Source organism: Haliotis cracherodii, unplaced genomic scaffold (assembly GCF_022045235.1).
Source record: "Haliotis cracherodii isolate W230 unplaced genomic scaffold, xgHalCrac1.p SCAF_17, whole genome shotgun sequence".
NCBI lineage: Eukaryota > Metazoa > Mollusca > Gastropoda > Lepetellida > Haliotidae > Haliotis > Haliotis cracherodii.
In genome coordinates this window covers 13,063,952-13,136,040 of record NW_027266272.1, presented here as the reverse complement: position 1 = coordinate 13,136,040, position 72,089 = coordinate 13,063,952, and the positions used below count along the sequence as shown (strand labels likewise).

General features: G+C 39.8%; 4 protein-coding genes and 1 pseudogene across 4 annotated transcripts; all 5 read left to right on the top strand.

The window, feature by feature from the left end:
• The first annotated feature begins 6,440 nt into the window (after nucleotides 1-6,440).
• LOC139464405 (uncharacterized) lies at nucleotides 6,441-7,640 on the top strand. Its single transcript, XM_071245935.1, has one exon. The coding sequence runs from the start codon at nucleotides 6,441-6,443 to the stop codon at nucleotides 7,638-7,640; it is 1,200 nt and encodes a 399-aa protein (XP_071102036.1).
• A 4,032-nt stretch (nucleotides 7,641-11,672) lies between these two features.
• On the top strand, nucleotides 11,673-12,878 carry LOC139464620 (uncharacterized). Its single transcript, XM_071246146.1, has one exon. It carries the CDS (start codon nucleotides 11,673-11,675, stop codon nucleotides 12,876-12,878), a length of 1,206 nt encoding a protein of 401 aa, XP_071102247.1.
• Nucleotides 12,879-24,041: 11,163 nt separating this feature from the next.
• On the top strand, nucleotides 24,042-25,181 carry LOC139464404 (uncharacterized; annotated as a pseudogene).
• Nucleotides 25,182-29,234: 4,053 nt separating this feature from the next.
• LOC139464403 (uncharacterized) lies at nucleotides 29,235-30,434 on the top strand. The gene has a single exon (XM_071245934.1). It carries the CDS (start codon nucleotides 29,235-29,237, stop codon nucleotides 30,432-30,434), a length of 1,200 nt encoding a protein of 399 aa, XP_071102035.1.
• An 8,752-nt stretch (nucleotides 30,435-39,186) lies between these two features.
• On the top strand, nucleotides 39,187-70,980 carry LOC139464402 (sodium- and chloride-dependent glycine transporter 1-like). The gene is made up of 14 exons (XM_071245933.1): nucleotides 39,187-39,289; nucleotides 43,777-43,982; nucleotides 44,973-45,104; nucleotides 46,661-46,937; nucleotides 47,709-47,841; nucleotides 60,322-60,456; nucleotides 61,297-61,400; nucleotides 61,847-61,971; nucleotides 62,638-62,750; nucleotides 65,708-65,839; nucleotides 65,984-66,083; nucleotides 66,950-67,050; nucleotides 68,567-68,740; nucleotides 69,993-70,980. The coding sequence occupies exons 2-14, from the start codon at nucleotides 43,781-43,783 to the stop codon at nucleotides 70,122-70,124; spliced, it is 1,860 nt and encodes a 619-aa protein (XP_071102034.1). The 5' UTR covers nucleotides 39,187-39,289; nucleotides 43,777-43,780; the 3' UTR covers nucleotides 70,125-70,980.
• Nucleotides 70,981-72,089: the final 1,109 nt, after the last annotated feature.

The following is a 72,089-nucleotide window of genomic DNA, read 5'->3' as shown; positions in this document are numbered from 1 at the left end:
CAGAAGGCAAATTCTAACAAAAACAGGAAGTTTATATCTATGATGGCAGTCTGAAACGGACTATAGAAATATGCGCACTTGACACCTTTATAATGATAACAATGTAACTAATGTTATATTTGGGATAACACTTTCTTAGTGAAGTACAGATTCTCGTATTTTAGGGGGGTTGAGTCCCGTCCGGGATTCGAACCCACACTTGCCAGAGTGAGGCACCTAATCGCCAGCACACAATGTCAGCGATCTAACCCACTCAGGCACCGAGGCTTCCACAAAAATGAAAGTCCGAAAACTGGTAGTCTGTACTTTTCAAAGAAAGTGTTTTCCCAAATATAACATTTGTTACATTTGACCACTTTCTAAATGGCATTGTTCAATCATAACAATGTAGTCTTCATAAAACATCAAATCCACAAACAAAAATCATTTTGAGAAAATTCTGGATGTACATCTTCAAAAATGACAAAATGATGCTGCGTTTGTTTTGTTGACATTGCTCCCATGATGCATATTACATTACACTTGCATAGCCATAACCATGGCACATGATATGGAGTCTGTATTTGGAAATGTATACAAGTTCTTTACGCTTTAGAGAGATAGAGGGAAACCATTTATTAATTTAGTTTGGTTGAATTAACGAACTGCCCAAGCTATATGGTTTTCAATCCATACCATCAAATCTACGGTATGATACGAGGGGCGTTCAATAAGTTTTGCAACTTCAATATGAGACCAAGTCGCAGAATATCTTTTGCACTTTTATTTTTCAAAATAATCTTCATTCACCTCAATACATCATGACTTATCTCGCCTAAAACGTTACCTAGGGGGCGCAGCATGCGTCAATGTCAAGGACATCTATTTCATGTCGTAATGTTTACATTTTGTCGTGCCTTGTTCAAGAGGAATAGGAATAATGGATTCATGATAAAAGACATATCTACCATGTGTGTATGTATCTCACCTCATGTTGGCATCACATACTGCCTGTATGTTCAGTGCATGGTAACCCTTCCGACAAACGTAGGCTACTTCGTCACGTTTCGGTGCCATTTTGGGTACGAGTGTGCAGTCAATTGCGCCGAGTACTTTAGGGAATCCAGCTCTGTCGAAGAATGATTCTTTGGTACTCTTCTGAGTGGAAGGCATTGTAGGAAATACAAAATCACCCATGGTTGCACATAATTCGTCTGTTGTTGCGTGGATTGCTCTGCAGACGGAGGATTTACTCACACCGTGGATATCGGCAATCTCACTGTAAAACCCACCCTTGGAGAAGTATCTCAGAGCAATTAAAACATTAAGGTAAGGTGGTATTGCATGGGAACGCTGGGTTTGATGTTCAAGTCTGTCACTCACTTAACCAATGATAGAAAATATCATGTGTCGTGATAGGCGGTACCTCTCGATGATGTCATGATCATCCAAATCGTCGAGGGGGTTCGACCTGTCGCGGAAAACACGTTCTCGCTTACATACTTTTTTGGCAATCTTTATCGCTTGCGTAAATATTTACCCCACCCAAAGACCACACGTAGAGTTCACGCCAATTTTACACGGACGTAATATTACACTAGCTTTGTGAAACGCCCCTAGTTCAGTATTTCCGAGTTACGCCAGTTTTACACGCACGTAAGACGTGCTTTGTGAAACGGTATCCTTGAGTAAAAGCATTTTCGGATTGCGTGGATAATACGATTACTACTCCCTTGTTGTCATCCATGTTTTCTGGTATAACCGTACACTTGTGTATTTGTCGTCATTCGCTTGATGCTTAGTTAAAATTTATATTACAGGTATAATTAGTGGAAGCACCACTCAGGTTGCCTGATTTTGTTCCCAATGGGCATTTATTTTATCTGGGGTAATAATTCAATCTAAGTCCAGGTTTGAAGTGAGGTGAATTGTGTTTTATGTAATATGAACGTGGCAGCCCAGCAAGAGATGAATGATCAGTTGATTGACTTTTTTGTAATCATCGGATCTTTCCTAGCCATCAAAGGATCAACAGAAAATACTTTGATTGATTAATAACTGTTATCTTGCACAGTGGATATGTCAAAAGTAAGTGTTTACATGAGTAGGTTTACTAAAGCTAATACACTCATATCATGGCGTGAAGTGCCGATGTAAAAACATTTGTTCAAAGGGTTAACCGATAATATGTTGATTGATTGCTCATTGTTATCTTACTCAATAGATTTTTTTAAAGAACCTTGGACATTTTGGAAATAATGGGCTTTCTCAGCTGACCTTTGAGACTTGACACCTATGTGAAACAACTGAAATAAACTAAGTGATCAGTTTAGAAACGAACACGGGTTATAATATCCCGAAACGCTAAATATATTTTATGTTACAGTGACATATGACATCGAATAAGTTTCTTTGTAGAGCTGCAGACGTGTGGGATATTTTTCCTTTATGTGGATATTCACGGATACATTCCTCGATATTCACGGATACATTCCTCGAACAAGGTAGCTGCCTAAAATTATACATATTACTCTGGTAGATTGTACTTATGATATTTGCATTTTGTTTTCATTCATTTGCTGTAACATTTAACAGAATCACTCTTGTTCCTCTACGTCTTGGTTAGGAAGTTCTTCGATGCGCGATAGACGTTGTTTTCACAAATCGTATGTCTAATACTGGTAAACATGGTTCAACTAATTTGGTGTAGCACCTGTTGTTTTAAGGGATTACCATGCTCCAGTGACCTGGAACCTGGAACAATAGGAACTGGCAAAGTGAGAACACCCCCACAAATCTTTTCCTTTGTAAGCGTGTGTATGTTACGGTCAATTTGTAAAATGTAATTTTCTCAGGCAATGTATAACATGTCTAAATATTTTATACATATTTCAAATTGACTGAAAAATTCCTTATTCAATAGATTGACTAAAAATGATTAAGGCGTTCAAAAGGGCTTAAAACATCACAATAGATTAATCATGCTAGGATTAGAAGCCAAACAATATAGAAATGTGCTTTTAATTATAACATTTTCAGTCACTTGGTGATGATATTAACTATAAAAATGTTAGGAATTCGTTGTCATATTAATACAGATGGACATTTTTTTCAGTCAATTTGTAAAATAACTGAATATTTAGGCGTTTAATAAATTTAGTTAATTTTGTTGCGTAGATGTTGTATGTTAAGTTAAATAACATGCGCCTGAGTAAACATTTGCTAAGTCAAATACAAAAGAAATGTTTGGATAGAGAACATAATTGAAATAACGCGAAAATGATCAAAGTAACGAGAAATAACTCAAAATTTCGATTTTCTGAAATAAACTTGACATAACCAGCAAATAATCGATGTAACAGAAAAAAGGTCGAAGCAACGACAAAAAACTCTAAAGCAACAATTGTTGCAAAACATATTTCTAAAACGTGTATCTTTACTTTTAAGCCACAGAATTTCTGAACATGTATACATCAGATGTATTTCGAAATTTACATCGATTTTAGTTTCAACAAAGTCAATAAATGTGCTATCATGTCAGTTGATTTCCTGGTTCATCACTTGATTGTTTACAGGCTGCCGTCGCATATCTGGAGTACTGCTTTGCGGCGTCAGACAACAAACACACACTTACTTCTGTATACAAACTGTGTGAGGAGCGGGTGCTATAAACAGAGCAAAACAAGCTTTCTCCTTTAGCGAATAGCTGGTGTCATCACTAAATTTTAGTGATCCATTCATATAATTTTCACCGCTATTTTGCCTTGTACGTCCTGTGGAATATGTTTGTGCAGAGACTGGTTATTCATCACTGAACTTTCATTCATGTAACTCTGTAAGAAATTAATTTACGACACCAATTTTCGAACTCATTTGAGAGCATGACAGGTACAATCAGTTTTAATAAAATAAATAGTTTTGGAGGAAATGTGTCCCCTTTGAGAAGCGGACGGACGGAAAGACGGACGCCCATTTCTTGGCGGGTATAAAAATCACCTCGCCACGACAGTGGTCAAGCTTCCGAGATAACACTAGGCCTGTCATTGGATATAAATATTGGTTTTGAATAGATCCTCAGCAAACTATGCTTCCCGTAACAAGCGACTATGCTTGTCGTATAAGGCGACAAACACGATCGGTTGGTCAGGCTCGCTGACTTGGTTGATGCATGTCATCGTACCCCCATTTTCGTAAATCGATGCTCATGATGTCAATCACTGGATTTTCTGGTCCAGATTCGATTATTTAAAGACCGCCGTCATATAGCTGGAATATTGCTGAGGGGCGTTTGCTTGTGCTTGCGTGCTTGCGTGCTTGCGTGCGTGCGCGCGCGTGTGTGTGTAAGAAAGCCTTTCGGTGATATTAACCATACGTGTAGGTTTGAGAACATGTCGTTTTGGTAAGCTGATTAGTCACAAATCATCAGCACTATTGCATGGCTGTGGCAATTTTCAAAATTCAAAACGACAGTCCTCTGCAGCATTCTCACAGTCCCTTTGTGACATACGTCTTATCAAAACGATCGACATGGACTAAGTAATGGAGAAACCATGACACCAAAGTGCCTACCCGGTTATACAATCATACCATTTCTGAGGTGGAAAGGTTTGTCCAACTTATAAACCGCCATCCATTAATCTATGTCATTTTTGGAGCTTATATTTACGCGGTATACGGGTCGCAAATAAGCGCTGTATAACGAGACACGGACTGCACGTGCAGAAGAGGGCTGTACGTGCAGAAAGAGCCGCGTGCGTCGTACCACATGGCATTGTGTCGTTGACTGTTCACAAGAGAGGATGTCTGACGATGACGATATTTTCCTTTACCCACAGATCCCGTTAACGTAGTCCAGTCAGTTTCTAGCGCTGCTGGGAAATCAATTTCCCTCACATTCAACTTCAATTAAATGTAAACATGCCAAAATAAAGTTTTCGTTGTTCTTGACATTTTTATTTGAAAGGTTTATCAAGTGCATTTTAGAGAAACTACAAATGCCATCCAGCAATCGGGATTTCACGACAGGTTTTACAATTGCTCCCCAGGTTTTACAATTGCAATTGTAAAACCTGAGGAGCAATTGTAAAACCTGCTGAGTGGTCTAACTACAAAACAAAGGTCGTCTGGGAGATGGTTTGATAGGTTTATAAGGCATTTTAGTCGTTAAGTGTTTGGTATTCATCATCCAGGCCAATGGCATTTCTGAAATTTTTAAGGAGGAACGTTGTAAGCCAGACGGGGTTGGGAAAGGTTTGGGACGTGACTGTGCATCCTATTTCATGATCACCCATACGTCCGTGACACCTGCGTGATAAAATTGCTACGATATCATATCTGCGTGTACCTGGAAAGGCAAAAGGTCAGTTTTTTTCTGGTGTGAATGCTTGTCTGAATCTTAACTGTACGGAAAGCGGTCAAATAACAAACAGTAGACAATCATCTGTATAATGAGTTTTATTTTAAAATTACCATCACGCTCAAATCGTGTCACAGCGATTGACAAGTTGTTAGGACATATTGTACCCATGTAGGGATTGCACCATCGACTCATTAGGTTACCATACCTTCCCTTTCTGATTGTGACAAGTTTGCAATCTAATAGATATTGTACTACCTGAGATTCTTCTACGATTCTAGATATGTTTCTCTGGAAGACATGTTTATTCACAAAAGCAGGGGGCACGGGTGGCTAGACGTCTAAGGCGCCGCGATTCGCTGTGCAGAATTGCGTCCCTTGAGCATGAAATCTATGATTGTGGGATCAAATCCCGGTTCGCCCCGATTATGTTTCTAGGTTTGTCAGCACCATACCCGTGCATTGTACTACCTGAGATTCTTCTACGATTCCTGATATGTTTCTCTTGAAGAGATGTTTATTACAAAAAGCAGGGGACACGGGAGGCTAGTCAATTAGCATGCATTTTGCACATATCAGACGGAAACTATTGAGTTGACAAATTATAATATAAAGTCTTCTGCTACCACTATTGCTTCTACTACTACTACTGCTGCTTCTACAACTACTATTACTACTACTACTGGGGGCACGGGTGGCCCAGTCATCTAAGGCGCCGCGATTCGCTGTGCAGAGTTGCGTCCCTTGGGCACGCCAAAAACCTATGATTGTGGGTTCGAATCCCGGTTCGCCCCAATTATGTTTCTAGGTATGTCAGCACCATACCCGTGCTCGTGGGTTTCACCGAAGTGGTAAACGTCTGAGACCTGCATCACTTCGGTCTTTCCTCCCACATTAAGCTAACATGCCGCGATATAACTGGAATACTGTTAAAAGCGGCGTGAAACCCAAATCACTCACAATATGATATAACCATTGACTACTATTGGCTATAAGAGATGGTGATCACCTCCCTGCAAAACATGTCTTTACTTTCAGCTAACGCAAAATTAACAAAGGTGAAGCAAACATCAAGAGTGTGCGACGTTCAGATCATTTATCTATCATGTCTTCAAAGTTACTCACTTCAACGGCGAATGCATCAACATCTGCAAGATATACTCCAACTAACCTCAAAGTGTCCATGTATATTCCTTTTGGACAAAGTGGATCTGGATGCTATGGATCAACTCTTGGAAAAGTGCATGCTGGATATACAGAGCCAATACAATCCAAAGTCTTCAAATTAGCGGTGTCCATTCCTTGTCAAAGTGGTTCAGTGTTCAACATAGGAGATTATGGCACAGCAGATGGTGGCACTTCTATGGTCTTTCTGGGGCAACTGATAACACTTCTGAAACAACAACATGGCCCTAACGCCCAATTCCAGATCATTTATGAAGATCAGGGCGAAAATGACTTCAACTCGCTGTTCAGGCGATTGTCTGGAATTATCCCCGATCCGCCTTCCTACCTTATTGAAATTGATAACGTTTATGCTCTTGCTTGCGGGATAGACTTCTACAAACAATGTGTACCTTCACATTCCATGCATTTCATCATGTGCATGATGTCTGTACACTGGCTATCCAAACTGCCAACAGTTTATAGGGATTCTGTCTACATATCTCACGAAAGCCTTGAGAAAGAAAAGGAAGCTTTGAGGAAACAGGCCCAGTTGGATTGGGAGAGATTCTTGCTGATGAGGAGTATGGAAATGAAAGAAGGGGGTCTACTTTTTGTTTGTGCTCCTGCGGAATATGTGCATCAAAAGACTGGTCGTATAAGATTCTCTGGAGAAACTTTAGTGACTCTTATGACGAACATATGGAAATCTTTCACACTCTCTGGCAAAATCACAAGACAGGAGTTCATTAATACAAATATCTCATTTTGTTTGAGAAACATGGACCAGATAAGAGAACCATTTGAAAAAGAGAAGTCCCAAGTCGTTGAATCAGGACTGCGTCTCTTGTCATCGGAATTGATTTTCAACAAAAACATCTTCTACTATTCCTGGAAGCAGAAAAAAGACGAGGAGGGGATTGATGACAGGGAGGGATTTGCCAGGATGGTTGTATCAGCCCCCAGGAACTGGAGCAACAACAGCTTCATTGCAGGTCTCTCAGAGTCCCGCTCACTGGAAGACAAGGAGAAGATTGTTGATGACTTGTACGCTAATGTCACCACAGAAATTGCAAAAATGGATCCTGAAATGTTTAAGGATGATCTTTGTACCATATATGTTTTGATCAAAAAGGTATAAGAAAATGCTCATGAATATGTTTCTATTTGTCTATCAGTAAATATAATACTGTCGTAAATTGTGGAAGGAGTTTTAGCTCCAGAGATTTTGAAAGAATCCCCAATTTTGTCCGTGGAAGAACCAAAAATTAATTGAATCATGTATTAGGAACAATTGATGCACGCAAAGATGGGCGAAATAACATTCGAAGTACTCACTTAATGTGTGTTACATATTAATATTGACTGAAATGTGCCATGCCATGTTAGAATAAATAAAGAATATAAAAAAAACTGTATATGTGAAAGACTCATTATAAGGGGGGCACGGGTAGCTCAGTCGTCTAAGCCGCTGCAATTCACTCTGCAGACGTGCGTCCCTTGGGCTCGCGAGACAAATTTAAACGTGTTCGAATCCTGATTCGCGCCGATTATGTGTCTAGGTTTGTCAACACCATACCCGTGACCGTGGGCATCACTAAAGCGATAAAAATCTGAGACCTGCATCAATTCAGGCTTCCTTATTTAATAGATTGACTAAAAATGATTAAGACGTTCAAAAGGGCTTCAAACATCTCAATAGATTAATTATGCTAGGATTAGAAGCCAAACAATATAGAAATGTGCTATTAATTATAACATTTTCGGTCACTTGGTGATGATATTAAGTATAAAAATGTTAGGAATTCGTTGTCATATTAATACAGATGGACATATTTTTCAGTCAATTTGTAAAATAACTGAATATTTTAGGCGTTTAATAAATTTAGTTAATTCTGTTACGTAGATGTTGTATGTTAAGTTAAATAACATGCGCCTAAGTAAACATTTGCTAAGTCAAATACAAAAGAAATGTTTGGACAGAGAACATATTTGAAATAACGAGAAAATGATCAAAGTAACGAGAAATAACTCAAAATTTCGATTTTCTGAAATAAACTTGACAAAACGAGCAAATAATCGATGTAACAGAAAAAAAAAGTCGAAGCAACGAGAAAAGACTCTAAAGCAACAATTGTTGCAAAACATTTTTCTAAAACGTGTGTCTTTACTTTTAAGCCACAGAATTTCTGCACATGTATACATCAGATGTATTTCGAAATTTACGTCGATTTTAGTTTTAACAAAGTCAATAAATGTGCTATCATGTCAGTTGATTTCCTGGTTCATCACTTGATTGTTTACAGGCTGCCGTCGCATATCTGGAGTACTGCTTTGCGGCGTCAGACAACAAACACACACTTACTTCTGTATACAAACTGTGTGATGAGCGGGTGCTATAAACAGAGCAAAACATGCTTTCTCTTTTAGCGATTAGCTGCTGTCATCACTAAATTTTAGTGATCCATTCATATAATTTTCACCGCTATTTTGCCTTGTACGTCCTGTGGAATATGTTTGTGCAGAGACTGGTTATTCATCACTGAACTTTCATTCATGTAACTCTGTAAGAAATTAATTTACGACAACAATTTTCGAACTCATTTGAGAGCATGACAGGTACAATAAGTTTTAATAAAATAAATAGTTTTGGAGGAAATGTGTCCCCTTTGAGAAGCGGACTTAAGGACGGACGGAAAGACGGACCCCCATTTCTTGGCGGGTATAAAAATCACCTCGCCGCAAAAGTGGTCAAGCTTCCGAGATAACACTAGGCCTGTCATTGGATATAAATATTGGTTTTGAATAGATCTTCAGCAAACTATGCTTCCCGTAACAAGCGACTATGCTTGTCGTATAAGGCGACAAACACGATCGGTTGGTCAGGCTCGCTGACATGGTTGATGCATGTCATCGTACCCCCATTTTCGTAAATCGATTCTCACGATGTGAATCACTGGATTTTCTGGTCCAGATTCGATTATTTACAGACCGCCGTCATATAGCTGGAATATTGCTGAGGGGCGTTTGCTTGTGCGTGCTTGCGTGCACGCGCGTGTGTGTAAGAAAGCCTTTCGGTGATATTAACCATACGTGTAGGTTTGAGAACATGTCGTTTTGGTAAGCTGATTAGTCACAAATCATCAGCACTATTGCATGGCTGTGGCCATTTTCAAAATTCAAAACGACAGTCCTCTGCAGCATTCTCACTTTCAACAACTCCTCCTTCAACAGTCCCTTTGTGACATACGTCTTATCAAAACGATCGACATGGACTAAGTAATGGAGAAACCATGACACCGAAGTGCCAACCCGGTTATACAATCATTCCATTTCTGAGGTGGAATGGTTTGTCCAACTTTTAAACCGCTATCCATTAATCTATGTCATTTTTGGAGCTTATATTTACGCGGTATACGGGTCGCAAATAAGCGCTGTATAACGAGACACGGACTGCACGTGCAGAAGAGGGCTGTACGTGCAGAAAGAACCGCGTGCGTCGTACCACATGGCATTGTGTCGCTGACTGTTCACAAGAGAGGATAACTGACGATGACGATATTTTCCTTTACCCACAGATCCCGTTAACATGTCCAGTCAGTTTCTAACGCTGCTGGGGAATCAATTTCCCTCACATTCAACTTCAATTAAATGTAAACATGCCGAAATAAAGTTTTCGTTGTTCTTGTCATTTTTATTTGAAATTTTTAATTGCAATTGTAAAACCTGGGAAGCAATTGTAAAACCTGAGGAGCAATTGTAAAACCTGCTGAGTGGTCTTACTACAAAAGAAAGGTCGTCTGGGAGATGGCTTGATATGTTTATAAGGCATTTTAGTCGTTAAGTGTTTGGTATTCATCATCCAGGCCAATGGCATTTCTGAAATTTTTAAGGAGGAACGTTGTAAGCCAGACGGGGTTGGGAAAGGTTTGGGACGTGACTGTGCATCCTATTTCATGATCACCCATACGTCCGTGACACCTGCGTGATAAAATTGCTACGATATCATATCTGCGTGTACCTGGAAAGGCAAAAGGTCAGTTTTTTTTCTGGTGTGAATGCTTGTCTGAATCTTAACTGTACGGAAAGCGGTCAAATAACTAACAGTAGACAATCATCTGTATAATGAGTTTTATTTTAAAATTACCATCACGCTCAAATCGTGTCACAGCGATTGACAAGTTGTTAGGACATGTTGTACCCATGTAGGGATTGCACCATCTACTCATTAGGTTACCATACCTTCCCTTTCTGATTGTGACAAGTTTGCAACCTAATAGATATTGTACTACCTGAGATTCTTCTACGATTCTAGATATGTTTCTCTGGAAGACATGTTTATTCACAAAAGCAGGGGGCACGGGTGGCTAGACGTCTAAGGCGCCGCGATTCGCTGTGCAGAATTGCGTCCATTGAGCATGAAACCTATGATTGTGGGATCAAATCCCGGTTCGCCCCGATAATGTTTCTAGGTTTGTCAGCACCATACCCGTGCATGTAGGTTTCGTCGAAGTGGTAAACGTCTGAGACCTGCATCAATTCGTGCTTTCCTGCCATATTAAGCTAAAACGCCGTGATTAAACTGGAATACTGTTAAAAGCGGCGGTAAACCCAACTTACTCACAAAAGCAGGCGACCTGTGAAGATCCAGGGTAGAATAGGTCTTCAGCAACCCATGCTTGCCGTAAAATGCGACTATGCTTGTCGTAAAAGGCGACTAACAGGATCGGGTGGTCAGGCTCGCTGACTTGGTTGATGCATGTCATCGATCCCAATTGCGTGGATCGATGCTCATGATATTAATCACTGGATTGTGTGGTCCAGACTTGTTTGTTTACAGACCGCCGTCATATAGTTGGAATATTGCTGAGTGCGACGTTAAACAACAAACCAACCAACCAACCAACCACAAAAGCAGGCAGCTGATATGTAACGTGATGCAAGACCAGCTAAGAGACAAAGCTAGGATTATATTATGTTAACAACTTGTTTTCAACATTATCAATTGTTATTTGTTTCCAACGGTAAATTATAATGTAACCACTGACTACTGTTGGCTATAAGAAATGGTGATTACCTCCCTGCTAAACATGTCTTTACTTTCAGCTTACGCAAAACTAACAAAGGTGAAGCAAACATCAAGAGTGTGCGACGTTCAGATCATTTATCTATCATGTCTTCAAAGTTACTAACGTCAACGGTCAATGCGTCTACATCTGCAAGATATACTCCAACTAACCTCAAAGCGTCCATGTATATTCCTTTTGGACAAAGTGGATCTGGATGCTATGGATCAACTCTTGGAAAACTGCACGCTGTATATACAGAGCCAATACAATCCAAAGTCTTCAAATTAGCATTGTCCATTCCTTGTCCAAGTGGTTCAGTGTTCAACATAGGAGACTATGGCACAGCAGATGGTGGCACTTCTATGGTCTTTCTGGGGCAACTGATAACACTTCTGAAACAACAACATGGCCCTGGCGCCCAATTCCAGGTTATCTATGAAGATCAGGGCGAAAATGACTTCAACTCGCTGTTCAGGCGATTGTCTGGAATTATCCCCGATCCGCCTTCCTACCTTATTGAAATGGATAACGTTTATGCTCTTGCTTGCGGGACAGACTTCTACAAACAATGTGTACCTTCACATTCCATGCATTTCATCATGTGCATGATGTCTGTACAATGGCTTTCCAAACTGCCAACAGTATATAAGGATTCTGTCTACATTTGTCACGAGAGCCCCGAGCACGAAAAGGAAGCTTTGAGGAAACAGGCCCAGTTGGATTGGGAGAGATTCTTGCTGATGAGGAGCAGGGAAATGAAAGAAGGGGGTGTACTTTTTATTGGTGCTCCTGCGGAATATGTGCATCAAAAGACTGGTCAAAAAAGATTCTGCAACGACACGTTTTTGACTCTCATGACTAAAGTATGGAAATCATTCACGATCTCTGGTGATATCACAACACAAGAGTTCATTGATACAAATATATCATGCTGTGTGAGGAACGTGGACCAGATGAGAGAACCTTTTGTGACGGAGAAGTCTCAAGTCGTTGAATCGGGACTGCGTCTCTTGTCATCAGAATTGATTTTCAACAAAAACATCTTCTACTCTTCCTGGAAGCAGAAGAAAGACGAGGAGGGGATTGATGACAGGGAGGGATTTGCTAGGATGATGGTATCAGCCCACAGGCAATGGAGCAACCACAGCTTCATTGCAGGTCTCTCAGAGTCCCGCTCACTGGAAGACAAGGAGAAGATTGTAAACAACTTGTATGCTAATGTCACCACGGAAATCGCAAAAATGGATCCTGAAATGCTTAAGGATGATCTTTGTACCATACATGTTTTGATCAAGAAGATATATAAGTAAAGGCTCATGAATATGTTTCTATTTGTCTATCCAGAGATTGTGAAAGAACCCACAATTTTGTACATTGACTTTATGTCGAGATGAACTTGCTGGAGAATGGTTTGTCTAGTTTCTGTACAGTGGAAGTACTCATCATATATATTGATATAAATTATAATTTTCGAGGACTTGGAAAAATTGGAAGAACAAAAAATTAATTGAATCATGTAAAGAGAACGATTGCTACACGTAATGATGATTGAAATAACATTCAATGTGGCAATTTATTGTGTGGTACTCATCAATATTGCCGGAAATGTGACATGTAATGTTAAAATAAATATACAATATAAAAAAACAACTGTATATGTGAAAGACTTGTTCTTAAGATATTTTATTGAAAGCATTCGAGATAAAATTCATAATAAATGGCAATCTAAAGGGAGATAACTCTAAAACGTTTTGATAGGTTATTGAGGTCATTGCTACGAGTTGTCCTTTCCTGTCTAACTTTTAAAGCGAGCTAGACGTGGCTAACATTCACAGTCCATATCGCCGCGTAACAGAGGCAGCATGATGAATAAAGGAAGAGTGGGGGGTCTGTGAGGACAAGCAGGGCAGGACAAAAACAGGCGAGGCTTGACAGTGACCGGGGACCGCAGACAACTGAGCAGGCAGCCGTCGCAGACATCCAGTGCCAGCCGTCCGCTCCCGTACAAGATGGCGCCATATCGGGTGAGGTTATTCGTAAACCCAAGATATGTCTCACCCTCACTTAAGTCCATCAAACAACCTCCAAAACGTTCATATATCTTTCGAAAGCATGGTAGATACAAGTCGCTCTTCCGTCTCGGGCTCGTCAAACGACACGTCCAATGCAGCACATGTATGTCCATAGCGACATCCACAAAGCACACTGTCGCCGATATCAGCCAAATGTGTATTCCACTAGCTTGGGATGATTTTGGGGATATTGTCCCACAGAATATTAAAGATTTGGAACCATGTGTATGTGGATTTAGCCATAATGCTCAAAACAATTAAGGAGTCATCATGTTCTGATAGATGTTTAGTAGGTGTAATGGGCCTACATAACAGAGGCAATCTGGAGATAGTAAACCGCCTGCAGTCCGAAACTGCAAACACGAAAACGTCGTTTATTTTCCGTATACTCTGGGATAAGGTAGTGAGTTTAATTGCATACCCGTTCAAGATACCCTCGGTACAACACACCTAGAGAAAGAAAACGAAAAAAAACCAATCTACAGCAATCTATGAATTTACCCCAGTATCTATTTGACACCTCTTTACAATCACCTTTCAATGATTGGCCAATTGATCAGTGATGACAAAGGCTTGAGATAGCCACAGGTTAATTAACAACTTCGGAAATATCTCCCGTCACGTTTATCATGTCGGCCATTTTGACGTCTTGTACTTGTTGTAAATGTATTACGAAGTTCTGTCATTGTGATTGACTTACTGGGGTAGTTCTTAACAGACCCTCTCATCTAATGAGGATATGTTTTGTAATACATTTCTTGTAAACAAACTAAAACAGATGTTCCTTGCTTTTGGGGGAACTATTTTATTCCGGGATGGCCTATTAAAGCTAGTTGTAAGTCAAGGCACCATGCGTGTGTATGATCTGTTATTGTATGTGTTTAGCAAATACGTTTTTATGCGTTAATAAAATACACTGACGCAAGTATATCCTAATCAAATCAATTGAACAATTGAATATCCTTTTTTTACATGATATTATATAACATCACTACACAAAAGTTGGACTGTTGCAGTTACACACTACGGTGATCACATTGAACTGCACTTTGAACAGTATTTCAGTTATATCATAGCGTATCAAACTGATATGGGATAAAAATTCGAAGGCACCCGTCACAAACACATGCAAGGTCAATTGTTCACCTGAACAAAGCACGGAAACACAAAATGATGCCTTTTGCCCAAAATACATATACACTGATGAATTAACGTAGTAATACGACCCAAATATATGCCCGGATGTATACATCAGTTTCATCTCGTGATCTTTACTCGTGCGTTTAGATATTTTTCTACAGGAGATTATGGGGTGTTACATCACACCAGAAAGCCAGGTCCAAATTCAAGTCATAATTTCATGGTCCGTCTTGTATGCTGGAAACCAATATCGCAATATGGCTGAATATTGCTGAACGTGGTATTAACCCGATTACTCACATAATTATTCCAATTTCTTCATTTACGTTCTACAATCATCTACAATCTATAAGGAGGTATATCATCCAAATGTCCATACATATATGTTCACCTATATATGTGTGTTAAGCAAGTCCTACACTCTTCCTTAAAAGAGTGAGTGAGTGAGTGAGTGAGGTTTTACGTCGCTTTTAGCAATATTCCAGCAATATCACGGCGGGGGACACCAGAAATGGGCTTCACACATTGTACCCATGTCGGGAATCGAACCCGGGTCTTCGGCGTGACGAGCGAACGCTTTAACCACTAGGCTACACGACCGCCCCTTCCTTGCTAAGCATTTCCTCTGTATCGTATTTGGCTGTGTTGGACATAGTTGTTTCGGGGTTTGTATGACAGACAACCCTGATGCTTTTAAGTATAGAGATAAGTAAGTATAGCTGTTGTATATATTCAAATATACTGAACAACAAAAGTTCCTGTGACATTGAATAAGATTTTATGCAAAGTTATGTTTTTTACAATTTCGGTTTGCAACAGATAAAAGACTCCTGTAAGAGTTCAAATGGTAATTTGCCATACTGACTTCGGAAAATGCGGGATTTCATAAAAAAAAAAACATGAACATGCCAAAATGTCAATTTACAAATCAATAGTGTGTGTGTCCGTCTCTGGTTGCGATGCAAGCAACACATCTTCGCCTCATGACATGGACCAGGCGTCGCACAAAGTCCTGTGAGATACCTGTCCATATCTGCTGGAGCATGTTCCGAAGTTTCTGGAGTGTCTGTGGAACACGTGGTTGATCAATCTCATCCCACGTGTGCTCGATTGGGGAGAGATCAGGGTAGCGAACCGGCCAGGGAATGACACTCACTTTGTTTTGTTGAAGAGAGTCCTGAACAAGTCGTGCAATATGAGGCCAGGCATTGTCATGTTGAAAGGTAATGCCTGGGCATTGACGACGCAAAAACGGTAGAACAACAGGGCCGATTATCTCGTCGCGGTAGCGCTGTCCATTTAGATTTCCCTCTACCACTATCAAGGGATCCTCTATCTTGCTTTAATCCCACCCCATACCATAACGCTGCTGCCCCAGAACCGATCTTCTTCCGAAGCACAATGATTGGCGTAACGTTCACCTCGACGTCGGTTCACTTGAATGCGTCTATCGCTGTGGCTGAGATGAAAACGAGACTCGTCAGTGAATAGAAATTGTCTCCACTGCATGGCCGTCAAGCGTAGACGCTGTCTGCACCACTGTAGACGTGCTTGACAGTGGTTTCCTGTCAAAATGGGACGTCTGGCCGGTCATCTGAGGCGACGACGTACGGTTTGTGAAGATATTCGTCGAAGGCCAGCGATGCTTCTTGTAGTCACTGTTGCTGTCTGGAATCGATTCGTAGGTGTGTTGTTCGAATCCAGTTGTCGTGTCGATTATTGGTTACACGTGGCCTGCCATTACGAGGATGGTCCCTGACTGCATTCGTCTGTTACCGACGTTGCCATAACGTGGACGTTAAATTGACTCGATCCTGCTTCAAGCATACCAATGGCTCGCAGACAGACGCTCATTTTCGGACAGGAGTGGCATTTCGTGATGTTGAATGATTGCGTCATGTTATTGCATATGGAATCCCGTTAACGCACATGTTTTTATACCAATTCTTGGGTAGTGAAATGCATGGGGCTTGCATAAAAGTCAACTTTTGCATGGAATGCATGCTTTTCTGTAGCAGTTGCGTTTTTGTGACTTGATTCCATACATGTACAACAATATTGAAAACCAAACTTTACTTGTTTGAAAAATACACTAAAATATTGGTGTCACAGGAACTTTTGTTGAAATATTGAAAGATGAGTGGTAACCATTTATGTCATTTATTCAAATTGGAATGAGTAGACGGCATTTCCAGGTTAAATGTATCAATGACCAAAATGATGTCTGATGCAATTCTCTATTTTGACTTGTACCGTGTGTTCCCGTGTCTTTTCGGATGAACAATTGGCTTGCCTTTGCATGTGTTTGTGGCGGGTGCCACCAGTGGACTAGGATGAGCTCGCCTTTTTGCGAGCACCCAGTGTCATCATTTTTCATGGTGAAACATGACACATGCACCTGGTTTTGACGGAGTCGTGCAGTTGGCGCTACTTTTGGCAAGGGTTTCTTATGATAATGGAAAGGCTTATGCCGCTTTTGTAAACATGACATATAACGTTAGTGTATATGGTCATGCAATTAAGAAACAAACGGCGAATGGGAGTTGTTTATTGTACGATAAACAACGACCACGACTCGTTTATTTCTTATATGAGATATCAAAATTACGTACAGCCTCTTTAAGGGTGCTAAATTAGGGAAAAAAAACACGATTTAAAAATATTTACCCGTACTTAAATAATGATGACTCTCTGAATAGAATCCCATCGCGGCAATGCCAGATTAATCCAGTTTATGAACAGAAAGGTTTGAATTTGGTCTTTCCAGTATATTCTCACAATTTTCTCGTCGATTATCTGTACCTTTTCTCCCAATACCACTTGTCATATCGCTCTCACTTTCGGATGCGAATGTTCGGGCATTGCATTTATCTACCTTTTCCGGCTTCATCTATTGGGAACAACTCACTGGACATTTCCCTCTCAAAGATAACGTCATATTCACGACGTCCTCAAGTTGCGAGTGCATGTTTGAATCTCCATAAATGACGTCATTATAGAACAATGCTTTATCGCAAAATAAATAACGCTTCCTTCTTCTTTGTTCTGTGCGATTTATCGCGTAGCTATCTTATATCATCAAATGTCAATTTCTCATTGCTTAATCATGACGTATCGGTGTCATAACCAATCATGTAGCAATAGCGTACACAAATAGCGTAGAATCGTGTCATGATATATGATTATCCTTTGGTGTGCAATATTTCTGGTTGATAAATCTAACATATGCTTACTTTTAAGAATAGCAACTATACATTTTTATATCACTTTATCAGGTCTCTGTAACATTTGAATTTTTTTTTTACAAATTTAACAATACAACTGGACCTACATGTATGTATGTTGTATTATCCTCAAGTTGATGAGTGCGGCATTAAACAACAAACAAACAAAACATAATATCTTTAAGATTTATGGTAACAATGCCGATGCTAAAAATAATCTCCATACCTCTTTCTCCCTGTTTAATATGAAAACATAATCCTTTTTTTATAACCTGAGGGAATAATAATGACAGTAATATCATAGTAGTAACATCATTATTTATGTTACTTATCCTCAGCTTGAGTAGTCCTCAACTCTATAAATTCAGTGAAGAAGCCCATGAACATATTAATTATGTAACATACATTAATGGAAATAAGATGAACAGTTGAAGTCAGCAAATGATATTATTCGGTCGAACGTCTATCAGACAATACTACATGATTGAATTGTCTACAGGGACTTTTGCAAGGCTACTCTCATAAATGCCATGACGCATTTTAGGCCAGGGCTCAATACTCGCATAAATGTGCTAACTTATTATTGCCTTAGTTTCATGATTTACTGTATTCAGGAAGAACATTTCACGTGGGGCCAACAGAGGGAATTATGACTATCAACTTGCTAATTATTTTTTTATATTCATGCTTGCTCAAACGATCTATTGGTTTATTATGGTATCCACAAAATAAGTAGGATCTGGGTATATATATATACCCAGATCCTACTTATTTTGTGGATATATATATATATATATATATATATTCCGTTTTTGTTCTTTGTTTAACGCCGCACGCTGCAATATTGCTGCTATAAGACGGTTTTCTGTATTTAATCGAGTGTGGACCAGACAATCCAGTAATTGATATCACGAGCATCGATCCACGCAATTGAGATACAATGACATGCATCAATCAAGTCAGCAAGCCTGACCACCCGATCCCGTTAGTCTCCTCTTACGACAAGCATAATCATCTCTCACGGCAACCATGGGTTGCTGAAGACCTATTCTAACCCGGATCTTCACAGGTCAAGTTGGATTCAACTGATATGTTAAGATGAAATAAAACTGAATAATATTTGCTGTTTACATATCAAAGTTTGCCAAATTGTTACAACATATTTGGCCACAGCAAGGCTACGTATTCACAACATATTGTGCAAGGCACAGTATAACTTGACAGAGGGAGGGTCGTATTCCTCCTTGTGGGTCACCTGCTTGGCAGTATGGAACGGGAAAACTGCAGGGTTGAGGGCAGTTAAGTTGATTGTACAGACAGATAAGAGAGATCATTTTACAAATGTGAAGGTACAGAATGCCGCGCATGAATGTATTGATTGGATTCCCAGGTACATGGGGCATTTTTGGCACCAGGAATATCAACAGTGGAGACTTAAATGGGGATCGGGTGAACACAATGTGCTACCTGGTGGTGAAACACACTTATTCATTTACTTGTATCAGAGATTGAATGTCAATCTTAATTGTTATTGCTGAACACGTAATGTATTTTTTAAGAAAGAAAACAGTGACATAATAACTACAACTTTATGTGAGCACGAGTAGCTCTATTGGAATGAGATGAATAAGTGTTATAAAGTTGTAAGCATCTTCACAACCGTGTAACTATGAAATGACTTTATTGGGTAATCAAAAAAAGATAGGGACCTAAAATAGCCAAATATCACACGATTTCACTTGTCCACCATCTTGGATGCAAGACGAAAACATTTGAGCGCGTTTGAAGCCACTGAGAATGGGAGGAATGAGAGTGGGGTGATAGGTCATCTTGATTCTCTTTAGGTAGAAAATAAGGATCCACGATGTTCGACCTGGTAGAAGACTGTAATCAAACAGCGCTGCATTGGTCTTTGACTGATTGTGTCGTCAAAACAAACTCATTCATTTACTTGAACTGAATGTTCATCTTATATGTTATGGGTAGTCACGGAGCCGGGATCCAGAGAACAGGGTGTCATTAGATAAATAGATATATCGTCACTGCAAAAATAGTTTGTATTTGTCTTTAGTATTAACATTCAAATACGTGATACCTGTATTAGCGATATTGTCTACATTCCACCGGTGAGTAAGCGTTAGCCTTACTATCTCGTAGAATAAATATTGAAAGAAATTGTATTTCTGAAGACATCACGATGCAGTTTTTACGATGCATCACGTCTGCACTAGCGCTTGATAAAAGCCTTGTGTTTGGCTGTTTCAGTAGTTTAAATAACTGCTCTTGATATTGTTGATTAAACTTTGATACTATGAACAATATAAGGTTATATTAGGGTATGACTTTAGAACTTAACACTGCTTATAAAGCTTAAGTGTCATGTACAAATGGGAAAGTGGAATTCTGTCAATTAGGCTGATGAATCTTAAAACTATTGATCAACATTAAAATAAGCAATATCGAAAACATATATATATGCATATAATACCTGGAAATATACACCATATTCACCTTATACAAAAATAAGTTTTAAAATCCGGTTAATATTCGTTTGCGTTTTTGACGATTTTATAACTTATGAAAGAATAAATCCTTTTCCTATACTCAGACGTTCCTGAGCCTTGCACTTCCCTAATTTTTTTGACTCAAATTATAACCGTTATCATTGTACTAGTTAATGGGAAATACGTGCCGATCAAGTAAGTGCAATAAATTTATTCGACAATGTACAATGTGTACTGTGTCTATGAATCATTGTCAGATAGTGGTGACATTAAATATCCAAGATAAAGGGACTTCTCCAATACATTTGCAAGTGTTAAAGTCCTGTTTATTAGAATATCCAAGGTATAAGGATGCATACTACCTGTGGCAAGGTTTTAATGCTGGATTTAGCAGAGGCTATACTGTGGACAAAGAGATTAGTTTAGGCAGGATGGCAGGACCCTATCTTAAAGTGCCAATGCAAGAATTTAGAATATCTCCCATAGGATTGCAGCGGAAAAAACCGTACTACCATGCACTTGCCTTACATTTCTGGGCATAGAAATAGACACAGAGGTAATGGAAGCAAGAATCCCTGCTGAGAAAATCATACAATGTCAGCAATATCAGATTTACTTCACCAAAACAAAGTCATACTCAAACAAATACAATCACTACTGGGTTTACTGAATTTTATCTGCAGGACCATACCAGTAGGCCGTCCTTTCTCTCGCAGGCTAATTGATGCGACTCGACATGCAAAAAAACCCAGTCATCATATTCGCTTGACGCAAGGAGTCAAAAAGGATTTACAAATGTGGCAGGAATTCCTGCATCAGCAGATGTCTGTTTCTGTTTCTGGATAAAGAATGGTAATCAAATACAGAGCTTCACCTTAATACCGATAGCGCTGGAGGTGAGGGGAGAGGTTTTGGCCTATATTTTGAGTATCAGTGGTCCTCTGATACTTGGACAACCAAACGGAGAAAAGCTGGTTTTACAGAGGACATAACCCTTTTGGAGTTCTCTTCCAATTCTGGCAGTAGTACAGCTGTGGGCAGATCAGCTTGTAAACAAGAAAAAATTATGTTTCATTCATACAACCAATCGGCTGTGACGATTCTAAACAAATCGACGTCTAAGTCTGCATGTGTGATGGTTCTTGTTAGGTCTTTTGTGCTTCACTGTTTACAGCGCAACGTCTTAGTAAGGGCACAGTGTGTCCCAGGTAGTAAGAATGTCATCGCAGAAGCTATCTCTCGTTTTCAGTTTCATCACCTACCAATCTCAATCTGCGACCAACAGACATACCAAGCACAACAGGATGAGTTAAATATTAGGCATTCCAAGACTGATCAAACAGGCAGCTCATAGTTGGACCTCATTCTAAATATGAAGTATGTCCCGTACAAGCTATTTATTTCGATTTGGCAATCCGGCCACGCACGCCTCCATCTCATGCTCTGTTCATTCACATCAACCATTCTCATGTTACAAGAGCACAGTTTTCAGCTTTACTGCTCAAGTCTCTCAAGTTCAGTCAACTACCAGAGGCTGCATTTAAATCTCATTCCTTCCGAATCGGGGCAGCAACAATGGCAGCCATGCAAGGCATACCACAGGAGACAAAAAGACTGTGGGGCAGATGGAAGTCAGATTCATTTAAGCGCTATATCAGAATCGGTCTGATTACTTCAATTTAAGTAGCAATGCAGAAGAGACCGAGGTTTGGGCCCTGATTCTTGCATTTCCTGGCTGGGGAAGAGGGGACTCCATTGACCTGAGTTGCTGCCATGTATCAAAGCAGCGCTCCATCACTACCATCCGCCAGGTACTATCCTACTACATGTTAGCTCAAATGACTTTATAGACCTTAAGGGTAAAGGCGGATCCTAAGGGAAATCTTAATTTGGATAGGGCTAGGTAGCTGGGGGCAATGTTTGTTGATGAGTTACCTTCACAAGCATCCCTTTGCTATGTGTTTATGTATATGGTTGGGGGTTGTTGGTCCAGTGGCCTGCCGGAGGGGATGTTCTGACGGCTTGTTGGGTTTTTGCTTGATTTAGCATGGCGGCTTGCCGAGTGTTAGTCGACGGCTTGTCAACAGTGACAGGGAGGGGAGTTGATCATTGATGGTTACCCTCGTTAGTTATCTTGAACTCTCTTCCTATCTATAATGGCCACATGGGCACGAATGTCCTCAGGCGAGAGACCTCTTTTCCACACCGACCTATAATGATAATGTCTTGTGCTTTCAAGGTTAGGGTGGTTTCCACCCACTAGTTACTCCACCCTTGTTGCCCCTACCTTGTTATTCCACCCTTCTTCATGATGGAACATGTGGATCCCTTGTTATTTTCACAATATCAAAATGTATCTTTTCAGTCAACTGGACCATCGTATGCATGCTTATTTGTGACTCACATGATCATGCATGATTATTTCCAAATGGAGTTGTACGACTCGGACGAAGCTAGCATATGGCAGTGCTAGAGAGAATAGTGAGTTAGAGTTGGGAAAGATTGAGACGTGTCTGTACATTACACTGAATGATCATCTTTAACTCCGTGACACCTGCTCGACATACATTCATAAATCTATTTTTCTCGAAGTGGCTGCGTGACTATTTGAACCCGCAAAATCAAACTGTGAGTGATTTCTTCTAATTTAGTTCAAGCCGTAATACTATCAAGTCAGGGAGAATCGGTCTGAATATGATACCATTGGATGCTACATTGAACATCTGTTTAATACATGATTAAAAGCCGTGTGTCATGACCACACACATACATAATAATTCCCTTAAGAAGGTTAATGGTGTTAATAATATCTCTGAGTTTATATGCTTATTTTGTTCTTTATTGATGAAGAATGTATGCCATTGGCCCGTGGGAGAGTGTGGTCAGCCAATAAAGGATAGAACTATCTTTGCCATAGACCTTAACTATATACATGTCTGATGCACATGATAAACAAACATTGCAAGATTACACCAGTAGATGCTGTAAGCATAAAAAAAAACTTTTGTTGAGTTGCATGTACAAAGAATTTTCCAGGCAAATATTTATCAAATAGAGACTTGTATTTCACACAGATCATATACAATCAAATAAAATATAATCATATCAAATTCTTCTTCAAATACCCTCTTCACATACTGGACATAATGTTTCATTTCTAGCATTATCACAATATCTATCGGGTTGTATTTAACGATTAGAACTATAACAAAATTGTGTTGATGCAATACGAAATTTTGGAAGTGTCATATACTTTAAATATTTTTAAATCTGTTTCGAATACAAATTTATAAAAATGTTTAATGTTTTACTTTCTTTTGAGCCATTAGAATGTGAATAGTGCCAATATTGCTCAAATGAACAATTCAGCCTCAACGTCATTTTTTCAATAAAAGATTGGTATAAAATGCATTGGTAGGCGATGGTGACTTACCTGTGACTAAACATTTATTTACTTTCAGCTTATGAAAAAATAACATAGGTGAAGCATACTTAAAACCAAGGGTGTAAGCAGCTCAGTTCCTCTATCGGCCATGTCTTCAAGGTTATTCAGTTCAACTGTAAATACATCAACATCTGCAGGATATATCCCAACTAACTCCAAAGATTCAATGTATACCCATTATGGACAAAGTGGATCTGGAAGCTATGGATCAACTCTTGGAAAAGTGCATGTTGGATATATAGAGCCAAAACAACATAAAGTTTTCAAATTAGCGGTTTCCATTCCTTGTTCAAGTGATTGAGTGTTCAACAGAGGAGACTATGGCACAGCAGATGGTGGTACTTCTATGGTCTTTCTGGGGCAACTGATAACACTTCTGAAACAACAACATGGCCCGGACGCCCAGTTCAAGGTTATTTATGAAAATGACTTCAACTCGCTGTTCAGGCGATTGACGTTTATGCTCTTGCTTGCGGGACAGACTTCTACAAACAATGTGTACCTTCACATTCCATGCATTTCATCATGTGCATGATGTCTGTACACTGGCTATCCAAACTGCCAACAGTTTATAGGGATTATGTCTACATATCTCACGAAAGCCTTGAGAAAAAATAGGAAGCTTTGAGAAAACAAGCCCAGTTGGATTGGGAGAGATTCTTGCTGATGAGGAGTAGGGAAATGAAAGAAGGGGGTCTAATTTTTGTTTGTGCTCCTGCGGAATATGTGCATCAAAAGACTGGTCGTATAAGATTCTCTGGAGAAACTTTAGTGACTCTTATGACGAACATATGGAATTCTTTCACACTCTCTGGCAAAATCACAAGACAGGAGTTCATTAATACAAATATCTCATTTTGTTTGAGAAACATGGACCAGATAAGAGAACCATTTGAAACAGAGAAGTCCCAAGTCGTTGAATCGGGACTGCGTCTCTTGTCATCAGAATTGATTTTCAACAAAAACATCTTCTACTATTCCTGGAAGCAGAAAAAAGACGAGGAGGGGATTGATGACGGAGGAATTTGCCAGGATGGTTGTATCAGCCCACAGGAACTGGAGCAACCACAGCTTTATTGCAGGTCTCCCAGAGTCCCGCTCACTGGAAGACAAGAAGACGATTGTTGATGACTTGTACGCTAATGTCACCACGCAAATTGCAAAAATGAATCCTGAAATGTTTAAGAATGATCTTTGTACCATATATGTTTTGATCAAGAAGGTATAAGAGAATGCTCATGAATATGTTTCTATTTGTCTATCAGTAAATATAATACTGTCGTAAACTTTGGAAGGAGTTTTAGCTCCAGAGATTTTGAAAGAATCCCCAATTTTGTGCAAGGAAAAGAACCAAAAATTAATTGAATCATGTATTAAGAACAATTGATGCACGCAAAGATGGGCGAAATAACATTCGAAGTACTCACTTAATGTGTGTTACATATTAATATTGACTGAAATGTGCCATGCCATGTTAGAATAAATAAAGAATATATTAAAAAAAACTGTATATGTGAAAGACTCATTATAAGGGGGGCACGGGTAGCTCAGTCGTCTAAGCCACTGCAATTCACTCTGCAGACATGCCTCCCTTGGGCTCGCCAGACAAATGTAATCGTGTTCGAATCCTGGTTCGCGCCGATTATGTGTCTAGGTTTGTCCAAACCATACCCGTGATCGTGGGCATCACTAAAGCGATAAAAATCTGAGACCTGCATCAATTCAGGCTTTGTTCCCACATCAAGCTGACACGCTGTGATAAAACTACTGTCCAAAGCGGTGTTAAACCCAAATCTCTGATTCTTAATGACTGATTGTTGGGAGGTGGGGAACAGTAAAAACGTCCTCAGACTAATCTACATATTGATATGTTAGGAGTGTGAAATTCACAGAGAAGTTAGGATTTCCCCCAAATGCTGATTTGACATGACAATTCAATTATTCCGTCATGATATTTTTGGGTGGTATCCCTGTTTACGTCACTTGTAAAAATGGCCTCCTAGCTATTGTGAACTATTAGCACCAGTAAAAACTGAGTGGTAGAAAAATCTTTCTTCGTGTTGTTGATGACACTCATATCATGACGTCGCATACGGTGATCTTGAACTCTGATTATCTGCACTGGTCACATGAGCACGGAAGTCCTCAGACGAGAGAACTCTTTTCCACTCCGGCCTAAACTAACACAAAGTGCTGACACCTTTATGCAGATGTATCTTGCTAATGACCAGTCGCTTTCAACATTGATACCTCAAAATGGTAACGTATTGTGTACATGAAAGGTAAGGATCGTTTCCACCCTAGTTACTCCACCCTTGTTATTCCACCCTTGCAGTTAGCTACCCTGTTCTTCGTGAGGGAACATGTGGATCCCTTGTTATTTTCATAATACCAAAATGTATCTTTTTCGGTCATCTGAACCATCGTATGCAGGATTATATATGATAGGGTTATGTTCAAGTTTTCCAAATTGAATTGTACGACTCGGGCTAAGCTAGCATATGGCAGTGCTAGAGAGAATAGTGACATTGTCATGTCAAATCTTGAGGATTGTTCTTACTTCTCTGTGAATTTCACTGACCTACCACATCTACATGTAAATTAGCCTGAGATTGTTTTGTCTGTCCCTCACATATATATGATTGCGTATAGTAATATGTATTTATTGAATGTTTGTGTTAAAATAAAACAATTGACTAAATGGAATGGCTATGTGTTGTCCTCAAACTATCGTTAACTACTTAGCAGAGTTATCATAAGACTACTGGAAGGAGATATAAGTTATATGTCTTGCTCGCTTCATACACAGTTGAAAACTCTCAGTCTAGATTTTAGCTTCAGGGGTCAAAATATCTATTTTTGTTGTGTCTAAATCTTTCTCCTAAGACATAGAGTATGAAACGATATGAAAAGCTTTCAAAATGACCAATGGGCTACCGTTTGCCAGATTACATTCTTATACTAAAAACAAATTTATTTTCCAAAATGTAGTCTCTAAAGTATACAGTGAGCTTGGATGTGCAAGAGGACAACTGATTGCGTTGAATCCCACACTTCTGTTTTAAAACGTTTCGTTTAAATAACCACAAGAACTAGCTGAAGTTCATACAAAAGATATGTTCAGAAATTATGATGTTTACAGCAGCATTGATGCAGAATTTACATATATACCGGCAAACACCAGATGACAACAAATACACCACCCACATAACCACCAGCAATACCGTTTTATCATTGCCATATTCGAAACCCAAAAGTACTGTCCTCTTCAGCAATCTTCCCTTCGAGGCTAAACAAAACAGTTTAAACATTTTAACTTTGAGGCATAGATCCTCAAGTTAAAATTATGTGTGTCTCATGTATGTTGAGAGCAAGACGGAGTTTTTAAAGATTGGGACATGTCTGTACATTACATTGAATGATCATCCATTGAATGAAGTCTGTGACACCTGCCCTTTGCTATGTGTTTATGGCTATGGTTTGAGGTTGGTCCAGCGGCCTGCTGGAGGGTATGTTCCAATGGCCTGTTGGGTGTTTTTGCTTGATTTAGCTTGTGGGGTTCACCACAGTGACAAACGTCTAAGATCTGCATCAATTCGGACATTCTTCCCACATCAAGCCGACACGATACAACGGTAATACTGTCACAAATCCGCGTTAAACCCAATGCCTAATTGTTGGGATGACATGGTAATGTATGAGGAACAGTAAAAACGTTCTTAGACTAATCTACATATTAGTTAGTCGACGGCTTGTCGACAAGGGCAGGGAGGGGATCTGCTCATCGATGGTAACACTCGTGGGTTATCTCCTCTGGGTTATCTCGTAGATAAATCTTACTTCGTTTTGTTCATGATACTCATATCATGACGTCGCATATGGTGATCTTGAACTCTCTTCCTATCTATAATGGCCACATGGGCACGAAAGTCCTCAGGCGAGAGACCTCTTTTCCACACCGACCTATAATGATAATGTCTTGTGACCCTAATTACTCCACCCTTGTTGCTCCTACCTTGTTATTCCACCCTTGTTATTCCTTCCTTGCAGTCAGATACCCTGTTCCTCATGATGGAACATGTGGATACCTTGTTATTTTCACAATACCAAAATGTATTTGGTCAACTGGACCATCGTATGCATGATTATTTGTGATAGGGCTATGTTCAATTTTTCCAAATGGAGTTGTACGACTCGGACGAAGCTGGCATATAGCAGTGCTAGAGAGAATAGTAAGTTAGAGTTGGGAAAGATTGCGACGTGTCTGTACATTACACTGAATGATCATCTTTAAGTCTGTGACACCTGCTCGACATGCATTCATAAATCTATTTTTTTTCGAAGCGGCTCCGTGACTACATGAACCTTTAAAATCAAACTGTGAGTGATCTTTTCTAATTTAGTTCAAGCCGTAATACTATCAAGTCAGGGAGAATCGGTCTGAATATGATACCATTGGATGCTACATTGAACATCTGATTGTTTAATACATGATTAAATTCCGTGTGTCATGACCACACACATACATAATAATTCCCTTAAGAAGGTTAATGGTGTTAATAATATCTCTGAGTTTATATGCTTATTATGTTTGATGAAGAATCTAGGCCTTTGGCCCGTGGGAGAGTGTGGTCAGCCCATAAAGGATAGAACTATCTTTGCCATAGACCTTAACTATATACATGTCTGATGCACATGATAAACAAACATTGCAAGATTACACCAGTAGATGCTGTAAGCATAAAAAAAACTTTTGTTGTGTTGCATGTACAAAGAATTTTCCAGGCAAATATTTATCACATAGAGACTTGTACTTCACACAGATCATATACAATCAAATAAAATGTAATCATATCAAATTCTTCTTCAAATACCCTCTTCACATACTGGACATAATGTTTCATTTCTAGCATTATTACAATATCTATCCGGTTGTATTTAACGATTAGAACTATAACAAAATTGTGATGATGCAATACGAAATTTTGGAAGTGTCATATACTTTAAATATTCTAAATCTGTTTCGAATACAAATTTATAAAAATGTTTAATGTTTTACTTTCTTTTGAGCCATTAAAATGTGAATAGTGCCAATATTGCTCAAATGAACAATTCAGCCTTAACGTCATTTTTTCAATAAAAGATTGGTATAAAATGCATTGGTAGGCGATGGTGACTTACCTGTGACTAAACATTTATTTACTTTCAGCTTATGAAAAAATAACATAGGTGAAGCATACTTAAAACCAAAGGTGTAAGCAGCTCAGTTCCTCTATCGGCCATGTCTTCAAGGTTATTCAGTTCAACTGTAAATACATCAACATCTGCAGGATATATCCCAACTAACTCCAAAGATTCAATGTATACCCATTATGGACAAAGTGGATCTGGAAGCTATGGATCAACTCTTGGAAAAGTGCATGCTGGATATATAGAGCCAATACAACATAAAGTTTTCAAATTAGCGGTGTCCATTCCTTGTCAAAGTGGTTCAGTGTTCAACATAGGAGACTATGGCACAGCAGATGGTGGTACTTCTATGGTCTTTCTGGGGCAACTGATAACACTTCTGAAACAACAACATGGCCCTGACGCCCAGTTCAAGGTTATTTATGAAGATCAGGGCGAAAATGACTTCAACTCGCTGTTCAGGCGATTGACTGGAATTATCCCCGATCCGCCTTCCTACCTTATTGAAATGGATAACGTTTATGCTCTTGCTTGCGGGACAGACTTCTACAAACAATGTGTACCTTCACATTCCATGCATTTCATCATGTGCATGATGTCTGTACAATGGCTATCCAAACTGCCAACAGTTTATAGGGATTCCGTCTACATATCTCACGAAAGCCTTGAGAAAGAAAAGGAAGCTTTGAGAAAACAGGCCCAGTTGGATTGGGAGAGATTCTTGCTGATGAGGGGCAGGGAAATGAAAGAAGGGGGTCTACTTTTTGTTTGTGCTCCTGCTGAATATGTGCATCAAAAGACTGGTCGTATAAGATTCTCTGCAGAAACTTTAGTGACTCTTCTGACGAACATATGGAAATCTTTCACACTCTCTGGCAAAATCATAAGACAGGAGTTCATTAATACAAATATCTCATTTTGTTTGAGAAACATGGACCAGATAAGCGAACCATTTGAAACAGAGAAGTCCCAAGTCGTTGAATCGGGAGTGCGTCTCTTGTCATCAGAATTGATTTTCAACAAAAACATCTTCTACTATTCCTGGAAGCAGAAAAAAGACGAGGAGGGGATTGATGACAAGGAGGGATTTGCCAGGGCGATGGTATCAGCCCACAGGAACTGGAGCAACCACAGCTTCATTGCAGGTCTCTCAGAGTCCCGCTCACTGGAAGACAAGGAGAAGATTGTTGATGACTTGTACGCTGATGTCACCACGGAAATTGCAAAAATGGATCCTGAAATGTTTAAGGATGATTTTTGTACCATATATGTTTTGATCAAGAAGGTATAAGAAAATGCTCATGAATTATTTCTATTTGTCTACAGTAAATAATGTCTGTCGTAAATTGTGGAAGGAGTATTAGCTCCAGAGATTTTGAAAGAATACTCAATTTTGTCCGTTGACTTTATGTCAGACATCAAAGAAGTTTATATGTTTCTATCCAGATGAGCTTTCATGAGAATGGTTTCTTTAATTATACATTTTCTGTGATGATCTTTGTACCATATATGTTTTCATGAAGAAGGTGTAAGAAAATACACATATGCATGTTTGTTGTTGTAAATTTGGACACTGAATTAATTTTGCAGGATTTCTGTCTAACTCACTCAACTAACAACAACATAACTACTAATGACCACATTTAGATAAATGATAGAGTTGAGGTTACATGTAACCATTGCCTCCTGATGCAATATGTTGTCTTTGGTGTTTGGTTAGATGTCGATCGTTTAATAAGCTGAAGTAGGCCTTGGATTTGGTTTAGAGACAGGATAGTACTTCAGTCCTCTAAAACATGAAATATTTGCCTGGAATGAAGGAGGTCAAGCAATTTTGTTTACATCACATTGTTTCGGCATATCCACCATGTCCAACGATCAATTAAAGTTTTGTACAACCAGAGTCAATGTATGTAGAACAATTGATAGACGCAAAGATGGGAGGTATTATTTCAAGTGCAGTCGCCCAAACTGATCTCAACTAATGAGGATGTCAGTATGAAACTGGACGTCAAGTCGGACTGATCTGATATCAGCTGACATCACTCGTTGTCCGCAAAGTGTGTTATTTATGATACAGGTAAATAAAAATATGTATATGTGGATGACCTATTATTCATGAATAATTTTATTGTTCTTGTGGGACGGAAGAATGTGTGGTTAAAACGCTCCCCCTTAAGGTAAGGTATACGTCAATATCTGATAAGATTAATGACAACTCAGCCTGAGACAGATGGAGTCTGTGGAAGACATGTACAGTCAACGAGAGACGTCTTTTGACATCGGTCAGCACCAGGAACAGTAAGTGTGTAGGGTGCACGAGTGGTCAAGTCGTCTAAGGAGACTCAGTTCAACTTGAAGGCTTGCATCAGTGATCCATACATATATTTTGTACCACTATTTTACCTTTATAGCCCATTTTATAGAACATGTTTCAGCAGATACTCGAGACGGATCGTTCTCTGGCGTTGATGTTTTGTATTTACTGATGCCAGCATTTGCTGATCGAGGATTCCAATTCCAAATTAGCTCTTCGTGTTCTTGGGGATGTCGGCGCTAACCCGTATGCGTGGGTTCCTACACAGCGTCTCCGAACTGAGTCACATTTCTTTTTTTGACATTCTGCTGTCATCATGAAATGCATGACAAATTGTTTAAAGCTGCATCTCACTCACCCGACTGGAATCGCCCAGGATAAGCACACACCTGCGAACAATATGTGGTAGTGAGTCATAAACGCGTGCATATGGAATCGTCGGAATTGTACCATAGACTGTTTGTTTATGATTATGGAAAGGGGTACAATGACATGCATCAACCAAATCAGCGAGCCTGACCACCCGATCCCGTCTGTGTTGCTGAAGACCCTCCGGATCTTCACAGGTGCAATACATATTAACAGCCTGGATGTACAAATGCAAATTTAAAGCCAGATTAACAAGTTCATTGAAAGACCCGTGAAAATTCCGGGGTAGAGTAGGTCTTCAGCAACCCATGCTTGCCGTAAGAGGTGACTATGCTTGTCGTAAAAGGCGACTAACGGGATCGGGCGGTCAGGCTCGCTGACTTGGTTGATGCATGTCATCCATCACAATTGCGTGGATCGATGCTCATGATATTAATCACTGGATTGTCTGGTCCAGACTCGATTATTTACAGACCGCCGTCATATTGCTGGAATATTGCTGAGTAAAACAACCAACCAACCAACGTGCATTGAAAGGTTGCCGTGTCGCGAAATACAGTGATACTACGTATCGTTTCCTCATTTCAGTGGTTACACTCATTTCCTGACCAAAAGAGGTACCCACCTACACCTTACAGTTTGTATGTTGGTAGTATTTCAACCTGGGTGGTGGTGAGGGATAGGGTATATTTGGGCCGCACTACGTAAGTTACCTTTAATGTCACGTTTATTGAGATCCGATAATGTCGTACAGGTGATCTGACTTTTAGAATCCAGACAAGGCAGGAGTAGGGTAATTGTCTCATTATCGCCTTAATATGATGATGCATTCTTTGAGTAGGGCAACCTGTGTTACGACACATACACATACACGTACAGACGCACACACATACACGTACAGAAACACACACATACACGTACAGAAACACACACATACACGTGCAGAAACACACACATACACGTACAGAAACACGCATACACGTACAGACGCACACATGTACAGAAACACACACATACACGTACAGAAACACACATACACGTACAGAAAAACACATACACGTACAGAAACTCACACATACAAGTACAGACGCAAACACATACACGTACAGAAACACACATATACACGAACAGAAACACACACATACACGTACAGACGCACACATACACGTACAGAAACACACATACACGTACAGACGCACACATACACGTACATAAACACACATATACACGTACAGAAACACGCATACACGTACAGAAACACACATATACACGTACAGAAACACACATACACGTACAGAAACACACACATACACGTACAGAAACACACACATACACGTACAGACGCACATACATACACGTACACACTGGCGTAATGTAGGGCGGGACAATTTATTCTATAGGTTGTTTGTTGTGTAGACCGCCGGTCATTAGTATCCCACCTATTTGACGGAGGGTTAAATATCTGACTCAATTATGTCACTAGTTGTTATCTAGTTCTAGTGGCCTATAGTCAGCCACTAAATGTGAGGAATGTCATATCCGAATGTGTTTTGATATCTCTCTTGAGTATTTTAAATTAATTCTTGATATTCTTTTGTAATGCCCGTTGTTGACATAATGTTTAATGGATGACAATTTTTTCTCACATATCGTTCCAAGAAACCTACAGCGGTAATATTTGAATGTGGGTTTTTTGGGTGATACTGCTCTACAAATAAACATGTGCGATAAGTTGATGTATTTGGGGCGTGTTAGATACATGAACACATTTGCATACAGGTATGAGAAAGGTCTATTAAGCAGAGGCCATTAAGTGAGTGAGTGAGTGAGTGAGTTGGGTTTAACGCCGCTTTTAACAGTTATATCACGGCGTGTCAGCTTAATGTGGGAGGAAAGCCCGAAGTGATGCAGGTCTCAGACGTTTACCACTTCCGTGAAACCCACGAGCACGGGTATGGTGCTGACAAACCTAGAAACATAATCGGGGCGAACCGGGATTCGAACCCACTATCATAGGTTTCTGGCGCGCCCAAGGGACGCAACTCTGCACAGCGAATCGCGGCGCCTTGGACGACTGGCCACCCGTGCCCCCAGAAGCCATTAACATATCTGAATGAATGGTCACAAGCTGTTATGTGTCAGCGGTTTTTACCTAAATATGAAGACGACATGTGGAGGACATTTCCAAATTTGAAGCAACAGTGATAAAAGTGATGTCCGATGCAATTCCCTATTTTGACATGTACCATCTGTTTCCGAATTGTTTAGATGAAAAATTGACTTGCCTTTGCATGTGTGTGTGACGGGTGCCAACGTAGGGGTAGGATACGCTGCCCTTTTCGCGAAAACCTGATATCATCACAATTTCATAGTGATACATAAACACTTGCTGATGATATAGCACAATAATACAATCGACTCAGCTTTTAGCAGAGATTTCTTATGAATATGGAAAGGGTTTTGTCGCTTTTATTTATGTGTTTGTAAGGCCAGTCCTACTCATGTGTTGGATCGAAAACTAGAATTTGCAAGATCAGGCACGGGCTGAAGCATAGGTGCCCAAACAGGGAGCTGTGCAGCACCCAAAACTATACAGCTCGGGATTAAATTCCAAAACATATGCTCATTTAGACGGAATTGTACAATGGGGATCTGCTGTAAGTAGAGATTGCAAATGATTATGGAAATGGTTGGCGCTTTAGTTTGCATACAATAACTACTTCACGGATATTTGTCAACGACCATACGATTATTAGACAAATTTGCATAAAAATAACAAACTGTTACCAACTGATGTAACGCGATACATACACATATGAGAAATGGTAACTATGTATTGAAGCGAGCACCTTTGCTAACACACCTAATACTCTCATGGGCCCGTGAAGATCCAGGCTAGAATAGGTCTTCAGCAACCCATGCTTGCCGTAAAAGGCGACTTTGCTTGTCGTAAGAGGCGACTAACGGGATCGGGTGGTCAGTCTTGCTGACGTGGATGATGAATGTCATCGATCCCAATTGCGTGGATCGATGCTCATGATATTAATCACTGGATTACCTGGTCCATTCTCGATTATTTAGACCGCTGTCATATAGCTGGAATATTGCTGAGCGCGGCGTTAAACATCAAACAACAAAATGAGAGTTATACTCTCATGATACAGTTTTATCATGTACTTATGAGAACTCTCAATATGCAAACTAATTATTGTTTATAACATTTGCTATACACGTAAATTATTAAACGAAATTGCCTCATGTAATTTGAGTTTGTGTCATTACCGTAGCAGTCATATACAGTTAGAAACTAACACATTTGGACATATGTTGCCCACTTAAACTTGATGACTGATAACAGAAAGGAAGTGAGTGAGTGAGTAAGTATGAATTTACGCCGCTTTTAGCAATTTTCCAGCAATATCACGGCGGAGGACACCAGAAATGGGCTTCACACATTGTACCCATGTCCGGAATCGAACCCGGGTCTTCGGCGTGACGAGCTAACGCCTTAACCACTGGGCTACCCGACCGCCCCTGAAAGGTAGTACTGTTGTTGAAAGGTACAGGTTGTTTGATGTTACAGCTGTGGTCAGTTCTTGTATACTGGCTTGTCTTATATTGGTGAGCAGGTTTGGGCATTTCTATAAGGATCATGCGGTTGGAAAGTGAACTGAACCCCTCCGACAGACATGGATTTTATGTCATCTTGATGAAATTAGGAATGTATACCATGCTGCCTCACATTGTATTTATTTCAATTACCATAAGAGAGCGTATATATCCTGTCAGAATCGCAAATTCGTAATCTGAAAAGCAAGCGTCTTAAGAAAATGCAGCGACAAAACAGTTTCCATTGTGAAAAGAGTCGAGTGTCTGATTCCGACTGTGTTCATACCACTAGACGACGGATGCTGCCTAATGCGGCGTAAAACCAAACACAGTCAATTGCACCCTACTCATTGACATATGAAAATTAGATGGTAAAAACAATGAAAAGTGCAGTATGTATGGAAGCGTATTCAAACATGTACATATTACATATTAATTATTTCACTTGGATACACATATGCACATATATATGCAAATTCAATCAAATATAGATTCCATCTGGCTGGACGTGCGTGTATCGAATTATAACTGGCATAATTTATGTTCATATATATAAGGAATATTAATCTGATTAAATGTTCGCGTATATCATGGTAATTGTGTGAATTCATCCACAGCTGCTAGGACGTTACCGTTCGTGTCCAACAGCTTTTCCACAGCTGCTAGGACGTTACCGTTCGTGTCCAACAGGTTTTCCACAGCTGCTAGGACATTTACGTTAGTGTCCAATCTCATTAACATCAGATCTTAGTTCTCGCTACCGCTAAACAAAGATCTGAGGACATCCAATTACGGGTCACGTCAGACCGACCTTGCGCGAACTTTGACCGACCAATGGAATGACCAATCAGAAGGCAGCTTTCTCGTGCTTTACGGCACAAATTTCAAATTGGCAACTACGCTTCGAAGCATATTTTGACAAATTCTCGATTACAAATTTGAAACCTGAACAAAAAAACATTCTGGAATGACTAATAGATGGTCTAGATTGTAAGAATTCGGTCGTTAAACCCGTAACTATCGTTCGGAATACCCCATGTTAAAGTTTTCGAGATTGCATGATTAGAAATCACATACCGACTGTCACTTTCATAATCTGGTAAGCGACGCACTGATTGGTCGGATGAAAGGTCGTTCTGACGTGACCCCTAATGGGATGTCCTCAGATCTTTGTTTAGCGGTAGCGAGAACCAAGATCTGATTTGAATGAGATTGGTTAGTGTCCAACATGTTTTCAACAGCTGCTAGGACATTTACGTTCGTGTCCAAATGGGTTCCGGACAGAGCTTTCGTCATGTCTGAGAACTGGAGGAGGAGTGATTCAGGAGAATCAGGCTTTTGCTGAAGGAGTCACATTCGTGGATTGTTGCCATGATACGCTCGAATATTCTTATTGTGGCTATACATAATGTTGATTTCTCACAAAGGTACAGATAATGGACAGGGGGGTTAAGAGAATATGCAGGAAAAAACAATTTAACCCACCAATTCGTGAAATGGACTTGTCCGATATTTCCGCGGTCGGAATCTATTCACGGAGTCATCATTATTTAAATACGGAAAATATTTTTAAAGCGAGTACTTTTTACCAACATCCTTAAAGAGGCTGTACGTAATGTTGATATCTCATATTAGAAATAAACGACTCGAGTATAAAAACACTGCATAGTTTGTTCCCTGTGCGGGGGGACGGGTGGCCCAGTCGTCTAACGCGCTGCGATTCGCTGTGCAGAGTTGCGTCCCTTGGGCGCGCCAGAAACCTATTATTGTGGGTTCGAATCCCGGTTCGCCCCAATTATGTTTCTAGGTTTGTCAGCTCGTGGGTTTCACCAAAGTGGTAAACGTCTGAGACCCGCATCACTTCGGGCTTTCCTCCCACATTAAGCTGACACGCCGTGATATAACTGTAATAATATTAAAAGCGGCGTTAAACCTCACTCACTCACTCACTATTCCCTGTACAGTGTTTTCTTGTACGTTAAATAACACACAGGCGACGTTATGTCTTAAATATAAAGATAAATTGTAACACATTAATGTTTCTTACTTGTTGTTGCTTGCTTGTTGATAATTGTAGGGCATCTGGTGCGTCAGTTTAAAATTGAATAATTTGTGTTGAGAAAATGTCCGAGAATACCGTGCAATGATATAATAAACGTATCAACTGCGGAGTTAAATTCGGAGAGCCGTGGTCCCGCAGTTGATACGTTTATTATATCATTGCACGGTATTCTCGGACATGTTCTCAACACAAGCTATTGGACTGCGATTGGGATGGGCCCGGACTGTACGACGTTGGCAACGACGTGACTGGCAGAGGGTTGTCTTCACTGACGAAAGTCGATTCTGTATGTTTAGGGCTGACGGAAGACAACGTGTTTACCGCCGAAGGGGTGAACGAACGGCGGCGTGTTGCGTGCAGGAGGTCGTACCATATGGTGGAGGGAGTGTCATGGTGTGGGGAGGGATCTGTGGGCAGGAGAGGACACCGCTGGTCATCGTTGACAGAAACTTGACAGCTCAGCGTTACATGGGTAACATTCTTCGTCCAGTTGTCCAACCATTTCTCCAACAGCAGCCACGTGGTGTCATTTATCAGCATGACAACGCTAGAGCCCATACAGTCAGAATTGTCACTAACTTTCTCGCAGCCAACAACGTCAACGGCCTGCCATGGCCTGCACGCTCACCCGACATGTCCCCCATAGAACATCTCTGGGACTTGATGGATCGTCGTGTTCGACAACGTCCACACTCTCCAGCCAACCGGCAAGAACTGATCTTGGCCCTCCAAGAAGAATGGCGTCAAATCCCACATGACCTCATCAGACGACTGACTTTTTCTGTGCGTCGAAGAGTTGTTGCGTGTATTGAGGCATTTGGTGGTCACACACGCTACTAATGACTTGTTATTGAACGTGAGCGATCGTTTATGTACTCTTCCATTGTCCATATTCTGAAAGCTCGAGTTTTGTACAACACCCAACTTTCGGGGGCTCCGACGTCATTCTCGGTCGCGGTATGATTGTCATTTTCAGAGTTGATTATGTTGATATATTGATCTTCTCAATACACTTTACTTCATGCATGTATGTTTTGTTGTTTTTGAGCAAGAGTGATTTCAAACTCTGGTAAAGTTTCTTTTGGACGTCAGTTTATATGAAGAATTATTCAAATTCAAGATATATCGTTTCCATGCACAAACGAACATGCTGATATGTTGTGTGGACCGATGCTCATAAACGCATCACATGTGACGTCATAGATCCACGACCCGCAATGCACCGTTTGTCTCGTACAAATTAGCCTGCAAAGTTTGGAATTCACGTGCAGCATATCGAGATAAGAATAAAGACACTGCGGTCACACCTGAATGATCTCTTCGTAACGTACATACTTCTCTATATGTTTCTATGGTTTGCGTTTCTTTTTGCTGTGAGTATATCTTATCCTTACTTGAATGTCATGCCCATCTCGAACCAAACCTCCAGTCTCATAATAAAATTGGTTCTTTCATATAAACAACCGCGGAGGGAGGAGGGTGATTAAATGCGAACATATACCAACTCGCAACAATCGTGTCCACACGGTGTTCCCGTAGCAATGAACGCGTATCTAAGCTCACTGCTCTACTGTCAGTTGTCATAAAGGCTCCACTGGAGCCTGGTGGATGCATTCAAGCATTTAGTCGAGCAAACTCAGAATGAAAAAGGTCATTCAGACCCAGGCCTCAATGCAAGGACGAACAGGTTCATTTCAAACTCGTTTGTACCCATTTCAACCCTTGAAGGCTGCGTGTCCAGCCAGCGATCATTTGCAGTGCCTAATCAAGCCAAGGAACATATTTGAAGGTATGTTTTACTTTATATGTTTTTAGTAATTCGTTCATTGTGGTTAATTTGAATCAACCAAGCAATGCATGTTCACATGAGCGACAACTTTTCACTATGACATTGTTACTTGCAGAACATGTTACTAAAGTGCACATCAGGTAGAGAAGATCCATGACCTAGGGAGCAAGCATTTGATTTTCCGTTGTATGTGTGTGTGTGTGTGTGTGTGTGTGTGTGTGTGTGTGTGTGTGTGTGTGTGTGTGTGTGTGTGTGTGTGTGTGTGTGTGTGTGTGTGTGTGTGTGTGTGTGTGTCTGTGTGTGTGTGTGTGTGTGTTGTATGTGTGTGTGTGTGTGGTGTGTGTGTGTGTGTGGGGGGGGGGGGGGGGGGGGTTGAGGGAGGGATTGGGCTTCTTGCAGACGGGTGATCAAAGGATGCGGTTTATTTCAATGTACTTCACCTTTTCATGCAGGTGAGTGATCAAAGGATGCGGTTTATTTTAATGTACTTTTAATTGAGCAATATAAAATGATTGTGGGATCTCAACCGCCCACTTCGGAAAGGATATTCATTTAAAGATAACTGCCTTATCATGGACCCACGTCGTCACATTCTGTGAAGTCTGTGTTCAGTTTACAGACATAGGTTTAGTTCAAAAATGGGGAAAATGTTATAATCAGTTCATGGGGATGATACAGCTTGTATCCGACGTAACAACGTCATGTCTAATATCCAGATATTATCCACATGTTTTTGCAATAATGAAAAAGAAACAATTCAAATTATGGGAGTACTTTTAATTTCTAAACTTTCTACAATACTATCCAACACCAAAAACGTCAGGAAAAACATTACTTAACATGGTGACCATAGATATACTTACATATATATTCATATATTCAGAGGTTCAGAACCATTTTTTAAAAATAAAATAAACAAATGTCTGAAGTTTACTGAAAAACGTGGGCATAAGACATTCAAGCAAGAGTGAGTGAGTGAGTGAGTGAGTGAGTGAGTGAGTGAGTATGGTTTTACGCCGCTTTTAGCAATATTCAAGCAATATCACGGCGGGGGACACCAGAAATGGGCTTCACACATTGTACCCATGTCGGGAATCGAACCCGGATCTTTGGCGTGACGAGCGAACGCTTTAACCACTAGGCTCCCCGACCGCCCCCATTCAAGCAAGAAGTAGGCTTCCTAATCAGCACCTCTCGTTGATCTGTTTATTTATATCAATGTGTGTTTCTGCTCGGATTTGCAAGGTCAAAACAAGGTCAACCAAGACGTTTAACGTATGATTAAGTTATACAGATGATCTGATATCGTTCAAAACTATTCAAACAGACGATTCTCTGCCACTGATTTACCCACCTGAACTACGAGTAGACAAATGGCCAGTGAAGCAGCCTCATCTGTTTTATTTTAGATCTATGAATAAACCCTTAGAGTGACCATAAATACCCATAAGACTGGGTGACAAAGGGATGACTTCAGTCTTCCGTTTAGTTCCAGAAATATTACATCAGCTCCAGCATTTGGAGTTTACGTTTTAAGGTACAATCGAGCATGCTCTCTCTCTAATATTTCAAAAGAAGTTATACGATTCTTGCTCTGAAGTTGTATCATCAATAACAAAGGCCTTAGTTCAACTTTCAAAACGTTTTATGGTGGACATGTAGACGACATTTCTTAATATGACGCATCAGTGACAAACAGTATGTCCAATGCAATTCCTTATTTTGACTTCGTGTGAACATTTGACTTGCCTTTGCTTGTGTTTGTGACGGATTCCACCAATGGGGCAGGATACGCTTTCCTTTGAGGCAACGTGAATCATCATCACTATTTGATGGTGATTCATACACAGATACTTATAATATGGTCGGAATTGTACAGTGGGCAATGGAGTTTTGTTACGATTTTGGAAAGTGTTGTGTCGTTTTTATTTACGAACATGCCTAAAACACCATCCCTATATAATAGGTGTCACCATCCTGGCAACAGGGTCGGATCAGATCCATTTATCAACTTTCGAATAAACGCCAGTTGTCCTTAACGTTATTGTTCTCCAGCAAATGGATCCGGTGAGCGGTTGACTTGGTTGATTGCAAGGCAATAAACAACGCATGCAGATTTATATAGGGTATTTATAATGTTTTGACATTTCTACAGAATGTTGTTCTGAAAAACCAAGTCGGCTGTAAAACAATGACACGTTTGCATTGTGTTGTAATACATGTGCCCTATCATTGATAGACAGGACAATTGTTGTTTTCACAACAAAAACGCATAACAGATCTCGATTTAATGGTTAGATTTCTTGGTTTTCTTTCTCGTTTTCTTTTTTTTCATTTTTTCCACAAAATTCAAATTTTAGCATATAATGCAATAAACCATTCCGATATCGTTGGTTCGCAAATGAAGTCTCCACGCAGGAATGACTAACCAAGTACAGATAGGATATTTGGATGAACAACTTCTTTATTACAATTAGGAGCGGCGTTTCGGTGCAGGTCCTAACACCGTTATCAAGCAAGTGATGTACAGAGTATGGTTGACAAGTATATATACAGGTAGGAGGCAGTGTGTGTACAGTTCAGTAGTTATAAAATACAGTTACACTGGAGTGGAGAAGCCTGCTAAGTACAAAGAAGTGAGTCATCAAGGTTTCTTACATGCCATAAAAAGAACTCTTGCCGGGACATAATAGAATAATCAGAGCTCACTCGACCCTGAAGTATTACCACTTATATGACAATATTTTGATTGAAACATATAAATTGAAACTGCATTGGCATATAAGTCACAGACTTATGTGAACGCCTCTCCAGAAAATATGATACAATTATCAAAATCTCTCTCCTGTTAAACAGTATACATTCATAAACGGGAGATAGAGGTGTAACCATACAGTTACAGACCCATGGACTGACTGAGCGAGGTTAAGTACATGTCATAAAATTGACCTCTTCCCGGGACATAATGGATAATCAGGGCTCACTCGCCCATGAATTACTACCACTTGTATTACAAAAGTTTGTTTGAAACATGGTGATTTGGGTGAGGTGAGGTGAAATGGGGTTTAACGTCGCGTCCAAGATTATTGCACTTAACAAGCGACGTGCATGTACGTGTGTGTGTGTGGCTGCTTGTACTAGTCCGGACTGATGCCGATTTATAGTGCTAGCCCACTGAGATACCATGCCGCAGTTTAACATGAATACCCCACTCAGACTAAGAATACTGACTTCGAGCCGACCAGTCCTTGTTTTAGCCCTTTAATGCTGAGCGCTAGACAGGGTAACAACAAGTACCATATTTTAACGTCTTTTGGAATGACGCGTAATGTATCTTTTGTCTCTCTTGATAACTGGGTTTAATGAAGCATCGACTTTTTGTTTGGGTTATGGCTGATTTGGCTATTCATATCCTATATTTCGATTTAGCCTTTCACAAGCATGTTTCGGACATGGCACCAGTTAATAGCTATGTGAATAATTTGCATAATTTGCATAAATGGGCAAATAACATTTTATTTTTAATCGGATGCTGTGCTATGTTAAAATGAGAACAATCGTCAGATAAGTGTGAGTCGCCTTCATAACATGCTTTAAGGAATCTTAACTGCAAGCTTTGCTTCAATGAACCTGACTTGGGGTAGGGGCGGTTATACCAATTGTTTCATTGTGCATTCATGGACTAACATTGTTTGTATTCGTGTCTATATCAATATCAATATACTACGAACATTGTTGTTTAACGCCGCACCCACCAATAGTCCAGCAATATGACGGTGTCCTGTACATACTCGTGCCTGGACCAGACAATCCAGTGATCGATCTATGTATTTCGGATACGATGTCAACCAAGTCAGCGAGCCTGACCACCTGGTCCCGTCAACTGCTTCTTACAACAAGTCGGTTGCTGAAGACCAATTCTAACCCGGATCTTCACGGGTATACTTTTGTGTACATAATAATAATTAAGTAATATTTTTTGTCTTATCCATTTTGCACGGAGAAGCAATGTTTAAAAGTTTTGTTAGGTAAACTGGTGATTTTCCTGATGGTCACAGACCCTTGAAGATTCTGGAATAGAATTGGTCTTCAGCAACCCATGCTTGCCGTAAAAGGTGACTATGCTTGTCGTAAAAGGCGACTAACGGGATCGGGTGGTTAGGCTCGCTGACTTGGTTGATGCATGTCATCCATCACAATTGCGTGGATCGATGCTCATGATATCAATCACTGGATTGTGTGGTCCAGACTCGATTATTTACAGACCGCCGTCATATAGCTGGAATATTGCTAAGAGCGGCGCTAAACAACAAACCAAACCAGCCCGATGGTCACTATGTGCATGTCACTACCACAGGGTACATTGCCTCGTTTGACACTCGCCGTATATATGTAGCTGCATAGGAACGCACGTACAATTAACTCTATGTTTTACTGACTCACTCTACTGCAGATCTGATAACGACGCTGGAATAAACCTATCACAGAACTATGCCTGGAAAGGTCATCATAGATGGAGAGATTGGTATGGAAATGATACAAGACGTATCTGAAGATGCTGCCCCTAGAGACGGTACAGAAGGCAGAGGAAAGTGGAGCAGACATCTTGATTATATTCTGTCGATGGTGGGCTTCTGTGTTGGGTTCGGCAACTTGTGGAGGTTCCCGTACGTCTGTAACAGGAATGGCGGAGGTGAGTAGTTATGACATTTTCTGTTCAGCTTCGAATTGTTCTAGATTTAATATGAGACTGAATGAGTGGTGAATTTACTTCGCATCTGTTTACAAAAGTTCGTCAATCCCAACTCAGTTACGATGCTTTTTATGACACGTTCATATCAACAAAAGCGCCATGGCTACTGTACCCATATCAACATTAGTTAAAGACAACGCATTCTTCATGTTAACCATGTTCTACAATTTCAGTGTATTGCAGCATCACCATCATAAACTGTTGCAAAATGTTCTTAGGATACCTTCATCTGATCGTTGTGTAACATTATCGTAAATACGTTATTTCATATATGCTATTAGACCCTTGAAGATCCGGGGTAGAATAGGTCTTCAGCAGCCCATGCTTGCCGTAAAATGCGACTATGCTTGTCGAAAGAGGCGACTCACGGGATTGGGTGGTCAGACTCGCTGACTTTGTTGATGCATGTCATCGTATCCCAAATGCGGGATCGATCCCAGTAGCGTGGATCGATACTCATGATATTAATCACTGGATCGCCTGGTCCAGACTCGATTATTTACAGACCGCCGTCATATAGCTGGAATATTGCTGAGTGCGGCGTTAAACAACAAACAAACAAACATATATGCTATTAAAATTTAGGTCGTAACATATTCACCAAGAACCGGAAGGAAACAATGTGAACATTATCACATAGTGACGGCATGAATTAAAAATGCCAATATTACCATATAGTCTCTTTTCATTTTTTTCACACTTGGTTTAGAATATTTGGTCGAATGGGCACAACTGGCATTGAGGGCACGTGTCCTCCTTATTTGCAGAGATCAGCAAATTGTGTCTTCGAAGCATAGACTGAGGCTTATAATGACATGCAGAACGTTGGTCTCACGAGAGTCGTGATCATATGTTTGACATGAAGCGTCCGCAGTGCTCTTACAATTTGTCGTTTAGTCCCAAATCACACACATACTTCCTTCATTACAGGAGCTTTCCTCATCCCATATGTGCTGTTTCTCATCATCACTGCTTTCCCAATGTTCTTCCTGGAGGCATCCATCTCTCAGTTCTCAGGAAAGGGAACGGTTCATGTGTGGAGCTTTTGTCCAATGTTAAAAGGTATGGTGTTTCAAAATATTTTCGAGATAGGCTACTGATGTGGACATTTCAACTTTCTCCATTTCCAATTTTGCCGCATCAGTGATCAAAGTGATATATCACCCTATTTTGACTTGTACCATATGTGTCCACGTTTTTCAGGTGAACACTTTATTTGTTTGAATTTGCGTGTTTCTTATGGGTGCCATTGGTAGGTCAGGATGCGCTCACTTTTTGAGATCACCTGGTAAATCATCATAGAACATGTCAATATTGTTACAATTTCCTTGCGAGATTTGTGGGCGTACAATAAGATCAAATCAAATTATATTATGCTTTTCATATTTAGGTCTTCAGCAACACATGCTTGTCGCAAATGGCGACTATACTTGTTGAAAGAGGCGCTTAACAGGATCGGGTGGTCAGACTCGCTGACTTGGTTTATATATGTCATCGTATCCCAATTGCGTGGATCGATGCGCATGATGTCAATCACTGGATTGTCTGGTCCAGACTATTATTTACAGATCGCCGTCATAAAGCTGGAATATTGCTGCGACGTTAAACAACAAACAAATCATATTTAGGACAACAATATAGAGATGTATGCTTACTTCAATCTATCTTACTTCAACACATTGTATAAACCTGACGCACGAAACGACCGACCAAAAAAAGTTCTGGAGCTGCTTAACATACATAGCCTGACCATCAACAAGTTAACGCTGAACTACTTTCTATTTCCCTGTTCAAACATGTCATTTCAACAGTATTATACTACATAATTATATTGTATTATAATGTTTATGGATTGTAACATTTACATCTTTTCCAATGCTATGTAATTCTAAACAAGGACAACTCAAGTCTGGAACAATAAGTTTGTGATAGGAAGTCAAATGTGACTTGAATTATTGCTGTTCAAACTATTATTCGCTTCAAAAATATTATTATCATCATAATAATATTATTTGACTGTGGGTGAGATGAACTTCACTACTTCAATTAAAGTCTTTGAAAAACATGATTCTGGTGAACAGTGCTTTACAGAAGTATATGCTTCTGATCACGTAACCTACAAGGCAACATATAGTGCACACGAGAAAATTGGATTTGACCAAAATATTGTAAACGTTACTAGACTGAAAACATTCACAGAAACACTTCAAACTTGATATAAAACACACCTGTGATAACCGTATCAAATGCACCACCATCCAATAACCATTTCGTGTCTGTTTCATATTTAGCTTCAGTAAACTACGGTTATAACGAACTCAAAGGGACTTTTAGGGACATATTTCAGTTCGTTATAACCGTAGTTCGTTATAAGTACATATACAGCATGACTAGAGCAAGTACTCGGGACTGAAAAGTAAGTTCGTTATATCCGCCAGTTTGTTATAAGCGTGTTCGTTATAACCGTAGTTTACTGTACTTCCAAACATGGGTGTAAAGTTTCTTTTGCTCGGGAGTCTATGTTTATCGACAAAGATCACGATGGTAGAGTACTGAATGAAAATGGGTTGGGTGCCGTCGCTTCCTCTTTCAAGTCATGTCTCATTACTCCATTACAGGGGTCGGTGTTGGTGCCACACTAGTCACAGCGTTCGCGATACCATATTACAACATCCTCCTGGCCTGGCCCATCTACTACATGGTGAAGTCCTGCTCTAGCATCCTGCCCTGGACGACTTGTGGCAACAGCTGGAACACTGATCTGTGTGTTGAAGATGCGAGGAACAGCACCTACAACTTTACAGTACTGACAGGCAATGCGTCTGATCCAAGGACTGTAGCAGAGATGTGGGACAATGCCACGCTAGCTCACACAGCGACTGAAGAGTTTTGGCAGTAAGAAATTATCCATGAATAATAAATATTAATAAATAATCAGCATAAGAAAGGGTCCGCTGTACGATTCTGACTACAGTAAACTACGGTTATAACGAACTCAACGGGACTTCTAATTTAGTTCGTTATAACCGTAGTTCGTTATATGTACATATACAGCATGACTACAGAAAGTAGTCGGGACCAAAAAGTAAATTCGTTATATCCGTCAGTTCGTTATAAGCGTGTTCGTTATAACCGTAGTTTACTGTATATCGTTAGCTTGTGTTTATTAATCAATATCAATTGGTCGTAATGTTGGTTGTTTGTGAAATGGTGAGCGTATCCTGCCCCAACAGTGGCATGGGCTCATCGAGACCAGATGGCGTGGATCGATGGTCATATTTTCACTGGTTCGCCTGGGCCAAACTCGATATATGATAAGCTGTAATATAACTGACTTCGGCATTAAACAACATTCAATGACTCACTCCACAAAATGAATCAATAGAAAATTCGTCATTACTTCTCCGTTATTCACTCAACAATATAACTTTGTGTCATCATCTAGTTTTCACTTCAAGAAAAGCCACAGTTCTTTCTATCGCTGTTGGACCTTAAACAGGCCAATTTGTTGTTTGTGATATAATGAAAAGGATTAACTCCATGGATTTTGGATACAACGAAAGATCAATACATGCCAGTGTGATGCTATATAGTCATTCCAATACTAAAACTCATTATCATCCTACTTGTTCCTAGATTTTGACACTGTAACAATGGTTCGTGTAGGTACAACGTGCTGAAGGTGTCAAGTGGCTTGGAGGAGGTTGGGAATGTCCAGTGGCCCATCGTAGGGTGTCTGTTTGCCTCCTATGTTATCATGTTCCTCTGTTTGTGTCGTGGAGTCAAGTCTGTGGGCAAGGTATGTATGATATGGACTTGGACTGGTTGTAGATCGTAGTATTTTACAAATGCTTACTCCTGGCAAGGTCATAATGCAAAAAATGACAATGTTTTTGTCCTAACAAAATTCATAATTTGACCGAACCTTTTCGGAACATTTTCTATTGTTTGGTCAGCATTGAAATTTATTGTTTTGTCACGTGATAAAGAATACATAATTAAGTTCAAAGATTCTTAATATTGGTAAACAATTTCTCGTGATTTGGCAAAGCAGGCGATAACTGGTAGGACACAACGTGTTTGTTTTCCGATCGCTTGTTGTCATCGTCCTTAAGTTATAGTTCGCCTTCGTGGTCCAGTGGACAGAGCGTCTGCACGGAAAGCGGAAGGTCGTGGGTCTCATTCCAGGCCGCGTCATACCAAAAGACGTTAAAAGATGGTACTAGTTGTAACCCTGTCTGGCGCTAGGCTTTAAGGGGGCTAAAACAAGGACTGGTTGGCTGGGTGTCTGTTGAGTGGGGTAGTACATGCACGTCGCTACATAAGTGCAGTAATCTTGAACGCGACATTAAACCCCATTTCACCTCACTTCACCTCACCTCACCTCATAATGTTGAAATGATGTGTTAGTTTCTGCTTCACCAACTTGCTTAGCAGGACTTTGCTTTCTTTGTGAGGGTGATGAGTACCTCTCACTGCAAACACGAAAACGTCGTTTTTTTCCGTATATGGTCATTGGACGGAAAAACGACTAAAAATTCATTAAAATTGATTAATTGGTCAGCGTCTAGAAAGTGTCCAGAAAAGGGTCGAGTTTTTCAAGCGTAAAATGGACGGAAAAACGATGCTTTTTGCTCCGCCTTGTACAACTGTTAACGGCCAATCAGATGGCGCTGGTCCCCCGGCGCACGTGATGTCCAAGGCTTCCTTTCGGAAGCTTTAGGTTTCGTATATCTGGCATGCCTTGCTCTAGTATCTGTCGCGCGCAGTGCAGCGAGATTTGCTGATAAGCTAGTTTTAGGATATGTTACATGTTAATGGAATTCAGACACGCGCCAAGAAGTCAAACCAAACAATGTTACTAAGTTTATTGTGGTAACGGCTATGTACAGTTACCCCTATCGGATAATGGGTTGTGTTTCATTTGGTTATAACAATAACTAATTTTTTAATGTGAAGTTTACAAGATATACGACTTGGACGCGAGGTCGGTCACATGACGTTCTTCACGTGACTGTATTCTTGAAAAGGCGTAAACACTGACTGCTTCCACATTCCTGGGGAAAACCCTTGGAATTCCGTGGTACGAATTCATACAGAAGCGTGGTTGCAAGCCCATTTAAGGATACCCTCGCTGCAACTCATCCCAGAGAGAAAAACCACGAAAAAAAATCCAAACTGTCGCAGTGACAATTTACAGAAATCTATGAATTTACCTTAGTATCTATTTGACACATCTTCACAATCACCTTTCAATGATCGGCCATTTGATCAGTGATGCCAAAGGCTTGAAATAGCCACAGGTTAATTAACAACTTCGAAAATATCTCCCGTCACGTTTATCGTGTCGGCCATTTTGACGTATTGTACTTGATGTAAATGTATTACGAGACTCTGTCATTGTAATTGACTTTCTGAGGTAATTCTGTAAAAGATCTTCTCATCTAATGAGGATATTGTTTGGAATATATTCCTTGTAAACATACTAAAACATATGTTCCTCGCTTTGGGGGGAACTATTTTATTCCGGGGTGGCCCATTAAATCTAGTAGTAAGTCAAGGCACCATGCGTGATCTGTTATTTTATGTGTTTAAATTACGATTTGGGGCGTTAATAAAATACACTGAGGCAAGTATATTCTATTCAAATCAATTGGATAATTGAATATGCTTTCTTTTACATATTACATAACATCACTGCACAAAATATGAACAGTTGCAGTAACACACTACGGTAATCGCATTAAACATCATTTTCAACTGTACAGTATTTCAGTATTTCAGTTATATCATGGTGTATCAGACTGATGTGGGATAAAAATCCGAAGTGGTTCAGGTCATCCAATGGGTGTTCGGGAAAAGGTGAGCGTATCCTGCCACACAAGTGGCACCCGTCACAAACACATGCAAGGACAAGTCAATTGTTCACCTGAACAAAGCACGGAAACACACAATGATGCCCGTCCTCAGTTTTACCGAGCATGTAAATTATTTTGTCCGTCAAAAACATGGACGAGTATAAACAATATGTTCATTCACGTAATACATGTCATACATTTGACAAAATGTATTGGCTCGGAGCATTATTGTTAATCACAGCGTATGCAGTTGAACTCATCACCCATCCCATTATTGATAACCCTTCTTGAAGATCTATTAAATCAGAAGCTGCAACACTCTATCTTTTAACTGGCATGTCAGACTTCTATTTCATTACTCAGTTTTATTTGCACGGATTACTATGGAAGGGACATTGTCTCGTTGTCGCATTGTCGCCTTGACGCCTTGATAAAAACAAGCAAAACGTGTCAAAATACTGATGTATACAGTATATTGCAGTTGATATACTGTATACTGCATGCGATACTTATTTGCGGAAATGTTACAACTTTCAAGATTCAAGATTCAATTGCATATATTTCATATACAACAGACCGCCGTCATATATCACTGGAATACTGCTGAGAGCAGCGTTAAAACAAATTGTTTTCATAATGGAGCGCTGCAGTCATTTAAAATAGAACCGTATACATATGTACATGTAGTACCAACTCACTCTATTTGTTTCGAATATTCAGCAGAAAATATATTATTAACCAGGTCTTTGGGAATAGATATCAGATTTTTATAAGCAGCCACATAGGGATGATAAAGGACCCCTCGCTGATTAGGTTCTTGTTTACTTAAGAGCAGAGTTGGCCATGTTAGATGATATAACCAAAATCCGGGAGCTCCGGCGGAGGGCAAGCTGGTCTTGTTAGTGTATGGTATGAGCTGTGACGTTGACCCAAGAGAATAATGTAAAACATGAGACCAACTCAAGTCTATAATGATTGGGAAAGTCTAGATTTCCCCAGCTCTAGCCTGAAATTAAGAATTGTTCTATGCTCCATTTTAATTGTATTATTTTGATTTTGTAGACATGGATGGACCAACCAAGAAATAAATTGATTGAATATTAATATCACATGTTACCACTGATCCAGTTAAATTCATCACCCAATAATAAATCAGTATTTGACATTACGGCATTTGATTATTAGGGCATGATCATGTACATGTTCACTGTAGTAATGTACACACCAGTCAACTTGATTATAATTTTTATCAAAGTGTAGCGCGGCATCAACGATTACTTTATGATATCCTCACTTGTCATCGATGTATTGACATCGAACAATGGACGGCAATTCGAAATTCTTATGGATAGCTTCAATAGGGACAGCGCCGGTGTCAGTACAATTTTCCTAGTTAAAATAAGTATCTACAAAATATAATCTGAAGCAGACAAGAACAATATTTTTTTATTAATGCTTACTTTCATGGATAGAATTAAGGCAATCTAGGCTTGCCAAATCGTTCTAGACTTGAGCTGGATTCCTTTTAAATTTATTCTGTATGGTCTGGGAGACGAACGGGCGTCAGTATCGCATGGAGAACTGGGACAGCCTTAATCAGTGTAATCGGATATGTTGTGGAATTTCGGTTTTGGGCTGTGTGCTGAATATATAGAATTGCGAGTTATGTATACTCTGTATTCTTTCGTCACGGTAGCATATATATTTTCTATGTTGCTTTTTGAATTATCCACAAATAATGAGAACTACAATGTAAACCTCTGTCTGGAGATATGCAATAATACTACTGAAGGGCATATCTGAAAAATGGGACTTCTCGACAAATATTTCTTTCTTAAATACTACCCGTTACAGGCATTCTGATCATTATATCATACTTTGTACAGTTTAAAAGTCAAATAATGGCAAATTGTGTATCTTTCTACATTTTGAATTAATTATATTTTCTGAAATAAAACCTTAGCATCAGAGAGTGATATACACGAATATGATCTATACTATTATAAATGAATTATCAATTTCGTATTATGAATTAGATAAACAGAAATATGATAGTAAAACAAATTATTTTAATCTATTCTTGTGAATAGATAACGAGAGATCTAGGCAACGCACTAACGTAGCCATTTATGAAAAATGAAATATTAAAAGTTTAGGGGTTTGAACATGCACACTGAATGACAGGGAAGAAAGCAACGCAATAATTAAATTATGAATCAAATTATGTTATAAATATAACAGAATATTTAGAAAATATAAGTTTAATTTCTCATTGTTGGAAGGTGTTTAATAATTATATAGATTTTGTTTGATTGTTTGTTGTTTAACGCCGCACTCAGCAATATACCAGCTATATGACGGTGGTTCGTAAATAATCCAGTCTGGACCAAACAATTTAGTCATTATCATCAAGAGCACCGATCTACGCATTTGGGATACGATGACATGCATCAACCAAGTCAGCGAGCCAAGTCGCCTTCGTACAAGCATGGGTTGTTGAATGCCTATTCTAACCCGGATCTTCACGGGTATTTTTTTAAATAATAAGGTACAATGAAATTCTGTATATGTCCATAATAAGTGTGTATAAGTAGATGGATAATATGTCCATACACGCCAAGTAAATGGTATATGCATTAATTTAAATGCAAATGATTCAATGATGAGTTCTTTCACAAGTCCATATTTCAAGGCATGTATTTGATATTCATAATAACTTCACAAAAGATACACAATGGCAACAAAACGGTACCAGCATCACAGATACCAATAATACATGAGATACATATAATTACTTTAAAGTTAAAACATGTATCTAAATAGAAAATTAGAAGGATACACTTCCGACATTTTTCGTATTTTGTTTTCGTTTGGAGAGAGAAGTTGTGATTGGTATCTGATGGGTGCAAACAGGTGTTCCCTTCCGCCCAGGCCTTGCGGCAATGCTATAGCCCAAAATGAAACAAGCCTTGTTCAACAGGTTCAGACTCAAATTTCTATCCCACTTGGGCTCCTTTTAAATTTAAATATAATTTCTCGTGTCGATATGTGTCAGAAGAAATGAAATATTACAGCACTGGTGAATAGGTTATATGCGCATGTCAGCGTCGATCCTATAATATCCTTTTATGCAAAATACATATTTACTGATGAATTAAGGTAGTAATACTACGCAAATATATGTCCAGATGCATACATCAGTATCATCTCGTGATCTTAATTCGTGCTTTGAGCCCTTTTTCTACCGGAGATTCTGGGGTGTTACATCACACCAGAAAGCCAGGTCCAAATTCAAGTCATAATTTCATGGTCCGTCTTGTATGTTGGAAACCAATATCGCAATATGGCTAAATTTTGCTGAACGTGGTATTAACCCGATTACTCACATTATTATTCCATTTTCTACAGTCATCTACGAACACTAGCTTTAAGGAGGTATATCTGTATCATCCAAATGTCCATACATATATGTCCACATTTATATGTATAAAGCAAGTCGTCCTGCACTCTTCCTTAAAAGATAAATGTTAAGCATTTCCTCTGTATGGATTTATATAATGTAATATCGTTTTAATGTAATGCTGATGCAGTAAACGTACCACAGACCTGATGCTAGAATAACATCTAATTTCTGAAATGAACATATTTTACAGAAAAATACAGTTGTTTAAACAATACTTATAAAATATAAGAACAAGGAGCCAAGAGCCAAATATTGGGATGTGTTGGACATATTTGTTTCGGGGTCTTATGACAGACAAACCTGATGCCTTTAAGTATAAAGATAAGTAAGTATAGATGTTGTACATATTCAAATATGTTCGTGATTAACCCAACCTTGAAAAATATTGAAAGATGAGTGGTAACTATTTATGCCATTATTTCAAATTAGAATGAGAGCACATCAGGAAAGCATGGTACTTTAATATACGTATCTTGTTAACCCAATATTCTTTTTTAAGTAAGAGCAGCATGTATATCGAGAGCATAGGTTTGGTGCGTGACTTATCACACAGTACTTTCAGAAAGTGTGCATATTCTGTTTATCGGCAATAGATAACATAAAACGATTCATACGGGTAAATACGATTTACTTCAGAACTAGTATAGATTATTTAAGGTTAGGGGGAAATGTATGTAATAAACAGAACTTTGGCCGGGTTTGAAGGATTTGGGTCCTGGCTTGGGCTTTGTGTTGGACGTGTAGACGGCATTTCCAGGTTTGACGTATCAATGACAAAAATGATGTCAGATGCAATTCTTTGCCTTTTCGGGTGAAAAATTGGCTTGCCTTTGGTTGTGTTTGTGGCGGGTGCCACTAGTGGATCGGAATGAGCTCGCGTTTTTGCGAGCATCTAATGTCATCATTTATTATGATGAATCATGAAAGATGCTCCTGATGTTGTCGCAATGGTGCAGTTGGCGCTACTTTTGGCAAGGGTTTCTCATGATAATGGAAATGCTTATGTCGCTTTTGTTGACCGATAAACATGAAAAGATATAATGTTAGTGTATATGGTCATGTAATTAAGAAACAAACGACGAGTGGGAGTTGTTTATTGTACGATAAACAACGACCGAGACTCGTTTATTTCTATATGAGATATCAACATTACGTACAGCCTCTTTTAGGGTGTTAAATTAGGAAAATATACACGCTTAACAATATTTACCCGTACTTAAATAATGATGATTCCTTTAATAGAATCCGACAGAGGCCATGCTAGATAAATCCATGGTCCCGCATATTCTCACAATTTTCTCGTCAATCATCTGTACCTTTTCCCCCAATACCGATTGTCATATCACTCTCACTTTCGGATTCTCCAGCAACATTTATTGGGAACAACTCACTAGACACATACCTCTCAAAAAATAAGGTCAAATTTACAAATTTTACTTTTCAAGTTGCGAGTGCATGTTCGAATCTCAATAAATGACGTCATGATAGAACAATGTTTTATCTTGAAATAAATATCGCTTCCTTCTTTGTTCTTTGTGATTTATCGCGTAGCTATCTTATATCATGAAATGCCAATTTCTAATTGCTTTATCATGAGGTATCCGTGTCATGTAGCAATAACATACACACATATCGTTGACTTCGACGTTGAATTGTGTCATGAAATATGATTATCCTCTTGTGTGCAATATTTCTGGTTGATAAATCTACCATATTCTTACTTTAAGAATAGCGACTATACATTATTATATATCCCGTATCAGGTCTCTGTAACATTTGCAAAATGATACAAATATACAAATACAACTGAACCTAAATGTAATGTTTTAATATCCTTACGTTGCTGAGTGCAGCATTTAACAACAAACAAACAAAACATAATATCTTTAAGAATTATGTTAACAATTCCGATGCTAAAAATAATCTCACAATCTCCATACCTCTTTCTCTCTATGAAACAAATAACTTTTTTTTAATAATCTGAAGGAATAATAATGGCAATACTATCATAATTATCATCATTATGTTACTTATCCTCAAGTGAAGTAGTCCTCCACACTGTACATTCAGTGAAGAAGCCCATGAACATATGAACTATGTAACATACATTCATGGAAATTAGATGAACAGTTGAAGTAAGCAAATGATATTATTCGGTCGAACGTCTATCAGCCATCTATTCTATTCATGAAGAACATTTCACGTGGGACCAACAGAGGGAATTATGACTATCGACTTGCTAATTATTTTTTATATTCATGCCAGCTCAAACGATCTATTGGCTTGATTTATTGTTATGGTATCCACAAAATAAGTAGGATCCGATTTTTTCCGTTTTTGTTGAAATAAAACTGAATAATATTTGCTGTTTACATATCAAAGTTTGCCAAATTGTTACAAAATGTTTGCCCACAGCAAGGCTACGTATCCCCAACATATTTTGTGCTAGGCACAGGCGGTATTCCTCCTTGTGGGTCACCTGCTTGGCAATATGGGACGGGAAAACTGCAGGGGGTGAGGGCAGTTAAGTTGATGGTACAGACAGATAAGAGAGATCATTTTACAAATGTGAAACCTCAGTCCACAAAGGAAGAGGCGAAAGCTGAAACTTGGTGAGGTTTACAGAACAAAGGCAGTTATTTCTAGTTTCTTACTGACTCTCGGAGATACATTTAATAAAACAATTAATGTGTGTGTGCGTGTGCGTGTGCGTGTGTGTGTGTGTGAGGTAGAAGAATAATTGTACATCATAAAAATGGCTACGTATGTATTTGGGGTAGATATGTTGAATGCCCGGCCAGTGTGACCTTTGAGTCACTACAGTTTCAGTCATTAAAATGCGTAAAACAGTATTTGAGTGAAAGAAAACACTACAAGTGAGTGAAACAAAAGACCTCAGTACAGGCACACCCAGTCCCCCAACCCCAAGTCTGCATGTATCAATACTCATACCTGCCACATCCTCAACCACTTAACTTACTCACACAATCATCTGACAACATGTTCCCCAACCCTCGTATCACAACGCATGCACGCATGCACGCACGCACACACACACACACACACACACACACACACACACACACACACACACACACACACACACACACACACACACACACACACACACATCACATTCTTCTTTCCCCACCATTATGTCTACGTCAGCCATCATGGATCCATGCGCATGCTTTCATACATAATCCATCCTCCCACCATTCCCCAACATCCATCGATCTATAACTATATCCGCCCTCATGTATTGGTATTCGTGCTTTCATACATACATACACACCCCTACCATTCCCCTACATCCATCGCAGTATAACTATGACTGTAACCGCCTTCGTGCATCCGCACTTATGTTCACATTGCATTGCATATGCATCGAATTACACGTTTAAAATATCGTAAATATTTTACAACATGTACATATTATATATCAGCAAACAGAGATTATTATAACGCAATAGATTTCATCCGTCAAAACATCACAGAAAGAGGGGCAGCCTGGAATTTTACAATGGCATCTGAATGCACTAAGACGTTCAACTGGTCAGGAGGTGAGAGTTGCGGAAGATTACGGTAAACTTCAGTTACAGATCTCCATTACGAATATCTAAAGTATGAATAAAGATCACAGCTTGCTATGACGTGTACTTCATGCCTGCAGAAATAGCAATGTCCTTAGCTCTAAATTGTATTTCTAAATGCTTATGTAGACAAAGACCAAAATGTATATAGGCATGACCATATTATATTCTACGCAAATATCACCACATTTAAAAACAAAGCTAGATTGAGTCTTTGAAGGGCATTAAGAACTGATACACACAAGGAAAAATATTTATGGATGTCAACGGAGGAACACTGCGTTTCGGAATATATACTTTCTCCTTCATCAGGTGCATATTATTAAATGCTATGAGGCAGAGAACATATATTTGTACCTGTAAGAACAACAAAAGTAAAAAGATAGCAAAGAAGGGAACGCAACAACGGAAGCCAACAGATAACTGGCATGGCGCTGATTACCCCGCCTCCCGTTTGCCCATTGTCCATTTCCCATTACCAATCATTCATAAGTTAAGTTTTGGCTTTAATTTGTTCATTGATAATAAACCATCAACGTCTATTATCTCCACCCTAAAATATGTAGTTTACTGAGAAAGTGGTATCCAAATATAATGTGTGTTACTGTTGACCACTTTCTTAAAGGCATTGTTGGTTCAAAGCTTTCGGTCATAGAAGCCGTGCCATTTTTCTCTTGTCAGAGGAGTACACAAAGTATACGTCATCTGGGCTAACATTTTTGGACGGGACTCAACCCATAAAGTACGAGAATCTGTACTTTACTCAGAAAGTGTTATCCCAATTATAACATTTGTTGTCAAGAAAACACAATAAATGTATATTCGGCTTTGGATGGGTAATGATATCACAGACATATACGGATATTGATGATGACTTGGAGGAGCTTCGTAACGCACGTCTTCTCAATTCAGGGATTGGTAAATCCAAATATGTGCGTGCGTGCGTGCGTAAATGTGGGCCTGTTGGGTGTTACATAAAACATTTATCTTGAGCGGGATGGTAGTTCGAGTTGGATTAGCATGTTAACTATATGATCTTCTTTAGGCAGAGAATGCCGCGCATGAATGTATTGATGAAATTCCTAGGTACATTGGGCCTTTTCGTCCCCAGGAATACCCACAGTGGAGACTTCAATGAGGATTGTGGCGTAAAACACACTTATTCATTTACTTATATCGGAAATTGAATATTCATCTTAATTGTTATTGTTGAACATGTAATATATTTTTAAAGAAATAGAACAGTGACATAATAACTACAACTTTATGTGAGCGCGAGTAGCTTTTTTGGAATGAGATGAATAAGTCTTATAAAGTTGTAAGCTTCTTCACAACCGTGTAACTATGAATTGACTTTATTGGGTAATCAAAAAAGAGATAGGACCTAAAATAGCCAAATTTCATACGATTTCACTTGTCCACCATCTCTGGATGCAAGGCGAAAACATTTCAGCGCGTTTGAAGCCACTGAGAATGCCCCTTGCAGAGTTGAACGAACATTCTGCGGTGGCGCGGCTGAGTTGACCAGAGGCTATCAGCAGTATTTCCTGTCCAGGTTATTTAGGTCAGTTGTTTGTGTGTGTGTGTGTGTGTGTGTGTGCGTGCGTGCGTGCGTGTGTGTGTGTGTGTGCGTGCGTGCGTGCGTGCGTGTGTGTGTGGGGGGGCGGGGGGGGGGGGCGTGGGGGTGGGATTGGGGGGATAGATGATAGATTTAGCAACAAGTAAGGTCATCTTGAATGGAGGGTATTCGCAGATGGATTAGCATATGAACTATGATTCTCTTTAGGCAGAAAATGAGGATCCACGATGTTGGACCTGGTAGAAGTGTGTTATCAAACCTCACAGCATTGGTTTTTTGACTGACTGTAGCGTCAAAACAAACTCATTCATTTACTTGAACTGAATGTTCACCTTAATTGTTATGGATAGTCACGGAGCCATGATCCAGAGTACAGGGTGTCATTAGATAGAAATAAACTAAGTAATAATAGGATTACCAGAAAAACGGGGTTTTACACACAAGCCAATAAACTTCGCTCATTAACACTGAGTAAGTCAGTACAAGATTGAAAACTGCCCCATAATTATGTATTACATGCTTGTCGTGTATTGCTACATATTTATGTAAAAACAAAGTTATTAAAATAAAGAGCAAAACTGATGAAAGTTAACAATAAACGTGTATACGTGTTATATCGTCACTGCAAAAATAATGATTGTTTGTCTTTAGTATTAACATTCAAATACGTTATATCTGTATTAGCGATATTGTCTTTGTTCCACCGGTGAGTCAGCGTTAGCCGTACTATCTCGTAGTATAATTGTATTTCTGAAGACATCACGATACAGTTTTTACAATGCATCACGTCTGCACTAGCGCTTGATAACAGCCTTGTGTTTGGGTGTTTCAGTGGTTTAAATCGCTGCTCTTGATAGTGTTGATTAAACTTTGATACTATGAACAATATAATGTTATGTGAGCGGTTGACTTTAGAACGGTAACATACTAATAGTATATAGGATGACATAAACAGAACAATGAGAAGTTCGTCCAGATTAGTGTATAGGCAACATTTAATAATTAAAATAATTACATTCAACAACTCCCCTTTTAAGTCCATTTTCCTGACTTATAAGTAAATGCAAGAACAATCGGCCGGAATACAATGTAAAGTTCTTCAACAACTCATATTGGAATCTCCCATATCACTGGGGATCTTCAATTTAAATGGAGTTACTCGTTACGATTCCGAACCTTCACGTGACTGTGTTTATGAACCATTGTCAAATAGTGGTGACATTAAATCTAGGAAACAATACGCGAAATCGCGCATGCACAGAACGGAAAATTTGGTCAAGGCATTAAGTAATCCGCATGCGCAGAACGATTGATTTCAGTACTTCCGCTAAGCGCTTCGAGTGCAGCGTCAAACGCGGGCCTGTAATCTAACACGCGGGGACTGACCAATGAAATCTGAGAAGTAGAAATACCGGTAGACGCTGTTGCTTGATTGACAATGTCAATCAAGAAAGGGGGGAGCTTAACGCTATCGTTCTCTCCCAGTAAATTCCGATGTCAAATAACGACGTTATTTGGACGGAAAAACGATGGTTTGAAAAGGTCCAAATATCGTCGTTTTTCCGTCCAATGACCATATACAGAAAAAAACGACGTTTTCGTGTTTGCAGTGTCTTATACATTACCGTCTTAATGTATTACTTAGTAAAGCAAAAGAAACATCCATCTGGGACAGCAATGCTTTACCTTTTAGAATCCTATTTTATTTAATGTTGTCATCTACTGATAGGTTGACTGCAATCATACAGTAAGACGTTTGTCTAAGAGTGTACATGTTCTGTTGTAGGTTGTATATGTGACAGCACTGTTGCCCTATATACTCCTGACCGTTATCTTTATACGGACACTCATGCTGCCTGGCAGTGGGTCCGGGGTTTTATATTACCTCGTACCAGACTTCAGTAAACTGCTACACGTTCAGGTATGTCACATTAAAAAATATATTACGCCATGTTGCTACCTAAAACGTACACATATAACGAATTAAGAACACCAACAAATGCTTTTGAGTTGATGATATGTTTAATTCTATTTGTCAAATCCGATTTTCAAGTGAACACTTTCTTTTGCCTGGCTGATATGTTGCAAGCAATTCTTGTTTGTACATCAATGGAATCTTTTCTATTTCAATTTTCCAACGGTAATAATTACACACGAGTCATCATTCTTTAACAAATGACATTTACTAAATTTACTGACATTTGTGCTAAATATAGAAAGGTACATGTTCTGTAACGTGATAAAAGTATCCATCAGAATAAATATACAGTAAACTACGGTTATAACGAACACGCTTATAACGAACTGACGGATATAACGAACTTACTTTTTGGTCCCGACTACTTGCTGTAGTCATGCTGTATATGTACTTATAACGAACTATGGTTATAACGAACTAAAATTAGTAGTCCCTTTGAGTTCGTTATAACCGTAGTTTACTGTAAACTGTGAACCATAATTAACGTACAAGTTCCGGGCGGAGGAGATATATCAGCGGGCTACATATGACACATATATTCATATATCTTGATGGACAGCTCCTATAGATTTGCATGAGTTGAACTTTGCCAATATGAATTTATCTTTAAAAGACAAATGGCACATTTTTTTCTGTTGGATAAGTAATTTCAGTGATCCATTCATATAGTTTCCACTCTGTGTTGCCTTTTACACCCAATGGAATCAGTTTCGATGGATAGATGAAGCTTGCTTTTATCTGGCGTTGACGTTATATATTCATAAAACCACGTGGTCTGTACAGGTATGGTTGGAGGCGTGTCTTCAGGTGTTTTATTCTCTGGGACCGGGTTGGGGTATGATTGGCACTCCTGCCAGCTACAACAAGTTCCACGAACCCTGTCTGAGGTAACTACATCACAAGATGAATGGTATGGATCTCGAGTACATCGAGAAGATAACAGTGCCATCATTTACCAACGTGCGCTTGATTTCAACAATAATGTTGAATGGTATCTTTGTTTCTCCGCTATATGTAAATGTGTGTACATACTGGCGACCCGTGAAGATCCGGGGTAGAATCGGTCTTCAGCAACCCATGCTTGCCGTAAAAGGCGACTATGCTTGTCGTAAGAGGCGACTCACGGGGTCGGGTGGTCAGGCTCGCTGACTTGGTTGATGCATGTCATCGTATCCCAATTGCGTGGATCGATGCTCATGATATTAATCACTGGATTGTTTGGTCCAGACTCGATTATTTACAGACCGCCGTCATATAGCTGGAATATTGCTGAGTGCGGCGTTAAACAACAAACCAACCAACCAATCAACCTCATACAATTCCATGCTTCTAGGGATTCCATGATACTGAGTGCAATATCAGAAGGAACAAGTATGTTTTCTGGTTTGGTAACCTTCGCAGTCCTTGGAGTGATGTCAGAGAAAACTGGAGTTCCAATTGCCGGAGTAGTTTCCAGTGGTGAGGATGGCTATAATCTTTTTTGGGGGAATATGTGTTAAGCTAAAGTGTCCTGTCTACCACGGAATCATACACACTAATCAGTTGATTTTGTCAGATGGCTCTCTTTTTCTTGTGAGGTGCACTCAATGCATACGTATGGGATTTTGTAACAATAGTTGTTTATGTTATCTTTTCTATTTTACCATGTCGCTACATATGAGGGTTCAATTTGTCAAATCAATTTTAACGCTACCACGACTGCTGTAATTATCGTACTTAAACATGGGTTTACAGTAGCCGTTGCACTACGACAGCTTTGTGGAGCAAGATACTGGATGCTTGCAACAGAGAATTTCATGCACTCTTTTTACTCCAAAGATACATCAAAATTTCTAGGGGCGGTCGGGTAGCCTGGTGGTTAAAGCGTTCGCTCGTCACGCCGAAGACCCGGGTTCGATTCCCGACATGGGTACAATGTGTGAAGCCCATTTCTGGTGTACCCCGCCGTGATATTGCTGGAATATTGCTAAAAGCGGCGTAAAATCAAACTCACTCACTTACTCAAAATTTCTAGTGGTTGATGGTAAGAATTATATCATTATGGCCTCTTTGTCATGGTGACACTCGGATCATGCCCCAAGAGTAAGAATCATGCGTTTGCACATGCATTTCTTTTCACAAAAGGTCCAGGATTGGGATATGTAACCTACCCCGAGGCTCTCAGTCAACTTCCATTTCCTCAACTGTGGTCATTCATGTTTTTCCTGATGTTGTTAACCGTTGGACTAGATTCCCAGGTAGGATCCTGCAAACTGTTCATTATAATAAAACGTAAAAAGCATGAAACTCTTATCAGTTGATAAAAGGAACTACCTCCTGATCCAGGGGCGGTCGGTAGTCTAGTGGTTAAAGCGTTCGCTCATCACGCCGAAGACCCGGGTTCGATTCCCGACATGGGTACAATGTGTGAAGCCCATATCTGGTGTCCCCCGCCGTGATATTGATGGAATATTGCTAAAAGAGGCGTAAAACCATATCCTGATCTGATATTAGGAAACATCTCCTCATCTGATATAGGAAATGACGTCCTTATCTGATATAAGGAAATACTTTCTGATCAAATATAAGCAATTTCCTCCTGATCTCACATAAATCAACAAAACATCACCGCCAGAAAAAGAATCATTGATACAAATTACATGAATTAATCAGTATTGACTCCATGTCTTCAACATAAGGAGTTCCCTACTGGAGTCAGATGACTTACCTCCTGATCTGTTGTTAAGACGTACCTCCTGATCTCTTGTAAAGACGTACCTCCTGATCTGTTGTAAAGACGTACCTCCTGATCTCTTGCTAAGACGTACCTCCTGATCTGTTGTAAAGACGTACCTCCTGATCTGGTGTAAAGACGTACCTCCTGATCTGGTGTAAAGACGTACCTCCTTATTTCTTGTTAAGACGTACCTCCTGATCTGTTGTAAAGACGTACCTCCTGATCTGGTGTAAAGACGTACCTCCTGATCTGGTGTAAAGACGTACCTCCTGATCTCTTGTTAAGACGTACCTCCTGATCTGGTGTTAAGACGTACCTCCTGATCTCTTGTTAAGACGTACCTCCTGATCTCTTGTTAAGACGTACCTCCTGATCTGGTGTAAAGACGTACCTCCTGATCTCTTGTAAAGACGTACCTCCTGATCTGGTGTGAAGACGTACCTCCTGATCTGGTGTAAAGACGTACCTCCTGATCTGGTGTAAAGACGTACCTCCTGATCTCTTGTTAAGACGTACCTCCTGATCTCTTGTTAAGACGTACCTCCTGATCTGGTGTAAAGACGTACCTCCTGATCTGTTGTAAAGACGTACCTCCTGATCTGGTGTAAAGACGTACCTCCTGATCTGTTGTAAAGACGTACCTCCTGATCTCTTGTAAAGACGTACCTCCTGATCTCTTGTTAAGACGTACCTCCTGATCTCTTGTTAAGACGTACCTCCTGATCTCTTGTAAAGACGTACCTCCTGATCTCTTGTAAAGACGTACCTCCTGATCTGGTGTGAAGACGTACCTCCTGATCTGGTGTAAAGACGTACCTCCTGATCTCTTGTAAAGACGTACCTCCTGATCTCTTGTAAAGACGTACCTCCTGATCTCTTGTTAAGGCGTAGCTCCTGATCTTTTGTTAAGACGTACCTCCTGATCAGCAGCAAGCTTTATGTACAGTCACACATCAATGTTTTCAGCAGGTTGTATGAACAGTCACACATCAATGTTTTCAGCAAGTTTTATGAACAGTCACACATCAATGTTTTCAGCAAGTTGTATGTACACTCACACATCAATGTTTTCAGCAAGTTGTATGTACAGTCACACATCAATGTTTTCAGCAAGTTGTATGTACACTCACACATCAATGTTTTCAGCAAGTTGTATGTACAGTCACACATCAATGTTTTCAGCAAGCTTTGTGTACAGTCACACATCAATGTTTTCAGCAAGTTGTATGTACAGTCACACGTCAATGTTTTCAGCAAGCTTTATGTACAGTCACACATCAATGTTTTCAGCAAGCTTTATGTACAGTCACACGTCAATGTTTTCAGCAAGCTTTGTGTACAGTCACACATCAATGTTTTCAGCAAGCTTTATGTACAGTCACACATCAATGTTTTCAGCAAGCTTTATGTACAGTCACACATCAATGTTTTCAGCAAGCTTTATGTACAGTCACACATCAATGTTTTCAGCAAGCTTTATGTACAGTCACACGTCAATGTTTTCAGCAAGCTTTGTGTACAGTCACACATCAATGTTTTCAGCAAGCTTTATGTACAGTCACACATCAATGTTTTCAGCAAGTTGTATGTACAGTCACACATCAATGTTTTCAGCAAGTTTTATGAACAGTCACACATCAATGTTTTCAGCAAGTTGTATGTACACTCACACATCAATGTTTTCAGCAAGTTGTATGTACAGTCACACATCAATGTTTTCAGCAAGTTGTATGTACACTCACACATCAATGTTTTCAGCAAGTTGTATGTACAGTCACACATCAATGTTTTCAGCAAGCTTTGTGTACAGTCACACATCAATGTTTTCAGCAAGTTGTATGTACAGTCACACGTCAATGTTTTCAGCAAGCTTTATGTACAGTCACACATCAATGTTTTCAGCAAGCTTTATGTACAGTCACACGTCAATGTTTTCAGCAAGCTTTGTGTACAGTCACACATCAATGTTTTCAGCAAGCTTTATGTACAGTCACACATCAATGTTTTCAGCAAGTTGTATGTACAGTCACACATCAATGTTTTCAGCAAGCTTTATGTACAGTCACACATCAATGTTTTCAGCAAGTTGTATCTACAGTCACACATCAATGTTTTCAGCAAGCTTTATGTACAGTCACACATCAATGTTTTCAGCAAGCTTTATGTACAGTCACACATCAATGTTTTCAGCAAGCTTTATGTACAGTCACACATCAATGATTTCAGCAAGCTTTGTGTACAGTCACACATCAATGTTTTCAGCAAGCTTTATGTACAGTCACACATCAATGTTTTCAGCAAGCTTTATGTACAGTCACACATCAATGATTTCAGCAAGCTTTGTGTACAGTCACACATCAATGTTTTCAGCAAGCTTTGTGTACAGTCACACGTCAATGTTTTCAGCAAGTTTTATGTAACGCTTCACATCAATGTTTTCAGCAAGTCTAATATAAAATCATCCGTCCATTTTTTCAGTTTATGGGGTTGGAGGTCGTCACCACTGCCATTGTGGACCAGTATCCTCGAATGCTTTTCAACAAGCGGTACCTGGTGACTGGCGCTGTATGTCTGCTGGACTTTCTGTTTGGAATTTTGCTTTGCACTCAGGTAAGTTGTAAATTTGCCAATATGAACGTATTTACGTCCGTTCATTGAAAAATCAAGGTATCACATCATATCTTTAAACGGTAAAACCTACACAAGAAAATATCCTTCTACAAACCTGTTGTTTTCAATTCTCTTGTTTTATAGGGAGGACCATACATCTTCCAGCTATTGGACTGGTACATCAGTGCCTTTTCTGTGTTTGTGTTCTGTACTCTGGAGTGTTTTGCAGTTGTGTGGATATACGGTGAGTTGGTTGGTTGGTTGGTTGGTTGTTTAACGCCGCACTCTGTAATATTCCAGCTATATGACGGCTGTCTGTAAATAATCGAGCCTGGACCACACAATCCAGTGATTAATATCATGAGCATCGATCCACGCAATTGGGATACGATGACATGTATCAACCAAGTCAGCGAGCCTGACAACCCGATCCCGTTAGTCGCCTTTTACGACACGCATAGTCGCCTTTTACGGCAAGCATGGGTTGCTGAAGACCTATTCCGCCCCGGAATCTTCACGGGTCGGATACACGGTTAGACTTGTAATAAACACTTATACATTTACAACCCCTCTACAAATACAAGGCTATGTGGGGACGTCACATGTATGCATATAGCGGGTGTTATGCTATTTCTGAATGTCTATCAAGGAAAGTCCTGTGTATAACACAAAGGTCACAAATCAGATGAAGTTTTGCGATTTTGGCGGTGGAGCGTAGATGAATTGCTGCTCAGCACCCGTGTATGTGTGTGTGTGTGTGTGTGAGAGAGAGAGAGAGAGAGAGAGAGAGAGAGAGAGAGAGAGAGAGAGAGCTTTGAAAGGACTTTGAACTATAACATATAGAATTGCATTACAACTAACCATCATGACACTTGCAAATGGCAGGAAGTTGCTATGATATGAGAAAAGGTGCATATAGTTGGTTTTTTATGAAATTGATATACAAGTACACATTGCGAATAACACGGCAAACAATAAAAGAGGTGCTAAAGAAGGAAACTTGTTCTCTGTTTAACGCAATTGAGCTGACGCGTCATCTCCTGCTTCTTTTAACATTCAACTGGACGGAATTGGTCATGTGTAAAAACGTATTTCTTTGTGTTATTTTAGGCATTAAGCAAATCAGTACGGATATTGAAATGATGCTTGGAAAACCCCTGGCAAGACCAATGCGGATCCTTTGGGCTTTTGTGACACCAGCAGTGATGATAGTAAGTAATGCAAGGCTAAAGTCAGTATAGTGAGTGAGTGAGTTGGGTTTAACGCCGCTTTTAACAGTATTCCAGTCATATCACGGCGTGTTAGCTTAATGTGGGGGAAAGGCCTTAAGTGATGCAGGTCTAATAATGGAGGTAATATGGAATTCGAAACTAGTACCAACGGACCCTAAAGAATTGTTCCCTTGTCTTAACGCTCTACCTTTATGTGTAGTGTAATAAAGAATAGTTTGTCCCTGACACTTGCGTCCGAGTGATGTGAACATAGACGAAGTACTGTGTTGCTGGTTGTGGTGAGTTTTGTCTTAAAAGCTGCAACCTTGTATGTTCCACTGAAGTCAGAAGACTGCAAAAACATGCAACAGTGTGCGAACTGAGTTGGTTTCACAACACGCTATCGTAACTGACTTGGAATGACGGTCTGGGGCGTGATGTCGCGTCGCGATCGCCGTAGTACGAACACGGCGGAACAAGAGTGAGTGAGTGAGTTGGGTTTAACGCCGCTTTAACAGTATTCCAGTTATATCACGGGCTGTCAGCTTAATGTGGGGGAAAAGCCTTAAGTGATGCAAGTCTCAGACGTTTACCACTTCGATGAAACCCACGAACACGGATATGGTGCTGACAAACCTAGAAACATAATCGGGGCGAACCGCGATTCGAACCGACAATCATAGGTTTCTGGCGTGCCCAAAGGACGCAACACTGCACAGCGAATCGCGGCGCCTTAGACGACTGCAGCAACAAGAGCAACAACGTTCGTTTTGTTTGACTTTATTATTTTGCTAAATGCCTACGCTGAGCAAAAGGTGTACATGTGGTTATGACATGATTCAAGGATTACTCATTCCTATGACGAGAGACAAACATAATTCATAGGGCAACACAATGGTTGGAATATGTTGAGATCAGCCGGCTGCGTTATTGATTGTGTGTTGTTTAACCCAGCACTCAGCTATATGACGGCGATCTGTAAATAATCGAGTCTGGACCAGACAGTCAAGTGATTGACATCATGAGCATCGATCCACGCAGTTGGGATACGATGACATGCAACAACCAACCCAGCGAGCCTGACCACCTGGGCATGATCCCGTTAGTCGCCTTTTACGACAAGCATGGGTTGCTGAAGACCTAATCCGTCCCCTGATCTTCACGGGTCCCCCGTGGCATGAGAGATGGTTGACATGATTATGCCCTATTTCGTTCCAAGGAATATAATTCAAATATTCCACAAGTCTAAAGAAACTATTCCACCTATTGATAATTGATGTGGATGCACCATCATGATTAACAGAACTGATCGATCAATGTTGCCATGAAATCGTTAGATCACGGGGGAAGGTCATTTGAACAGCGTTCTGACGTCAGTCCATTATGACGTAACTTAAAACGTTTACTTCATCGCAGGATAAAGTTCAGTCGGCGTCGTTGATATTTCAGTGAGGCATCTTAGAATGTACATTGTCCTAATGTCTGGATACCTGTATTTTGTATTCTTCTATTGTAGGCTACTTTGATCCTAACACTTTTACGTTACGAACCACCGACGTACGGCAAGTACAAGTTCCCTGCCTACGCCAGTACCATAGGGTGGTTCGTTGCCACATTCACGCTCATCCCTCTGCCAGTCTTCTTGGTCATATCTGTGAAGCAGCACCTGAACCAAAAGTCAGTAAGAAAGGTAAAGTTAATGAATATTTTGACTCTCAAACAATCATGTGTCCATACCGTTTGTGGAGTTTCTGGGACCTGAATCCGTCAGTTAGCTGACAATTCATTCATATATGTGTGGTCACAAAGTGTTTCCTCAAAAGCTGAATGTCGTTAAAAGCAAAGACTCTCAAACAATCATGTGTCCATACCGTTTGTGGAGTTTCTGGGACCTGAATCCGTCAGTTAGCTGACAATTCATTCATATATGTGTGGTCACAAAGTATTTCCTCAAAAGCTGAATGTCGTTAAAAGCACTGCTCAAAGAACATTCTAACCATTGATTCCGTTTTTCCACAGCAGGTAACTCTATTTGACTGTTTGACTCTAAGTAATCAGTAGATATTTGTTTTGAATTAATTTATTCTAAACAATACTTGATTGTTTTTACCTGTATATCCTGAAAACAATATCCTTCACAATTGCTCGAGTCTAAAAGATAAAACTCTAAAAGATAAAACAATCTTCTTAAAGGAATATTCCACTGAAAACTAAAATGAAGTGTATGAAAAGGAGCCTCATTTAAAACACAGTGTTCGAAAGATGGCCGTATTTAATTTCCTTTCCTTGACATATAATAAGTAGAACGATGCATTGCTATCACGATACATTCTCGATGAAATCCCAGCGCTTGGTTTCAAGATGGTGAAATGAGGTTTGACGTCGCGTTCACGATTATTCCACTGATACAGCATCGTGCACTGCTTATATCAGTCTTTTTATGGTGCTCGTCCACTGGGATAATATTCCACAGTTTAACATGGATACCCCGCTCAGACATATCATACTGACTAAGAGCCGACCAGTCCAGGGCCCACTTGCACTAAGCGATCTTAGCGCTAAGATGATCTTACCTCCCATACTTTAACATAGGCTTGCGATAGTCTTAGCACTAAGATCGTTTTATGCAAGTGGGCCCTGGTTCTATCTCCCTATTGTCGAGCGCCAAGCAGGGAAACAGAGCGTATCTCTTATCAGTTTAGATACGAAGCGGCCAGCGGGCCAGGTCTGAATTAGAGGAATGAATTATCCAGTGATTGACATCATGAGCATCGATCCACGCAAATGAAATACGCTGAAATGCATCAACCAAGGCAGCGAGCCTAACCACCCGATCCCGTCAGTCGCCTCTTACGACAAGCATAGTCGACTATCATAATGTATCTAATATGTATCATCATATAAATAAACCATTATTAATAAAACAAACTGCTAAATTTCAGATCATCCATTCTGCCATGAAACCAGATGACAAGTGGCTTCCATCAGATGTGCGCTATAGGAAGGCATACCGAGAAAACATAGTGAAGGCCAATTATTCCATGAGAAATAACATGAAAGATATTTTCGAATAATAAGGGGTCATTGACTACATGAGATTGATTACAGGCTATGTACACCAAGTTTGAATCCTACCATGAATGAAAAATAGTGTTCCATTAGTTTTTTATTGTGTAAATAGTGCAAAATGTGGGTTTATTACTGTTTATATTACTTCCATATCTTCCATTACTTCTCATATTCTCAACTAGCAATGTCATGTTCAGACAGTGAAAAATGCTTTTTGGTGCAATAGCTGTCACCTTGTATTTCGACCATGAAAAGGCCACGCAATTTGTTATAAGGTTTAAGTGAGTACGGCTGCAAACTGTTTGCAAAAACATTCCAGGATCATCATAGCATATCACCCAGCAGTGAATGCCTGTCCAGTAGGATGAAATGGTGATCCTTATCCTTCTAGCGCCCTACAGACAGCTTGTGTTGTATACTACCAATGGAGCTGAGCATTAACATCAACTGCACTCTGATCCATTGACCTGGGTTATAATGTAGCACTTTGAGCAGGCTTTAGGATGTGAATGTGGTGCACATAAAGAAACAACGTCATCGGTCACTTGGCAACGGGGGAATCCCCAAGTAGCAACACAAGACTCCAGATTCCTTACCAACAAACCGTGACTTTCCCAGATCCGATAGACAACGTGTCACCGCCATAGCCAACGACCGGGTTCGTCTCCTTCGGTAAAATACCACCACAGGCTTTACAGTATTTGCTAAACGGGTTGTTCGAGTTGTCATTTTGACAAATATTGTTGACTACAAAATCGTGTCATGTCAATGTGGCCTCACCTGCCATGGACAACGGTGTGGTTTAGCGTTGTCACAGAACTGAGACCAGGGTGTCGGTAAACAAGAATAAAGTAATAATGAAAACGGTGTAATAGGTTCACAGGTTTATTACTATCAGCTAGTTGTAAGCGTAGATGACAATATAAAGGATAAAAAAATAATGGTGTACAGCGGGGTGAGACTAAAAAGGGTATCTGTCTGTCTGTCTGACTGATTCCTACTGATCACGTCTGACAAAACACCACTATGCACATATTAACCACACCGACCAACTGGACCGACTTCCTCTCTACCTTCAGGAGCGGTCGGGTAGCCTAGTGGTTAAAGCGTTCGCTCGTCACGCCGAAGACCCGGGTTCGATTCCCGACATGGGTACAATGTGTGAAGCCCATTTCTGGCGTACCCCGCCGTGATATTGCTGGAATATTGCTAAAAGCGGCGTAAAACCATACTCACTCACTCACTCACTCACTCACTCCTCTCTACCTTCCACGCCTGCTACGAGCTGAACAAAACCATTTGCCGACTGCCATTGCCATAAGTATGTCTACCATACTGACCACGATTGCAGTGATTGAAATTGGCTTTACTACGGAAACCGGCACTATTGCGAGAAGCGCCAGTACTTGTGTACTGAACCGTGTGGCAACTTCCCCACTTTCTTATTTAACAAGAATAGTTTCAATCCATGCAGAATTCTATCCTTGACCTCAACTAACACCATTAAATCTCTAAGCTCAGATTTGGTTGGTTGGTTTGTTGTTTTACGCCGCACTCAGCAATATTCCAGCTATATGACAGCTGTCTATAAATAATCGAGTCTGGACCAGACAATCCAGTTATTAATATCATGAGCATCGATTCACGCAGTTGGGATCGATGACATGCATAAACCAAGTCAGCGAGCCTGACCACCCGATCCCGTTAGTCGCCTCTTACGACAAGAATAGTCACCTTTTACGGCAAGCATGGGTTGCTGAAGACCTATTCTTCCCCGGAATCTTCAATCCCATTTACCTGACAGCTCTTTTTATGGACTAGATGAATACAAATGTACAACAACAAGAATCAAGTGTTTATATTATTTAATAATAATTGAGGAAAAGCACTCAAAACCTGGCCATTCACACTCAAACAGTGATTTGATGAATCTTGGTGTTGTCTATCCATCTTCGACCTCGGCGAATGTC

What these genes read in the sequence shown, in the direction of transcription:
- LOC139464405 (XM_071245935.1), top strand. Translation starts at nt 6,441, where the DNA reads ATGTCTTCAAAGTTACTCACTTCAACGGCGAATGCATCAACATCTGCA.
- LOC139464620 (XM_071246146.1), top strand. Translation starts at nt 11,673, where the DNA reads ATGTCTTCAAAGTTACTAACGTCAACGGTCAATGCGTCTACATCTGCA.
- LOC139464403 (XM_071245934.1), top strand. Translation starts at nt 29,235, where the DNA reads ATGTCTTCAAGGTTATTCAGTTCAACTGTAAATACATCAACATCTGCA.
- LOC139464402 (XM_071245933.1), top strand. Translation starts at nt 43,781, where the DNA reads ATGCCTGGAAAGGTCATCATAGATGGAGAGATTGGTATGGAAATGATA. An exon ending in GTAAACTGCTACACGTTCAG is followed by an intron (nt 60,457 to 61,296) that starts GTATGTCACATT and finishes TGGTCTGTACAG; the next exon opens with GTATGGTTGGAGGCGTGTCT. An exon ending in CCGTTGGACTAGATTCCCAG is followed by an intron (nt 62,751 to 65,707) that starts GTAGGATCCTGC and finishes CCATTTTTTCAG; the next exon opens with TTTATGGGGTTGGAGGTCGT.